The sequence below is a fragment of the Quercus lobata genome, chromosome 10, assembly GCF_001633185.2.
Source record: "Quercus lobata isolate SW786 chromosome 10, ValleyOak3.0 Primary Assembly, whole genome shotgun sequence".
Classification (NCBI taxonomy): Eukaryota; Viridiplantae; Streptophyta; class Magnoliopsida; order Fagales; family Fagaceae; genus Quercus; species Quercus lobata.
In genome coordinates, this window is record NC_044913.1 from 31676265 (window position 1) to 31748353 (window position 72089).

The 72089-nt window shown below is 34.9% G+C and overlaps 4 protein-coding genes and 1 long non-coding RNA gene across 6 annotated transcripts in view; 2 read left to right on the plus strand and 3 right to left on the minus strand.

The window, feature by feature from the left end:
* Positions 1-842: 842 nt before the first annotated feature.
* LOC115965638 lies at positions 843-4382 on the minus strand. Of its 2 annotated transcripts, XR_004086120.1 has the most exons (5): positions 4083-4382; positions 3144-3294; positions 1234-1371; positions 1048-1100; positions 843-947 (listed from the first exon to the last, which is right to left on the minus strand). It is a non-coding gene; the product is annotated as an uncharacterized LOC115965638 (long non-coding RNA). The 2 variants fall into 2 exon arrangements; XR_004086121.1 differs by lacking the exon at positions 1234-1371.
* A 28942-nt stretch (positions 4383-33324) lies between these two features.
* Positions 33325-41379, plus strand: LOC115965782. The gene is made up of 4 exons (XM_031085084.1): positions 33325-33639; positions 33735-33817; positions 41020-41075; positions 41175-41379. Exons 1-4 carry the CDS (start codon positions 33468-33470, stop codon positions 41251-41253), a joined length of 390 nt encoding a protein of 129 aa, XP_030940944.1. The 5' UTR covers positions 33325-33467; the 3' UTR covers positions 41254-41379.
* Positions 41380-47232: 5853 nt separating this feature from the next.
* Positions 47233-48868, minus strand: LOC115965976 (U-box domain-containing protein 21-like). The gene has a single exon (XM_031085311.1). The coding sequence runs from the start codon at positions 48782-48784 to the stop codon at positions 47477-47479; it is 1308 nt and encodes a 435-aa protein (XP_030941171.1). The 5' UTR covers positions 48785-48868; the 3' UTR covers positions 47233-47476.
* Positions 48869-61191: 12323 nt separating this feature from the next.
* LOC115964642 (uncharacterized protein At4g02000-like) lies at positions 61192-61875 on the plus strand. The gene has a single exon (XM_031083909.1). It carries the CDS (start codon positions 61192-61194, stop codon positions 61873-61875), a length of 684 nt encoding a protein of 227 aa, XP_030939769.1.
* Positions 61876-63691: 1816 nt separating this feature from the next.
* LOC115963622 (extra-large guanine nucleotide-binding protein 3-like) overlaps positions 63692-72089 on the minus strand; it is a 15635-nt gene continuing 7237 nt past the window's right edge. Inside the window, exons 5-8 of the mRNA XM_031082700.1 lie at positions 71977-72089; positions 69634-69869; positions 64813-64982; positions 63692-64706 (exon numbers count right to left, since the gene is read on the minus strand). The exon at positions 71977-72089 is cut by the window's right edge and continues 62 nt beyond it. Coding sequence (XP_030938560.1) covers positions 64124-64706; positions 64813-64982; positions 69634-69869; positions 71977-72089 — 1102 coding nt within the window. The 3' untranslated portion in view covers positions 63692-64123. The remainder of the gene's footprint in view (positions 64707-64812; positions 64983-69633; positions 69870-71976) is intronic.

A 72089-nucleotide genomic window follows, 5' to 3' on the forward strand; every position in this document is an offset into this window, starting at 1 on the left:
ATTTTCTTTTAGAGAAAATGATAAAAGTTAATATTTTAATATAGTATTAATAAAGTTGTATACTAATATATATAAATAAATAAATAAAATTTATTTTGAATTCTTAGAATTTGTTGAACATAAATCTCTTAAAAACAAATTAAGAATAATTTTGAGAGGTTAACCAATTATAATTATTTGTGTTTTTTCTTTTGTTGTTGAGGGAGATAAACTAGAAGCAAGCCAAATGGTTCAGAATTATTGCTGTAAACTAGTCACTAACCCGTGCGATGCACGGGAATAGAACTGAATAAGTTTCATGAAAAAAAACAAAACAAAACAAAACAAAAAAAAAAAAAAAAGTCATTATTTTTGAGTTTGAGTAATAAGCAAAAATGCATGAAAAGAAAAATGATATTGAATGAAAAAACATAGTTTTAGTTAGGCGGAAGAAAGTAATTTTGTTTTGTTTTTTTTTTCTTTTTTTTTTTTTTTTTGTGAGAAGGAATAAGAGAGAAAATGTTACATCTCTAGTTTAGTTTGTGTTGCATATATAGGTATATATAAGGTTTGTTGTAATATATATGCCATAAGATATCAATTGAAAGGTCATAGTCCTTCGAATTTGATATACCAAAAAGTGTTTATTGAAAGGTCATAACCTTTTATATTAGACATTCCAAAAGATGCCTATTGATCCAAAAAGTGCCTATTAAATGAAAATGTACATATTGACCGAAAATGTGCCTATTGAATGAAAAAGTTCCCATTGAAAAATAAAAACCTCAAATAAAAAAAAACAACTGTTCGGTATCCAAACACAAACAAACGAACAAAAAAATAAAGTCTCATATTGATAGACATTATAATGAATAAAAACTGCACTTGATGTGGCTCACTGCATAAGTAACAACATATTAATGCCTGTCCAAATCAAGCTTCAATGCTGTTTCTTCAGCTTGCTTAAACTGAAAAACATATCCATTTGCAATCAATTAGTCTTAGCGCATAAAAACTTGGTAGAAAGTCAATAAATAAGCCAGACAAAATAATTAAAAAAATCTTAACTACTCTGGAGTCTCAATCTTGTATCTCCCACCGCAGATCATATCAAATCCTCCCTGATAAAAAGAAAAGGCGAGCAAATTATTATATAAAAAAAAATAAATTAAAAAAAAAAAACTTGAAATAGAACTTATATTTAAAATGACATATATAAAGAAACAAATTGATGAGCAGAATATTGTAAAATACCTCAGGTGGTGTGGCACATAGGAGGTAAAAGCAATAGTATTTTCTTTTAGATTTGGTAATCTAGCAAAGAGGAGAACTTTCTAGCAGATTCCTTCTAATCTCTGCCCCACTATAACTACATAGTAATGTCACTATGACCTTTCCAAGAAAAAAAAAATGTCACTATGACATGAAAGAGACATTATAATGAGAAGTTCAAACAGATACACCTAAAACATATGCATAATTAAGAAATATATATGCAGTATGTATAATTGAAATGAAAGGAATAAAAGTGTAAAGATAGTCTTATTGAAAAGCAAACCATGGAAAACTAATAAAAACCTTGAGTTGTTGTTTCGAATTGTTTTGGCATTGTTAAAGGCCTCAAGAACTGGGTTGGACTGTGATATTAAAGGTCAATGTGGACATAAACCTTGATTTTTACTAAATTCTTCCAATAATATGCCAAGCATATACTCATAGGAAAATTTGAAATCCAACTATGTGTCCTTCTACTCCAGATTGCCCGCCTAAGTGTGCAAGATATCTCATGAGCATCTTTGTTGTCTCAATTTTACCAGCACCTCTATCTCCACTAATCAAAACTGAATTGTCTTTTCCTTCATTAATCATTGCCCTATTTTCTTAAACAACACATCAAATAAGAAACTACCACATAAGTAAACAAAAAAAACTGTCACATCCAAGAAGTGATATGAATTGCATGCATTTGAAATGTAATTAACTTGACTTAGATATTTAGGAAAGATGCATGCCACTAATAGTAGTATGAGGTCTAAGAATGGCTACATATAATTAGATGTAATTTTTTGTTTCACTTTACCGCAATTAATTTATAAAGCATGCCTATTTAGATGATCTCAATCAAATTTAAAGCTGTAGTTGTTTAGTTATATACATGTATTAATAAAGAAGGTACAGTCCAGAATTCATTCCCATTTAAGAAGATTATTAAATTTTCTAAAGTTGCAACTTGGGTTTTGATGATGGAAAGTTCTAGTGTACAGAGTACTAAATTGCCACTTATGTTGATGACATAGTATGCCAAAATGCACATTAGAAAAAATGCAATGACCAATGGCAACTAAAACCAACAGGTACAAACCATGGAGTGGATATAAACTAATGCAAGAGTAAGTAAGACATTTTGTCAAACACATGGTGTGCAAAAAATTTCAACATTAGAATGTACCATAAAACCGATAATGAACAACCCTAAGTGTGGGATGAGTACATCAAATAGTTCAAACAATCAAAGCCAAGTCAAAAATCCACACCTCATGTATCAATGTCTAAGATATAGCATTTTTTTGTTCTGAATAATGTGTAAGATATTAACGATTGTTATTATAAATAAAAGAAATTAATAGTTTTAAACAGAAATATACAGCTTATTTACACATTAAACAATTCCTGTAACACAACAAACAACAACAATATCACAACAAACAATAACAATAACATAACAAACAGACAAAACATACAAATTGAAGAGTATCAAATATACAAAACTACATAACTAATTAAATTATTACATGAACAGTGTAAAGCCAAAAACCCAACTCTTCCATGGCTTTTATATCATAAGAAAGCACATGATATCTGCCTTAATTGATATTAAACCTTCCAATTTGCAAAATAAAATATAGAACCCAGAATTCAAAATCATACTGTTGGTTTTTTGGGACAGTGAGAAACCAACCAGCAAGTGAAAAAATAAGATTAATAAGAAAGAAGCAAAACTAAGAAGAAGCCACACCCTATGTGTTCAACTGGGTTTGGTTTACTGCAAATGTATATTATGTAACAACAATCAAATGAAAATAGTGTTTGAAAAAATCAGAAAAGAGAAGAACGAACAATCTATGGAAGAGTATAAAAGAGAAGAAAAAGAATCTGTCCAATACCAGAACAATCTCATAGACAAAACATTTGACTCCATACTTCATCCGGTTGTATCAGATCAGCAATTGATGCAGCAATCTCTTCATCAGTATCAGAGGGGACTGGTCTGACAGTAGTGAAGGGCCTCCCATAGATCTTTCTCTCCTACTCTCTCTGCACAACACATTCATTAAAGAAAAAAGGAAATCAAAATTAAATTGCTGAAAACTATAACAGAACAAAAGGGCTCGATACAAAATTGGAACAGAAAATTAATAATTCTGTTGATTCAGTGATTATCCAAAACTGTAACCATTTAAAAAAAAAAATCGTAATTAATAATTTTGTTGATTCAATGAATATATTGAATTGATAAGGCTTATCATACATTAAATCGAGTAGACAAACATTTCGAGAGAAAACCAAAAGCCCAAAACAAAATTGAATCTACACAAATACCTAAACCTAAACCTAAACAAATCCATCAAAAATACCCAAAACTGAGTTGTACTTAATACCCAAGTATTAAAAAGTTTTTCTCTCTGTGTTTGCCTACGGTTCCAGCAGTCTAAGGCTGGTGTTGTAGTGAAAATTGATGGTCATAGTGGCCCTTCAATATTTCTTCCAAACTGTCTCTCAGTTTCTTTATTTGCACCTTTCAAATTGTCTCTCAATCTCTCTCTTTTCTGAATTCATTTGTGTGTTTTTAAACCATATACATTTATTAAGAAACCTTTAAACGGCTTTGAAATTTAAATAGTGTATTAGCATTCCCAGAACCGGTGTAGCCTTTCGCTTTTAAAATGTACATGTGTGTGATTGAAGAGCGTATAAAGAAAAAGAAACGGTGTAATATTTGTAACTACCGAATGAACCCTAAATCAAAATCAAGCCAATTGAAATACCAAAAGCCTAAATCATATTTAACTGGCAAGTAAAAAAAACAAAATTGGAAACTTTACCGGTAAAGCTTTTGGAGAAAGACTGGTCCAATCACAGTAAACATGTTCTTGACGTCGAACTGCAAGGCAGCGACTCCGAAAAGACGGTAGCAGGACGCAATACAATGGGAGGAAAGCTTTTTGTGAGAAGTCGGGCTGATTTTAAGGGACCTAATAAGTTCTTCATCGTTGTAGAGAGAAGGATTTGGTAAATTAGAGAAAAGAAAGAGAGGGGGAAACAGCTTCGGTGAGGGTAGCAAATTGATGACTGAAGGCAGTGACAGGGGAGGGTTGGGGAAAGCGGTGGAGACTATATTGGGGGTTAAAAGTTGAGAAAAGGCGAAGAAACTGTTTTTGAAAAAAGAGTCAAATAAGAGAGGCTTTTATAAAAAAATATATAAATAAATAAGAGAGGTTTTGGTGAGAAATTCATTACTACTCAGTGAATTGGTGCAACCAAATACCAAACAGTAGCAACTAAAACACATCTTTCTGTGTTTTAAAATATATAGACGTGGCACAAATTTATGTAACCATATGGCACAATAAAGAGTAGTCAACAAAAATCAAACATTTCGACTATTAGTTATTATATAAATATAGATTACCTTGTTAATTAAATGACATAGTCCCACATAGTATAGAAATAATACGGAGCAATGGTTAATATATGGTGGTGGGTCTTGTGACATCAACGTATTTATTTGGTAGTTTCCGGGTTAACCCATTCCGAATGCAAGTCCGGCCCGTCTGGAAAGCATCCCTAATCTGATATACTCTCCGTATTAAAATGATTATCTTATCCCTCCCAAAAACATACTCGCCTACAATAAACACCTGTAAAACACATATCATTAAGACACAAATCGAATCGTTAAGACTCGCCTCTGTTACATCTCTAAGACACAAATCGTTAAGACTCGCCTCGAACATTAAGATCGTTAAAACTCGCCTCGCACATTAGTTCACATCTCTAAGACCTCTACACACAAAAAGACACATTGACACACTAGTTAATCTGTCACATCTCTAAGACACAAATCGTTAAGACTCGCCTCGCACATTAAGATCGTTAAAACTCGCCTCGCACATTGGTTCACATCTCTAAGACAGATCGTACTCGCAGGTTAAAACTCGCCTCGCACATTAAGATCGTTAAAACTCGCTTCGCACATTAGTTCACATCTCTAAGACACCGAAGTGTCACATCTCTAAGACACAAATCGTTAAGACTCGCCTCTCACATTTCCCTCACAAAAACATACACTCCTTCTCCCTCAGAGACAGACTGAGCATGCCTGCCTCAGATAGATTGTAGTCCATACTCTCCCTAAGACACCAACTCCTCTACTTCTACATACTCTCCCTCAGAGAACAACCGCTTCCACACTTCCTTTACTCCGTGAGAATGAATATATATTACCTAAATATATCTTTTTAACGATTTTTTCTTTTGTTGGTTTCAGTATTTCATTCAATTAATTTTCTCTTGGTTACTGCAGGGAACGAGCTTAATTCAGACATAGTTCTTGGCCTGGTCATTCTCATCATCACACTCCTCGCACTTCCCAGGTTTTTAACTAACAACACTGCTATTTTAATACCAACTTCGAGCTTGCAATATAAATAAGTTGAAACAGAGTGTGCACTGCTTCATGCTCTGTTTTTATTGGTTTTTTTGAATTGCGTAGCTTGAATTGTCCATGAGGTTTGCATTTTCTTTTTTCATTTTGCAGAATCTATATTGTGTGGATCTATTGTGGTTTGTAATGTTCTGTGAATAAAGTGATTTTAGTCCAATACTTTTTGAGGGCTTAGGAAAATTTGAACTGTTTGTTTTTGCGATTGTTTTCGTGCATGTCACGCCCTGTTTTTCTTTTTTTCTCGAAACTTGCTGAGGTTTATGGATTATAGTGTGGATCCAGGCCTTTCTCTTTCTGCTGGCCAGTTTGGGAAGTTTGAATTTTCCTGTGGTTAAGAAAATTTGAACTGTTTGGCTTTCTGATTGTCTTAGTGCAAGTCATATATGCTCTGTTTTTCTTTTTCTTCTTATACTAGTTAAAGTTTATATATAACGGGTGTGGATTTGGTTCTATTAAAAAAGGTTTGGGAAAATGTTTTGGGCCTCCGTAACCAAATCTTCCATTTTGGGCTTATAAACTAAAAGATGTGAATTTGGATGGGTTTTTACAGAAGCCCCCAATCAACCTGGATAGGTCACTCTTTTTCATTTTCTATTTTGGAAAATATTACTTAATTGTTTTCTTAACAGCCAATAAGAGATTATGATTGATGCATATCTAATTGCTCTTTTGTATGATCTGGAACTGAGTTTCCATATTTTGGTTTCCCTCACAAATCAAATAACGGTTGTCTTTTTTAAATAAGCTTGCCTTGTCCATTTAAGCTATTTTTCCCTTGTTTCCTATCTCCTTGTACAATAGAGTACTTTCCAAAAGCCAAATTCGAGTATAGCATAAGCTTCAAGTCCATAGACTCCACAGCCCAAACCATTTAATTGAACCAAACACATGTAGATAATTTGTCCAAAATTAACATCTCTGGTGAATGAGAGTTGAAGATGTCTAGACTTAATGGGCCGACCAACATTTTAACCCAACTAGTAAATTTGTTTTTGGCCATTTAACTAAATTAAAAGTACGAATAAATTTTTTCCCCAAAATATAATCCAAACACTATTCCAATAAATTAATTGCCAATATAATCATAAAAATAAAAACCATAGTAAAGGAAAATAATTCTAAAAATATATATATATATATATATATATAGTAAAGGAAAATACTTTTTACATATTTTAGTGTCAGCCATAAATAAACGGCTATGAACTAGAAAGAAATAAAGGATGAAGAAGCAATCCCCTTATGATGGGTTAGCTTAATAAATAACAAAAGAAAACTAGAAATAAGTGATAGTTTTTTTCTTTCACTATCATGTTTACCTAACAAAATTGAATTATTAGAGATTATATAGGATTTCTCATCAGGATTTACTGAGAGAGAGAGGAATGAGATGGGGAAAATGCAAATAATAATCATTTCCTTATAATATTTGTTTATATATATATATATATATATATATATATATATATATATTTGTGATTAATAACACATTAATTTATAAATATTATATAGTAAAATTCATTGTAACCTTAGCATCACTTGCACGATAAATCTAAGGACAACATTTTCATGGTTTACTTCACAACTCCTAATATGGCTTATTGTATATCAAAAGTAGTATTGGCGTATAACAAAAATGGTATTAGTAATAAAATTGATTGAAAATAATATTATTCTAATCATAACCAATTACGTTAATAATTACCAGTTGAAAAATATTACATCCTCAACATTACTCTTTTTATTACATGAACATTAGCAACGTGTGTCAAGATGCTTAAAATTAAAATTAGAATAGCTTAAAGGGAGTGTTACTTACTCTACATAGTAGTATTACGAAAGTTTCATACACATGATATACTGATTTTTTTTTTTTTTTTCCGTCTAGGAAAATGGATACTAGTGTAAAAAATGGAATATGACGGGTGGGATAAAAGATTCTTATTCACATCAATATTATGAAAGTTTCATTAATCGATTTAATATATATTGATCGGAATTTTGGTCATAAATGGTATCATTGATCAACTAAATCATCTGATTGCTGGGTATTTGGTAATTACATTTTGACCATTTGATACTTCTTAGTCATAAAGAAATAAAACATAGTAAAATGAATTTTACATATTTTACATATTTTGCTTTAAAAAAAAAAAATCTTTTAATGTGGAATTAATTTAGTTACATAATGTTAGTAGTTGCTATATGTTTATATATTTTTTACCCTTTTTTTTTTTTTTGAATTTGTTTGTAAATAACTCTTTTTAGAACACATCAAGAGTAATTTTGAAAAAACGAATTAGATCCTCTCAATGGCACATGAATCATGATGGGTGAGAGAGTTTCAACTTCTTCCTCCCCACAACCCATTATTGACGCTCTGTAAATTTTTTCTAACAATCTGTTTTTGTTTCAGATTTCAGCAAGTTGAGTTGGTCCTAGAAATCATTTCTAAAGTAGCTGGGACTCTTGACCGCATTGTTGTTCTACTCCTACGGTTAATACGCGATCTTCACCAGATAATCTCAATGACACATGATGGGTGAGAAAGTATTTCAACTTCTTCCTCCTCATAACCCATTAATGACACTCTGTAAATTTTACTGTTATTTTAACAATTCCATTTTGTTTCAGATTCCAGCAAGTTGTGTCAGTCCTAGAGCTCATTCATAATGTTATTGGGTCCCTTGTCAACTTTGTTGTTCTACTCCTACTATTGATACGCATATGCAGAAGGATTTGGTCCATTTGGACTGCAAGACAACCTGTTGTTATTGCCAATGACCACCAGAACGAAGTCCCACTTGCTGATGCTAAAGCTGATGCTGCGAATGGCCAAAACCATATCCCACTTACTGATGCAGAAGGTGATGCTGCCAATGGCCAAGATGATGTAATTGTGAACGAGGAACTGAACATCTGAACTCACCAGTTTCGAGAAAACCTATCTTCTACGTTTAATACCACTTTCACCAACTCCACCGTTCCTAATATATGCAGTCTTTGTTATTCCAAGTAGCTTTATTACGTGTGTAACAAGTAAACCAAATGTTTTTGGGGTTTTTTTTTTCCTTATTTCTGTCGAAGAATACGTGAGCTTTCTTTTCAGACTTCACAGTAATCAAAGTGTCCTTTTATGCTTTTGTTTGAGTTATTACTACATAGTGAATGAATATAGCCACACACAAAAAAAGTTTCTCTGGTTAGGTAAGCCCTGGGATACCAGAGAAGCTTCCTTTACACAGTAGAATAGTCATTCCTTGAGTGAGGCTTTCGTTGTACCTCAGGTAACTGTAGTCACTTTGAGGTCTTTTGGGTCTATTTCCTATCTTCTCCTTTATAGGGTACTGGGGAAACACGAGGGTTAGTGTGAAATAGAGATGGATAACTTGGCTGAGCACTAGCAGAATCTATCACTGAATGATAGAGAAGACGTAAACCTAGAACTATCTGAGGAGAAGTCATCTAATGAATTTATTATGGCTGCCAAATTCCTAACTAAAAGGGCGTTGAGCGTTGAGGCAGTCATTAAAACATTCAATCCTCTATGGCGATCAATGAGGGGGTTTGAGGTGCGAAGAGCAGGGGACCACACTCTGTTGTTTGTGTTCGAAAACAGGGAGGAAGTGGAAAAAATCCTGAGCAGCACACCATGGAGCTTCAACAAACATCTCGTGGTGTTGCAATGATATGACAGAGAAGTTCCCATCAGGGCTCTAAAGTTCAACACGATATCTGTACGGATTCAAGTACACGATATCCCAGTGAGATTTCTGAGTCACAAGGTTGCTGAAGAGTTGTGTGAGGTTGCGGGCTCGATGTGCAGAGGAACCGACATTAATGAAATGGATGGTGGGAGCTTTATGAGAGTAAGAGTTCTTATAGATATCAATAAACCTCTCTGCAGGGGGAGACACTTCTCTTCTTCTTAGGGGGAGCAAGGGTGGGTTTCTTTCAAGTATGAAAGATTACCCAACCTCTATTACTGGTGTGGGTGCTTGAGCCATGTGGAAAAAGATTGTGAGCTATGGATAGATAGTGAAGGCTGTTGAAGATGAAGCTCAAGAATAGAAAAATGGAGGTTCAGGTTCAACCCAGGTTCAACAGCACGCACCTTGTTTGAAATTATAACGGTTGTTTAAAGCGCACCGTTTTATTAAAGCTGATGCGCACCATTTCATTAAAGGCATTAGTAATACGCACCGTTTTGATTGTGTAATTGGTGCTTCCCATCATCTGATCAAACGGTGTCGTCTAAAGCTACTCAAATGACAGTTACTGTGGAGTGAAGAGCAGTTATGGATGAGCTGTAGCTTCCGTGAATTTAGGCACATAAGTTGGATTGTATCTATTCTGTTATAGCCGTGATTGTAACTATATATATAGGACAGTGTATTAAGTTTTGGAAACATACTCTTCATTTCAATCAAGAAGATATTTTCTCTCAATCTCATTCTCTCTCTCTGCTCTTCTATCTTCTTCTTTGTTCTGCTTCTTCATTGAGTTTTTCTTTGTAATTCTTTGTGTTTTCTGTGTGTGACAAAATTCTTCATGGTATCAGAGCCATCTATTACTGAAACAATGGCAGCTACAAGTTCAACAATGGCAGCAGCTACGAGCTCAACAATGGCTGCATCTTCATCTTCAGTGTTTCCTTCAAATTCTTCAGTCAATATACTCAATCAACCACTTCTTCTACTTTCTAATATGGCCAACATGATGACCATAAAACTGGATAACACAAACTATATAGTTTGGAGACATCAAATGACAATGGTGCTTGAAACTTATTCACTGTTTGAATTGATTGAAGGTCCACAGTTGATTCCGGATCAATTTCTCAAAGATCTCTCTGGTTCATACACAGCTGTTGTGAATCCTGATTTCTTGATTTGGAAGTCAAAAGAGAAGGCCTTGCTTACTTTCTTGAGCTCTACACTGACTCCCTCAATTCTAGCACTCACTGTGGGGTGTTCTTCAGCATTAGAGGTCTGGAAAGTCCTGGAAAACAGGTTCTCTTCCATTTCTAGATCACATGTTATGAACCTTAAGGGTGAACTTCACAATATCAGGAAGGGAACTGATTCTGTAGATTCATATCTGCAGAAGATAAAAGTTGTCAAAGGCAAACTTTTGGCTGTTGGAGTAATTGTGGATGATGAAGAATTGCTTCACATCACTCTCAAGGGACTTCCCAAAGAGTACAATGCCTTTAGGTCAGCTATAAGGACCAGGAGTACTCATGTGAGTTTTGATGATCTTTCAACTATGCTTAATGTAGAAGAGGAGTCTCTAAATGATGGATCTGAGATCAAAGATACCATCTTTGCTATGGCAGCAACATCCACTCCAAAACTCAATAACAATGGTTTTAATCAGTCTTTTAACAGAGGTAGAGGTCACTTCAATAATAGAGGTGGTAAAGGTGGTAGAGGATATAATGGACCATCTCAATTCTCTCCCTTCAATTAGTTTCAGCAAGCACAATCTAATTCCAATGGAGTTAAGTCAGAAAGACCAATCTGTCAGATTTGTGGAAAGGTTGGTCACTTGGCCCTTGATTGTTATCATAGGATGGATTATGCTTACCAAGGTAAGCATCCACCTACCAAGCTTGCAGCTATGGCCACTGCATCCAATGCTTATCTCACTCAAGATCAGCCTTGGCTTGCTGATAGTGCTGCAACAGATCATGTCACTTCCAACCTTAGCCATCTCAGCTTCCCCAAGCCTTATCAAGGTCAAGATCAGATCACTGTTGGCAATGGTCAAAATCTCCCTATCACTCATCTAGGTAATACTTCTATTCCCCTTTCTCAATCTACACTTCAACTCAAAAATGTTCTTAGAGTTCCTTCTATTGCTTCAAACCTTGCCTCAGTCCATAAAATTTGTCATGATAATCAATGTTGGTGTTATTTTGATGAAAATATCATTTCAATTCAGGCCTTAGCCACGGGGAAAGTTCTGTACCAAGGCAAGAGTGAAGATGGTGTATACCCCATCTATCCTCAAAAGGCTTCTCAGCTCTCTTTGTCTCCGAACACTTGTTCTAGTGCTTTTAATGTTTCTGTTTTCAATAAAACCCTTTGGCATTTGAGACTTGGGCATCCATCTGACCAGGTTCTAACACATTTGTTTCCTAATGCCAAATTTGATTTGAATAAGTATACCCTTGTGAATACTGATTGTACACACTGTTTGTATGGCAAAATGCACAAATTACCATGTCCTAAGTCTTTCTTTACTGCATCATCTCCTTTTGAGCTTATTCACTCTGATTTGTGGGGTCCTGCTCCTATTCCCTCTATTAATGGCTTTAAATACTATGTTTTGTTCATTGATCACTTTACCAGATTTACATGGATCTATTTGCTCAATTCTAAGTCTGAAGTTTTTACTAAGTTTGTTCATTTTAAAGCCATGGTTGAAACACAGTTCTCTACTAAAATTAAGACCTTTAGGTCTGATGGTGGTGGTGAGTACACCTCAAATGCTTTCAAAACTTACATCTCCCAACAAGGGATTGTTCACCAAATTTCTTGTCCATACACTCCCCATCAGAATGGTTTAGTTGAAAGGAAGCACAGACATCTTATTGAAACCACCATCACTCTCTTGTCCCAAGCTTCCATGCCTTCATCCTATTGGTCTTATGCTGTTCTCACTGCTGTGCACTTGATCAATCTTCTTCCCACATCTGTTCTTGCCTTCCATTCTCCCTGGAATAAACTATATTCTTTTTCTCCTGATCTTTCTCAACTCAAAGTGTTTGGCTGTGCTTGTTACCCACATCTCAGACCTTATACCCCTCATAAACTTGCTCCAAGATCCACAGAATGTATATTTCTTGGCTATCCTATAGGCACAAAGGGCTACTTATGCTTAGACTTGAAAACAAAACACTTGTATACTTCTAGGCATGTTATTTTCAATGAATCCAAATTTCCTTTTTCCTGTCTCATAAGTTCCTCTCCTTCTGCTTCCTCACTTTCTTTATCTTCTGATCTGTCTTGGTTTTCCAATCTATTGTATCTTCATTCTACAAATCAACCCTCAGTTTTAGGTCCATATGCTGTTAATACTCCTTATTCCTCCACTGTGTCCACTGCCACTACATCTGATCTTATTCCTTTACTTCCATCCCTTACCCCTCCTACTTCATCATCTCCATCTACTACATTACCTCCACTGCCTTCTCAGCCTAACTTAGATACATTGCCTACCTCAGGTCTATCCCTATCCATTCCTACATTAGATTCTTTACCTGATATACCTTCTGTTCAGCCCTTACCTATCACTCTCTCTACCAATCACCATCCTATGCAGACCAGATCCAAATGTGGCATTTCTAAACCTCATCCCAAATTGTGTTACAAGGTTGTGTTGGACTATACCCTTACTGAACCTCCCACTTATAAGGTTGCCTCTCAATACCCCAAGTGGTGTGAGGCCATGGATACTGAGTTTCAAGCATTGCAAAGGCAGCAAACATGGTCTTTGGTTCCTCCACCTCCTAATGTAAATCTGGTTGGGTGTAAATGGGTCTACAAGTTGAAGTTGAACAGTGATGGTTCCATCTCAAGGTACAAGGCCAGATTGGTAGCCAAAGGTTTTCATCAACAGGCAGGGATTGATTTTCATGAAACCTTTAGTCCTGTCATCAAGCCTGCTACTGTGAGGCTTGTCATTGCTATTGCTGTTAGCTGCAATTGGAGTTTAAGGCAGCTTGATGTGTCCAATGCATTTTTACATGGATTTCTTAAGGAGGATGTTTATATGCAGCAGCTACCGGGTTATGTGGATTCTCTTCATCCTTCATATGTGTGCAAGCTTCATAAATCCTTGTATGGTCTCAAACAGGCTCCTAGAGCCTGGTTTGAGAGGTTCACTTTCCACCTTCTTCATTTGGGGTTCACTGCATCTCTAGCTGACAGCTCTCTCTTCATCTTTTAGTCCTCCAGCACCATTATCTACCTGTTATTATATGTGGATGACATCATTGTTATAGGCAATAGTGCTTCTTAGGTTGCTCATCTTATCACTGCTCTCAGTCAGGTTTTTGAACTCAAGGACTTGGGTCCCTTAAGCTACTTCTTAGGAATCCAAATTTCTCATACTCAGCATGGCTTGTGTCTTACTCAGTCTAAGTATGCCTCTGATGTCTTACATAGGTTCAATATGGATAATTCTAAGCCTGTGAAGACTCCTTGTTGTTCATCCTCTCGTTTAGTGCCTCATTCTGGTATTCTCTTGTCTGATCCCACTGTGTATCGAAGTATGGTAGGTGCTCTTCAGTACCTTACATTTACCAGACCAGATTTGGCCTTCAGTGTTCATCAACTTTGTCAATTCATGAGCAAGCCCACCTCAGTTCACTTGGAGGCTGCTAAACGTGTCCTTAGATATCTCAGGGGCACTTTGAATCATGGCATTTGCTTCTCCCCTGGACCCTTGTCCCTCACTGCTTTCTCTGATGCAGATTGGGCAGGGGACCCTACAGACAGATGCTCTACCACTGGATTATTGGTTTTTCTTGGTCCCAATCCAATTTCTTGGTCTGCCAAGAAACAACCAACTGTCTCACGCTCCTCCACAGAGGCTGAATATAGGGCCTTAGCTACAACTGCTGCTGAACTTTCCTGGTTACGTATCTTGTTTAAGGAGCTTAGAATCTTTCTTCCCCATGTTCCTGTCATATGGTGTGATAATATCTCAGCAATTGCTCTTTCTGCCAATCCTGTCTTTCATTCCAGGACTAAGCATTTGGAGGTTGATTACCATTATGTTAAGGAGAAAGTTCTTCGCAGAGATCTCAAAATTGGGTTTGTTTCTGGTACAGATAACATGGCAGATATCTTTACTAAGCCTTTGCCTGCTCCTCCTTTTCTTTCCTTTCGTTCCAAACTCCTAGTGGATTTCTCCCCCTGTCGTTTAAGGGAGGATGTTGAAGATGAAGCTCAAGAACAGAAAAATGGAGGTTCAGGTTCAACCCAGGTTCAACAGCACGCACCTTGTTTGAAATTATAACGGTTGTTTAAAGCGCACCGTTTTATTAAAGCTGATGCGCACTGTTTCATTAAAGGCATTAGTAATACGCACCGTTTTGATTGTGTAATTGGTGCTTCCCATCATCTGATCAAACGGTGTCGTCTAAAGCTACTCAAATGACCGTTATTGTGGAGTGAAGAGCAGTTATGGATGAGCTGTAGCTTCCGTGAATTTAGGCGCATAAGTTGGATTGTATCTATTCTGTTATAGCCGTGATTGTAACTATATATATAGGAAAGTGTATTAAGTTTTGGAAACATACTCTTCATTTCAATCAAGAAGATATTTTCTCTCAATCTCATTCTCTCTCTCTGCTCTTCTATCTTCTTCTTTGTTCTGCTTCTTCATTGAGTTTTTCTTTGTAATTCTTTGTGTTTTCTATGTGTGACAAAATTCTTCAAAGGCCAGTTGAAGAAAGAGGAGCAAGCATATGGGTCTTGGATTCATGCTCCACTATTTGTTAAGGGAAGAAGTCCGGTGATCAAAGTACCTGGTTTTTATGAGGCAAGGAAAAAGGAGAGGCAATAGATGAGTAGAGAAGAGCCAACTCCGATTTCGGTGGTGGTATTGGGCTCACAACAGCCTCTGGTGGTAGTGCAGTCACAGTTCGAGGAAGGGGAGGATGTTCAGGAAGAAAGGCGTGATAGGGACGTATGTGTTGAAACCGAGGTTATGACAACGTTGGAGAGAATAGGGAAAAGGCGAGATTTTGGGGATGGTTTTGAGGAGCGCATCAAGGAGATTGACGAGGGATTAAAGATGTTTGATAAGGTTGAAAGCTTAAAACCGGATATTGAAAAGGTCCGAATATTGGGGGAAGATATTAGCTCTGAACACGCAACAAAAAATCTGGTTTCTGGTCAACGTAGACAAGCAAAGAAAGTGACTACTCATAGGGTTCAGGGAGGCACTTAGGCACGAAGCTGAGTGGACAACCACGTGTAAAGGTAGCTGACCTGGTAAGTGTCCTAATCACTCAAGTTATTTTGGGAGATATTACAAATATGCTGGGCAGAGAGGATAAAACAGGCACGAATGAACACAGGAAAAGAAAGAAGAAAGTTTATAGGGCAAGCACTGACAAACACATGGTCTCTGTGGATTCAACAAACATAAAGAGAACTTGTGAGGAGGATTGTAGTGGGTTACCAAGCAAAAAAAGAGCAGTTTCCCTCCATGATCAAGATACAATTTTACCAATGGTGGAGGCTGTTAAACAGCCCCGCCAACAACAATGAATTTCCTATGTTGGAACTGTCGGGGGCTTGGGAACCCCCAGACAGAGCAAGTGCTTGGTGACATTATTCGGGCTCAAGGTCCCTCAGTCGTGTTCTTAGCCGAAACATGGCTTGATAAGGCTAGGCTAATTTTCATCTGGGATAAACTAAAGTTCGAAGGATTGTTGGAATTCTCAAGGGAGGGTAGAGGTGGTGGAGTGGCTGTCATGTGGAAAAAAAAAGGTTGATTTTTCAATCGATACGTATTCGCCCAACCATTGATGCTATTATAAATAAGGGAAAGGAAGAGGAGTGGCGGTTCACTGGTTTCTATGGCAAACCCTACACGAGAAATCACCATATTTCTTGGGCCACACTAAGGAGACTAAAATCAAAATACTCACTGCCTTGGTTATGTGCCGGAGATTTTAATGAAATAACTAGGGCACATGAGAAGTTAGGAGGGAGGTTAAGGCCAAGTAAGCAAATGGAGGATTTTAGAGATGTATTAGACGAATTTGGGTTTCAAGACCTCGAGTTCAATGGCAATAAGTTTACCTGGTGTAATGGGCATGGAGAAGGCCGCACGGTGTGGTTGGCTAGATAGAGCAGTGGGTACGGCGGAGTGAATGGACATGTTCCCGACATCGAAGGTGGTCCATTTGGAGTGTGGCTCTTCGGATCACAAACCTCTTATGATCTTTCCAGCAAGTATGCCAAAAAAGATTAACAAACCATAGAGGTTTGAACAAATGTGGATGGAGGATGAAGGATGTAGGGAGGTGGAAGAGGCATGGGCATATGAATTTCAGGGTAGTGCCATTAATAGATTGGAAGGGAAAGTTGATCGGTGTCGTAGGAAATTGAAATGGTGGAGTAAGGTGGCATTTGGGAATGTGACCCGAAAATTAAAGGAGAAGAAGATGTTGTTAGGGAGGGCTGAAGTTGAAGCTACTAGAGGGGGAAGTATAGCACAGGTGTTGAGGCTGAAAAATGAAATTTCCAAACTCTTAATGAGGGAGGAACAAATGTGGAAGCAACGGTCTCGCTCCTTGTGGCTACAAGGAGACAATAACACAAGGTACTTTCATAGTAGAGCTTCTCATAGATTTAGGAGGAATCGGATTGATAATTTGGAAGATGCAAATGATGGTGTAGCAAATATCTTGATAGACTATTACCAATAGCTCTTTACCTCATCCAACCCGTCCATGATTGAGGCTATGGTTGATCAGATCCCGTGCTCAATTAATGATGAGATGTATGGAGAACTCCTGGCTGATTTCACTAGGGAGGAAGTGGTAGTGGCTTTAAAGCAAATGGACCCATTGAAAGCACCGAGGTCAAATGGGGTACCACCATTATTCTTCCAACACTATTGGCATGCTATGAGGGAGGATGTGACTGAGGCAGTGCTGAGTTGTCTATCTACAGGGGTTATTTCCCCATCCATCAATCGTATTTTCATCACTCTTATCCCAAAGGCAAAAATCCCTACAAAAGTTTCTAAATTTCGCTCTATTTCTTTATGTAACATTATCTATAAGCTTGTATCAAAAGTTGTTACAAACAAGATGAAGGGTTTATTATCTCATATTATATCGGACTATCAAAGTGCCTTTCAATCCAATAAGGCAATTTCGGATAACATTCTTGTTGCTTTCGAGACTCTTCATCACATGAAAAATCAGAAGGCAAAAAAGGGAGGTTTTATGGCCCTAAAATTAGATATGAGCAAGGCGTACGATAGAGTGGAGTGGCAATTCTTGGAGCTCACCATGAGAAAAATGGGGTTCTGTAAACAGTGGGTGGATTTGATTATGTCTTGCATTGGTTCAGCCTCGTATCTAATCTTGGTGAATGGTGTTCCAAAAGGAGATATCCGGCCAACGAGGGGGATAAGGTAGGGCAATCCTTTATCCCCATATCTCATCTTGATATGTTTTAAGGCCCTAAACCAACAACTTCAGTATGCAACCGAGTCTGAGGAAATTAGGGGCTTCACTTTGTGCCGAAATGGTCCAAGAATTAGCCACTTATTTTGTTGCCGATGACACCCTGCTTTTTTGTCGAGCATCAATGGGAGATTTGGAGGTAATTCTTTGCATTTTAGAGATGTATGAGTTAGCCTCGGGGCAAAAATTAAATAGAGAAAAAACCATGGTGTTTTTTAGCAAGGCTACCGAGGAGGAACGAAGGATGGAGATGGTGGAATTTTTAGGAGTGAGTGAGGTTAGAGAGTATGAAAAGTACCTTGGCTTACCGGCCATGGTGGGGCAGAATAAGAAAGAGAGCCTCAACTACATAAAAGTGTAAGGTTGAATTTAATCAACCATCTTATTGGCTTTATTCCGTGCCAAATTTGCTTGTATTTCAGCATTTAGTAACCCTGTATTTAGGTGGGTTTTGTTGTAAGGGTAATGAGTGAGATAAAGTGTCGAATGCTTAAGAGTGTGCAAGTAAACAGAGACTCGCGGCTGCAAGCCGCCAGATGCAGCACACGTGCCAAGCATGCCAGAAGGTGAACAGTCATGCTAGCTGGAGCACTACAGGACAAAACAGGACAACTGGCCATACGGTTATCTCGCGACTGGATCTCACGACTCAGTCAAGTCGCGAGGCCAAGGCGCGAGCCAGCCCTGTTTTGAAAAACTTGACGTTTCACATTCCTCTCTCACCCTAGTATATATACCCCTTATACCCACAAAAGAAAGAGAGCTTCCAAAGAGAATTTTGAGAGAGAAACCCTAGAGTAAAACGAGATTGATTCACCTACAATCTATACATTAGAGTCTCTTCAAATTCCTCAACTCTCTTCCTCTCCATTGTCAAACCCTTGAGAGGCATTTTACCAAAACCTTGTTCTCACCATATTCATTACTGTGAGAGGGCTGTTTGGTGTTATAGGAAGCAGTTAGGAATGAACCAATCTACAGTGGTTGATGCTATGGTCTAGTAGCGGAATCCAGGAAGCTAGAAAAGAAAAAGGTTCGGCGCAACCTCGTTGGAGCAAGAAGCTTGGAGGGCTTAGGTGCACTGGGTAGATTAGGCTTGGAGGGTCTATTGCTATCCATATATTCCAACTACATTTTCTAGTGGATTGTTTACCGCTTGGAGGGCGGCGGAGAGGTTTTACGCCGAGGGCTTCGGTTTCCTCTTCGATAACACATCGCGTGTTGTCTTTGTGTTTGCATCTTCCTTCCCTTTTATCTTTGCCTTTTATTATCTGCTATGGGTTGTGATTTTAATTTGGCTTAGATAGTTTTTCCAATTCTATATTATAGCTTTTGTTCATTTTCCGCACACTAGTTGTTTGACATAAAGCTTGGATTGGTTAATTTGTAAATTGAGGGTCTAAACGTTCAAGGGTGTTTTTACACTATTTGAACTTTCAAAAAGAAAGAGTGGAATAAACTCCAAGGGTGGAAAGAGAGGCTTTTATCTTAAGCGGGAAAAGAAGTCTTGCTTAAGGCAACGATCCAAGCAATTCCCACTTTTGCAATGAGTTGTTTCAAACTCCCTACGGGACTCATCCAAGATATTGAGAAGTTGATTAGGAAATTTTGGTGGGGGCAACAGGGTGATCAACGAAAAATCCATTGGAAGAAGTGGGAGACCTTGTGCAAGCCAAAGGCATTGGGGGGAATGGGCTTCAAAGACTTGGAGAAGTTTAATGAGGTGATGTTGGGCAAACAAATTTGGAGGTTGCTAACCAACCACACATCCTTATTTTATAGGGTCTTCCGAGCCAAATACTTCCCAAATGGCTCGGTTTTGGATGCCAAACCCTCTTCAGGGTCATACGCTTGGCAAAGCATTGTAAAAGCAAAAAATCTTGTTCAAATGGGTATGTTGTGGAGGATTGGGGATGGCAAACAAATAAAAATTTATGGGGAGAGATGGTTGCCTGGGGAGGAACCTGCTAAAATCCTTTCACCCTCAAATAGCACCACTATGGAGTGGACAGTAAGCAAGCTGTTGGTCCCGTGTGGTTCTGGCTGGAATGCTTAGTTAGTTGATGCCATGTTCCTCCCTTTCAAAGCTCAAAGGATCAAAGGAATACCGATTTGTGTCACTAACCAAGCTGATTGTGTGGCTTGGCCAAAATTCAAAACCGAGTTATACTTCGTAAAATCTGGTTACCAGCTGCTGTGTGAATCTGAGGCGAAGGAGGTACCATCGGGGTCCTCAGATGAGGGGGTTAAAATATTCTGGAAGAACATTTAGCGTCTCAAAGTGCCAAATAAGGTGAGAGTTTTTCTCTGGTGTGCATGCTTAAGTGCACTACCAACGAAGGTAGGGCTGTATAAAAGAAAAGTTGTTAAAAATTCAACAGGTGATTAGTGCTTGAACGGAATGGAGAATGAGGTTCATGCTATTTGGGGATGTGAATGTATTCAAGTGGCCTGGGTTGCCCCGTTTGCAACAACACAGACAAAACACCCTAACGTGGAAAATATGTGTGACTTGGTTAGTATTGTACATGAAGAGACCGGTGAGCTTGAAAAATTTGCAATGGTGGCTTAGGCGATTTGGCAACGGAGAAATAAGCTTCGAAGCAAGGAGGTTAGCACCCCAGTTCAAAAAATCTACAAAACAGCCCTGACACTTTTAGACGAGTTTCAACAAAGAAAGCCGAGAGTAATGGGTCAAGACCTTGCTAGCTCGACCAAATGGTAGCCTCCTCCCCCCAAAGTGAAGGTGAACTTTGATGGTGCAGTTTTTGGAGACTCTCACAAGCCAGGGGTAGGAGTGGTGATTAGGAATGAACGAGGTGAGGTGATGGCTTCGTTGTCAGAAAAAATAGCAATGCCATCGTCAGTGGAAGTGCTCAAGATGCTAGCTGCTAGGAGAGCAGCCATCTTCGTCTAAGAACTGGGCTTCAAGAATGTCTGTTTTAAGGGTGATGCTGTGGGGGTGGTGAGAAGCTTAGAAGATGAGGACAGTTCAAATGCTTTCATTGGGCACCTTGTAAAAGGCTTTATGTCTATTGCGAGTTTGTTTCAAACCTATTCTATCTCTCATGTAAGGTGGCAGGGCAATAATGTGGCCCATGCTTTAGCTAGGGAGGCTAGAATGTCTTCTTTTTTCTTTTTTTTTTTGCGTATTTGGATGGAAGATGTTCCACCAAATGTTTTGCTTTTTGTAACCAGTGATTTTCCAGTTGAATAAATTATTTCCCAGCTGGATGGGTTTTCTAAAAAAAAAAAAAAAAAGAGTTATTACTACATAAATTCTATCATATTTACCTGCGCGCACATGTGCATATATTTTGGGTCTTTTGGCATGTTCCTTGATTTTCTCATAGTATAAAAAGAGAAAAAGAATGAAATGCATGTTTGCTTCTAATTTCTTCAGCAGAAAAAAATAGCTTTAGAAGATTTATTTATCTTAATTATCTGTGTTTATTTTATTTTATGTTGGTTATTAGTGTTTGGCGTAAGATTTATATATTATTAGGATACGTTTGGTACACTGAATGTGGATTACAACAGGAATGGTAATCTTTATTACCAGGAATAAAAGGTGTTGTAATGGAATAACTAAACATATTCATTAATTTGGTTGTGAGTTGTAACATTAGAATAAAACTTATGATCTATTTTAGGAAATATCTCATTCATACAAATATATTTCCTAAAAAATAATATATTTTAAATTTTAGAGAGATGAGTTATTTTTTGATGATTTTTTATTTCCATAATTGTTAGGTGGATATGGAAAGATTATTTATTTGAAAATATATTAATGTTAGAAATTATTACATCTACTAAGGAATAGCTATTAAAACCCCTTTAGAGAGGAATAGTTATTCCTCATTTTAAAGAATAACTATTCATAAGGAATGACTATTCCCTATAATAAAAACATAACCAAACTATTGAATAATTAAACCATATGAATAACTATTACATTACAGTGCCTATTACAATCTACCAAACGTGCCCTTAGTGAAAATTGAATGCTTTGCTTTTCACATTTGATTTTCTGGGTGTTTTTCACTATGATTATTATTAGACACTCATTCTTTTTTTTTTTGCTAGGTAAATGTGGGGGCCTGAACCCTCGAGCAACAGGTCTCTATACAACTCAAGTACCAACTCGCCTACATGAAGCACAGGTTTATTAAAATGGGTACCAACAAGTTGAAATGGATTGTGTTACATTCATGTCTTTATGAAGCACAGGTGCGTTTCCAGATTCGAGGTGCAGGTATGGGTGCAGGACTTTGCAATTTTTGAAAAAATAGGGGGTGCCGGTGCGGCGGGGTGCGGCAATTAAAAAATTATTATTTATATATTTTATATATTTCTAAGCATGCTTTTTTATATAATAATAATAGAAAACTCATATAACAATAATAATAATAATAAATAGATAGTAATAAGTACACAAATGTTTTTGACACTTGAATTATTGACAAAGGTATTAAAATAGATGAGCCTTCTCATAAAAAAAAAATAATAAAAAAAAAAGATGTGGCTTAGTGGCTCACGTATTTAGTCAGGCCAAAAAATAAATAAAGGATATATGTGACAGGTATTAAAATAGGTGTAGCTTCCCATTATTATATAAAAAAATAAAAAATAAAAAAAAAGAAGGAAGATGTGGCTCTCACGTGTTTGGTTAGAGAGGCACAAAAAAAAAAAAAAAAAAAAAATAAAGCCTTTTATGTTGTTCTTATCAAAAAAAGAAATAGAACTCTTCAAAAAGAAAAAAGAAAAAACAGAACAGCACAGCTCACTCAAGAAGACGAATCAAAGAATAAAAGAAGAAGACGAAGAAGCAAAGAAGAAGAAGAAGAAGAAGAAGAAAAGGGTTAAGGGTGGTGAAGTTGTGACGACGACAGTGGCATATCAATATCCACAGGTATTTTCAGTTTAAGTTTTATTTTTAAATTTTTTTTTTCCCTTACCGGCCGATTTCCTTTTTTGGCCGAAACACACCGATATCGGCCAATACGATCCGATTCAGCCCGAATCGGTGTGAATCGGCCCAGTTGCCGCGAATCTGCACGCGTCGAACCGAATCAGCGTGAGTTGGCGCGAATCTGGAAACGAAAAAAAAAATCTGACACGGCACTGACGCATGGGCAGGGGCGTCACCCGTCGCACCCCATGTCAAACGCGGGTTCAGTAGCCATTTTGCTGTGTCAGTGCATCATAGCTTTATTTTGGATTTGCAACTTTCGCTTCTCCTGTTTGGAACTGTTTCTAAGCGCATGTGTGTGCGCATGTGTGTGTGTGTATAGATATATTATGTCTTTTCTTCTCTAAATATCCAAAGATCCTTCCCTTAGTAATTTGTTTCTTCAGTCTGTAATAGCTAAAGAGATATGCATGAATCATGGTACTTGTTCAAAGACATTTTAGCCATATCTTTTGAATAGGAAAGGGAGGGAGAAGTAACATTTGTCTAGTGGAGAACACAAAATCCTAATGAATTCTTACTAGAGAGGGGGAATTTAAAATTTTAATTCCTATGAACCAAAATAATATGAAAGTTGTGATTGGAAACTTTTTTGTACATCTTCTCTCACTTATTAAAAAACAAATGCAGGTGGAAATAGGTGATAAGTGTACCAAGATGCTCACATCCCAATTATAAAATTTCTTGTGAAATAATTTATTAGTTCCAGTGCGTCTACAGGTTCAAACATCTCCTCTCATTTCCCTCCAGATTTATCAAATTCCAATCTAGTTCTCTATTGACTCTTTTTTTTCTTTGGTTTCAGGTTTGATAAGTTTATCAGTTGTTGAATTCTATATTCAAAAGCCTAAAGAGAAATGAATACTAAAAGCATGCAAGAATTTAAGAGTATGTTTTTCCAAACAAACAAAAATCCTTTGTCCCACATTTTGTGTTCTACTTTCTGCTCCATTAATAGGACATGCCTTGTATGTGATTTTTTTTTTTTTTTAATTTTAAACTTTGGCTATTTATAAGGGAAAAAGAAGTGACAAATAATGATTGGTTGAACATAAAGTTGGAGGATTTTTATTCTATTCCTTGCTTATTTAAACCTTTCCTCATAGGTTTGCCTTAATTTTTGAAAAAAAAAATTTCTTGCAATATGGTAGAAAACTTTTTTTTAAAGTCAAATTTTATTTTTATTACTTATTATCTCTTTAATTTTTCTTTTCATCTCAAAACTTTTTCTATTTTTCATAATGGTAGAAAACTTATTACTTTACTCACTTATTCTGTTTTTCATTTCTCAAAATTTATTCTCATATGTTATCATGGATGAAGGCCATAGCTTGGTGTGACCACTTAAAGTACTACCTACTTTTAAGGATATGTTAATTTCATTGTGAATGATTCTTGGACTTCTCAACCAATAAGACTTCTGTTGGTTTGTTTAGACCCCCAAAACACCTGTTAACCAATTTTAAGCTGAGTAGTTACTTATGATTTAGCTTTGATTGATGTGAACCGCATGAATATTGTGTAAAACAAACCAACAATGGTATCAAAGTAGGTTAGCTCCTGCTAGGTAATTTTTACCTTAAATTGATCCTAGCTGTTGTCGTAGATTGTGGTCACTCTCGGGTGGTTCCTCCATACATGGGAAAAATTATGCTTACATGAAAGTTAGGATGAAGGCTTTTCTAAAGTCCTTAGATGAACAAACGCCACTATAGGCCTTAGTAAGACTAGGACCTATAGTTGCGTTTTAAAAACGCCACTATAGGCCATTGGAAACGCTGCTATAGACCCATTTTTTAAAAACGCCACTATAGGAAAACGCAACTATAGATTTGCCTATAGCAGCATTTATCGAAAACGCCACTATAGGTCCATTTTTTTTATAGTGAGTGTGGCTATCCTTTGAGGCTGGTTGGACCAAACAAACCACTGCTTCTGCCAAATGATCAAGTAATCAATTGAATGCAGGAAATTTTAATAGCAAAGCATTGAATGCTATTTTCAAAGGTGTCTCTCTTGAGGAATTTAGGAGAATATCACTTATCGTTTTGAGGAGATAAGGATACAGAACATATGTACTCCAATTAATTTAGCACAATCTGAAATCGAATTTACAAAAATTTAAAACTATAAGAAAACATTTCTATTGAATTTAGTGAACAGATTTCCACATTTAACAAATCTTTAATTGTTAAATTTAGTCAATTTTTAATATTTCTCAAATATGCTAATCATTTAATCATAGCCAGTGAAGAACCTAGGAAGCTCTTTGAATAACTTTAATATCTACCTTGTTGTCTATCAATAGTGCCATCAAAACAACCCCCTTCCCTCCAGACTGTTTTGGACAGCCCCCTAAAGACAAACTTTCAAAGTATAGTGTTGTTTAAATCCTAACCATACAATCCTCTAAGCCTAATTCATCCCCAATTCAGGAAAGATGCATTATCCATATAAATATTATCATGTAAAATTCAAGAGTCTATTAGTCTAATTCTAATAAGCAAAATAAAAAAATGACTATGCCCTTATAACACTCAAAGTGTAAAGCTATTAAATTTACAATTTCAAGAGCTTAAAAACCAATATAATCATCAACTAAACATCGCCTTCATCCATACCATCAACCAAAGGTTTGGATTGGTAGATCTTGTGGACCAACGTGAACGGATGAATATGAAAGGGGCAAGCTTGGGCGTGATACTTTTTCATAATTACTCACATAGCCTATTATGATTAGAGTAATATCTTTTTTTATTTAGTTGTAAGGAAAAATAGTATGATGTAAAAGAGGTCTAATTATCATGCCAAAATTTATCAACCTTTGAATGAGATAATTCCTCTCTTGGTTTTTCCCTTAATAAATACAAAACGCATTCTTATGTCTTTCTCTCTCCTTTTTTTTAGAGACTTATGTCTCAAAAACTATAAAATGCATAAAAGGCAACTGGTGTCTTGGTCAGATGATAAAAAACAATCATCAGAAGCAAACACTATAAGTTGAAAGTTGAAACTATCTCTTAAAAGAGTATAAAATGCATTTTAAGTAACTTCCACAAGCCAAGGGCCTTGTAGCAGAATTGACACATTTCCATGCACAAAGTACTAGAAGGTCTAGGAAGAAAGGGTTTGAATTGTGGGGTTAACATCATATTGTAACTATCTCAATAATAAATAACTTCTATCATATGTGCCTCTCGGCCCTCTCACGTTCATCTTACAATATTATCTTAGTTTTGATAGGTATTATCGCACCTATTTTGTTTTTTTTTTTTGGAGGAACATCTATTTTGTTTTTATTCCTACACTTACACATAAATATGGGAATTTGTAAGTTTTTTCTAAAATATACTCATTACGTGTATTTTTTATTTTATAGGAAATTAATACTAATCAACTAAGCATGCAAACATTAAGTAGCTAAGAGTATCCAAGGGTCAAGATTAATGGAGAAATGGTTTTTGAAGCATTTAACAGGTCAAAAGATATGTGAAAATATAAAAAGGCAAGAGATAATTTCATTAAAGGCGAAGTTGGAAAAAATTCTGATATAAAAATATTATGTGCAGTCACGATATTTTGGCCATATCTTTTACTCAGATGATTCTTGTGGCCTTGGAAAGAAGACTTGAAGATCTACAGCATTATAGTTTACCAAAACTTTAGAATCAAACGTTTTGTAGGTAAAAAGTGACCTAGAATTTGACGCGATGCTAAAAAATGGGAATTGACATATTTTCTTTTTCTTTTTCTGCGAGCATGTGTTTTAGGGTTTTGGAGGTTATAAATATGGAGAGAATAGAAATGCAGCCACATTTTTGGGCTGCTAGAAAAAAAATTTATATATTAATTTCAAAGTGTTTCTTTCTATGGAAGCTTAAGAACTTAAGTTGGCATTAAGGGTGAATCCTCAATATTGTAAGCTATCTACTTATTGATCTAAGAATGTTTTTAATATTTTGATTATTGAAATTAATTGTTTTATTTTCATAATTTTTTTGTTTGATTGATGTTAAGTTCTTAATTCTTTCATAAGTCTAATCTTACATCTTCTTAATGTTAGAATAAAGATTTATAGTCTCTTTTGTGAAACACAATAATTTTGTTAGGTATTACCTTTGTCATAGCATTATCTCTAGGGTATGTGATGTTCTTGAGTTTTTCTAACAAAGTTATTTTTTCTAACTAAATTGTTGGAACAATTGATGAATAGAATCAACCAAAGAGAGTTTTACTAACCAAACTTATTTCTAAATCTTCCAATCAGATAATTTATGAGTTGACTTACCCGATTGTGTACTAAAATTGGATTGGTAGTGGATTAATGCTATTGGTGGACAAACCCTGACACGATAGTGATTTTAATTATTGAATTTTACCAAGTTTTCTTTATGCTAATTTCAATCATATTTTTCTATATAGTATTGGTGCTTTTGATGTGTTCCACCGGACATTAGTTGTCTTGTATTGGCTAACAAGCCTATTTTCTAATCAATGAATCTTTGAATTGTTTCTCAAAAAAAAAAAAAAATAGTGGAATGCCAACCTTAGCTATACTACAATTTTTGTCTCAAAATTGGATAATATTAACACCCTATGGTCTAAACTGGGGGTTAACTTTGAAAGAAAAGTGAGGCACTTGCATTACTTGTGAGTTGGACCCCACTTAACCAACTAGAGTCCACCGCAAAAAAAAAATAAAAAAAATAAAATAAAATAAAAGGACTAAACTGTCCCTAAATAGTTATGCTAGTGTCACATAAAGTGGCACAACTTGTATCACAATTCGCCCACGTGGCCAGTTGTGAGTGGGAGAGGGGTGTCTCCATATGGACCCACAATCACCCCTCTAGCACTCACAACTCGCCACGTAGGCGAGTTGTAGCACAAATTGTGCCACTTTATGTGGTACCAGCATAACTCATCCCTAAATGGTTTAGTAAGACAAATAAAAAAACCAAACACAAAAGTTTCCCTAGGGTATTATGTTTATTATAGAATTTCTTCCTTTTATTTTTACCTAGTATATTATGTTTTATTCTTAAAACTCTAAATATTTAGTTTTTTTTTTTTTTTTTGGTGATTTTTCACTTTATTGTGTGTTTAATATTTGATAGATGTAACAGTTGTGTTCTTTTTTCTTTTCTTTTTTTGAATTATTAAATTAGTAGGGTCTAGGGATGTGCAACCAACACATTGATCCATCAAAACTGATCAAATCCAACCCAACCTGCCAGATTTGTTCATGTTTTAGGGGTTGTGGGTTGGGTTAGGTTGCTATTTTTTTTTTTTTTTAATATATTTTACATTGGGTTGTATTGGGTTGGGTGCAATGCTGGTTAGCTGATTCACAAATTCACCAAACCCAACCCGACCTACCTATATTTAAAATATATATTATATAGCTTTATTATTTACTCTTTTGGCCAAAAAATTTATAATCTATAAATAAGCTTTTATTTGTGTTGGTTTGATATACTAATTAAATAGCTTGTTTTAGTTTGGTGCTATGCTCAGGTTTATTTAGTAAATATGTTGTTATTTGTGTTGGTCATCTTATAAATTTGTTGTTCTAATACTCATCTTTTAAAAAAATTGCTCAACCCATGCATCCAATCCGATCCACCTAGGTTGGATTAAGCTCCTATAATGGGTTGGATTGGATTGAGTGTTTTTTCAGCCCAACCATCTTGGGTTGGATTAAAAAACCCCTCTACCCAACCCAATCTTACCCATGCATAGGGGTGGCAATTGGGTGGGTTGGGTCATAAATGGGTTGGATACACAATCACCCATTTATCCATTTATAACCCATATAAATATAAATTAAATATCTATTACCTGCCCAAGTAATTATAATTTGGGCGGGATCCAACCGCCCATATTACTCATTATTAGATTTATATATACTAGCCTTATCTCATGCGCTCCGCACAAGCGATGAGACTTTTTTTTTTTTTTTTTTTGAGTTAAATGTCATAATTTTCAATTTCAATTTGTCTATTGTTAATGAGGTTACATAGGATAGGAATGGATTTTAAAGGACCTAAAATTTAGGATTTTGAAAATAAGTAAATGGCTAGGTTTAGTGTGTGCTAATTTTTAAGAAAAAATATATATCAAATGTGTATAAGATATATTTAAATAGAGAGTGTGTGCTAATTTTTAGGGAAAAAAAAATTCTAGTAGTTTTTTGTTTTGGAATTTTGTCAAATTACAATTTTAACCATATTTTTTATTTTTTAGGAATAAAGATTATCTAATTAGATTATGGGTATTTTTGACATTTTCAAAAGTCATAACTAACCTTTTGAATCCTCTTAATACATAAAGATACTTACAAATACCAAAAACTTTTAAATTACCAAAATGTATTCACTAAAAAGGAATTATTACCAAAACACCCACTGATTTTTACTTTTTTTTAAAAGAAAACTAATATACGTTTTTGAAAAATTAAGAAAAATAAAAGAAAAATTACCAAAGTACCAATAGTTTTCCACCCACTGTTTGGTTTCCGAGAAAACTGAGAAAAACAAAAGAAAATTACCAAAATATCCACTATTTTTCTTGAGAAAACTGATATATCCAATGTTTGATTATGATAAAACTAAGAAAACAAAAGGAAAATTTGCCCATTGTTTGGTTTCTTAAAAAATTAAGAAAAACAAAGGAAAATTCACTTTTTGGCTCCTAATCTTACACACAGTTCCAATTTAAGAGTGAAAATCACTCAAAGAAGCAAAATAAATTTAGAGTAGGCTTTATTTTAACATTTTTTTTTCTCAAATCTGACTAAGTTTCACAATTTTCTCACTGTTTCCTACATTTTCCCTAAAACCAAACAAGTTAATAAAAAAAATAAAAAATAAAACGAAATTCAGAACCTCTTGAAAAGATTGAGAAGGCTTCAACCATGTTGAGTGATCTGTGCTTTTCTTCTAGAGAATCCTCTATCTCTTAACTTCACTGAATTTTTCTCTTTTTTCCCAACTGAATTGAAAGGTAATCAAAAATTTTTGGAGAAATTGAGACATGGAACCCAAGGGCTTAGAGATTTTGAAAGTCTCTTGGTCAGAAAAATATTTGAGAAACAACCCTAGGCGGCATTTTATGTAATAGCTAGATAGTTAGAAACATAAACCTTAAAAATATCAGGAGGAATAGACTCCATTCAAATTAATACAAGAAATGATATGCTTGCTCTCTTGGCTAAAGCATGAGCTAAAGCATTGTCTTGCCGAAGTGTATGAGAGAGAGAACTTTTGAAGAGAACTAACTGAAGATAGTGTGTCTTTACAAGATGACCACACGATGGATGAGATAAACACTGATTTTTTATAGTAGAGATGGACATTTTTGAATCACCTTTGAAAACTAAACTATGCATATCTAACTCTTGGACAAAATGAACTACTCTTCATGCCACAAGAGTTTCAAGGACAGGTACTAAGGAAGGCAAAGGAATAATCTTGGCCAAGGCTGCCAATACTTCTCCATGAGAATTGTGAACCACGACGCCGATACCCGCTGCATTTAGATCTTCAAACTAGGGGTGTCAATGTTCGACCCAACCCGTGAACACGACATGAATCCGACATGGGTTTTTGTGGGTTAGGGTTGGGTCTTAATGGATTTGGGTCATAAACGGGTCGACCCAAAAGTGACACGATAAGAAACGTGTCATAAGCGGGTCAATCTGCATAACCCGCAATAGACACGTTTGACACACCAATTTATTTGTGTCAACTAGAAATGACCCACTTAACACAACTCGTTTAATTTGTAAAATAAATAAATATTCATTTATTTTGGATTTGTCAAATACCTTTTATATCCAACATATATTTTAAATTTAAAAAGAAAAGTACTAATTACAAAACTTACAAGGGATATAATTGAAAATTGAAACTTTATAAACCCTAGATCTCTAAACCCTACAAACCCTAAATCTCTAAACCTTCTTATAAATATCTAATTTTGAGTGTTCCTATTTCTACTGTTGCCTCAGAGTCTACTTTTAGTGTTGGTGGGAGAGTTATTGATCAATTTAGGAGTTCATTAAGGCCAGACACTGTTGAAGCATTGGTTTGCACTAGAGATTGGCTATATAAAGAGAAAGGTAATCTTATTTGTTTCATTAGTTATTACAGCTCTTACACTATTATTATTTAGCTCTTGTAAAACTATTGAGGCATGATCATATTTTGTAACTATTAATACTTATATATATATATATTGGCATAGAACTTGCACAAATGAAATTGGATAAGCTTGTGGAAGATGTTATGAATTTGGACATCAACAAAGAATCTGTGGATGATAATCGTAGTAATAATCAGGATTAGTCTACTATTTGCTCCAATTCTTTCAATATTGATATTTAGCATTTGGTGTGTTCCAAGGATATTATATTTTTGTTGAACTATGTTATTTTATTTTTGTTAATCTGTGTTATTTTGAATTTTCGTTGAATTGTATGTACTTCTTTTGGAGTGTAAAGAACTTATTTCTAGATGAATGTTATATTTTTGTTGAACTATATTATTTTGAATGTAGGTTAAAGACTTGAAGTATATGCACTGCTTTTGGGATGTAAAATAAAATTATTTCTAGATGGATGTTATATTTAATATTATGCAGATTGAAATGGGTTGTGTTATATTCGTGTCAACCCAACACGACTTGTTTATTAAGCATGTCAAATGGGTTGGGCCAAATCAACCCACCTTATTGACAGGTCAGGTTAGAGTTGAAAGATCATGACAAGATTATTAAATGGGTTAGGTTAGGGTTGAGCCAATTAGTCAAATACCCCTACCTCGACACGACACGAACCCGACACACTAACCTGAATTCACACCCCTGCTTCAAACACAGCCCCATCAAAATTTGTTTTCATAGTGCCAGCATCAAGAGGTTTCCATACAGCTTTCTGTGGGCCTTTTTGTGCATGATGCTTGCTATGTTTCTGCTGAAAGTCTTGAAGGTATTGACCTGCTAGACTCATGATTTTCTCCATTGGGGCAACTGGTTCATTATTTCCGCAATTATTCCTTCTGTTCCACAGAGACCAGCAAACCATGGCAAAAAGCTTCGAGCCACGAGTACTTGAAGCTGTCAAACCAAATAGATTAGAAGAAGAAATTATTTTTAAATTTTCAGAATTTAAACCACCAAATTCTTTAACCCAAACCAGCCTAACATTGCTGCATCCCCACAGAGCATGAAGTACGGTTTCTTCCTCCATTTAGCAGCTGCTACATAGGGATGAGTTACCACTTTTCTCTTCACCAAGTTGTTCAAGGTTGGGAGTGAATCTATACTTGCTCACCAAATGAAAGTTTTCACTTTATTTGACACATTCACTTTATTTGGGTTAAGTTCGGGTTTTATCTTTTCTTTTATTTTAATGTATTAAACTTTAAATTTTACATGGGTTAGTGGGTACCCAATGAATTTAACCATTAAGACCCATTTAATTATATTACCTAATGGGTCTTTACCCATTTAACCTAAATGTTTAATTGGGTTGGATCAATATTTATCCTAATTAGATGGGTAATATCCAATGGGTGGGTTAATAAATTTAGGTAAAATTTGTCACCCCTATGCACACTCCTAGTAGGATTTCAAAATTAATTAGACAATAAATTTAAGTATTTATTCATTATTCAACTTTTATAAATTTACTATTTTATTTGTTTTCTTTATTTAAAGTATGTATTTATACTAAGAGATTTGCAACTTATCTGGCAGCTTTAGGTAATTTAAGCAATGAAATTTATAATTCAAATCTCTTCTTTCTCGTTGTAATTATTGAATTATAACAAAAATTAAAAATTAAAAAAAAGAAGTATATACATTTTTTTGACATGAAAAAATATGGGCTTTATTAGGTTGGTCCAACTTATTAAAGCACTCACATCCATCAATATATAATAGCATAAATGGCAAATTTTTACACATTCAACTCTAAAAATCATCCACATTAATCTATATAAACTTATGAAAATTTAAATTGCTACTATAGTAACTGTATAAATATATACGATTCCTATCACGTCCAAATCTATATTTTAATATTTCTTTACTCATGTACACAAACATACAAATGATTTGAAAGGGTAATAAAAAAAAATATTTTATTAAAATGTAGTATAAAACAAATAATTTGATGCCAGTATTTTTGAAAAATAGTTGTGTAAAATATAAAAAAATAAAATTTTTATACTAAAATAAACATAAATTTTTATGAAAAATAGTTGTGTAAAAAAAAGAAAAAAAAAATTTATACTAAAATAGACGTAACGAGCATAAATGCTTAAAAAGATGGAAAATGACTCTGTTCTAACCCGGGACGATATCAAACCCGGCCCAACCGGTTTGGTGGAAAGCATAACTCTAGCAACACGGGACACGACAGCACCCACACGTACACGGGCCACAGTGTTACACTCTTGGTCATTAAGGAAAGCATCAAGAAGAAGAACAAAACCCAAATCAAACCCAAAAGAAATCTCACGCAAAAAGAGTCTTCAGAACATAGGAAGAAGAAGAGAAAAATGGCGTTGCAGTGGATGATACTGACGTACGTGGTGGCAGCGGAGGCGGTCATAGCTCTACTCTTGACTCTGCCATCACCAAAGGCCATAAAGTCTACAATCGTCTCTTTCGTTTCCCTCATTCTCCAACCTGCTCTCTTCATTGTCCCCTTCGCTGGCTTCCAGCTCCTAGGTCTCTCCTCTTGCTTTCTTTCCCCTTTTTGATTTTTTTTTTTTCTGTGATTTTGACTTTTAGAGATGGTAATGGTTTTGTGATCTTGTTTGTAGATATTTATTGGAAGAAAGAGCATCGCTTGATGTGCACCTCTGAGATCTGCACTGCTTCTGAGAGAGATCGCTTTGAGAAATCCGTAATCTTTTTCTTCTTTTCTCTTACTTTTTTGTTGACTTGGAAATTGAATTTTATTTTATTTTAATGAATTCTATGTTTTCCATATATATATAGCAATAACCATTCTGAAAGTTTGTGAAATTTATATAATATAATTATTTTTAATTAAGTTTTGATTCTTTTCGAAAGTGTAATTGATTAACGGAGATGTTGTAATTACTAAGTTTAAGATGAATACTTATAAATAATAATAAAATAAAACTATGTTAAAGATGAATTTGAGCTTCGAATTTTAGATGGGAGAGTAGAAATATGGGTTTTTTTTGTGTGTGTATTTTCCCCCTTGGGCAACTAGTAGAAGATTGCAATTTTTTATTTTATTTTTTTAAGCTTACAAATGTTTAGGACTTAATTTTAGAGTGTCTGTGATAACTGAAATTGTGAATTGGGGATTCCAAGCTGTGTACAAAAATATTTGACTAGAACATTTTAAGTGAGTTCATGATGAAATTTTGAACAAAAGTTTCATTGAAAGTAGGTATGTGGGCTACTTGACGGAGAATGGATGCCATATATATGGGTCATTTTGAGCCGAATTGTTTTATGAATTCAGTAAGAGGAACTCAGGTTTCACTCACTCAATTATTAAACAGATTTTGGTTTCCTTATTTTGCTCCATGATATGTCCTACTGCCAATGAGTTACCCTTCAAATTGCACCTTCTTGCACCATATGAACAGGGTGGTGGTTGAGGTTCTGCATTCAGTTGAATGGGAAAAGGTTCTGTAGATCCTGATCGAATCAAGGTCCTACTGAATTAATTTTACTATGAACAATAATGCAGTGTAATTTAAAGGGCAACAATTGTACCCAGAAAAAGGCTGCTACTTAACCAGATTGGAGGAAAAAAATAGTGATTCAGATGTGTGTATTCTGCAATGAAGTTCTTTCTTGTCCACAAATGGTAATGTTTGGTATCCTAATATAAATTAAGTAGGTTTGGGCAAGCTTGCCCAATACTAGTTATTATCCTAACCAATCAATTTCTAATTATGCTTTCAGTTTATTTCTTCATTGATAAATGTATATTTTCCCTTTTCTAAGTTTGGGAGGATTTGGCCTGATACCAACTTTTCACTAGATTCAGAATGTTTAGTTTGCACTGAAGTTTATTAATTGCTTTACTGCAGATTTGCTATTTGGATTTTGTATGTTTTGGTTATGCATAATAATGAATCAGTGCTAAATTTTCTTTGTCTACTAGGGATGAAATTTACGTGGCATTTATTATACTCTGTTATCATTTGGCATATTTTTTTAAATAATCGGTTAGTTATGATTTATGAGGACCTAGCAGAAAGTGTATGTATGTGTTATATGTGTAGTGTGTACCTTCTCTGTTGAAGCTCTACTAGGGAATGTGATGTAGGATAGATAAGGCGGCTGTTTACATTTGCCTGTGGTGGGTTAACCTTAGAATTTTAGAAGGTTAGGGTTCAAAGATTCACCAAGGTTTTGAAATGATGGGGAATAGGGGCAAGAGTATTGTTTCTTGAAGCAAACAGGTTGTCAGAAATTTCTGGACAGAAGCTGTATTTGTGAATTTATGGCTTATTTGGTAGGTTATGTTAGGGGAAATATGTGGGGTTTTAGGTTTTTGATAGTCAAGGAGAAGGGCTTAATTTGGGTTGCTAAGTGACAAGAAAAGATGGACTTTTATTGCCATTCATGGGCTTTGTGGATGGTGTTGTGAACAGTAATAGTATATCAATGAAGAGATTGGGGGTATGGGGAGGAGAGAAAGAGAGGGAAGAGTAGAACACTCTATAATGCAGTACAAAAGCTGTTGCCAATGAGCTCTAGCTCAGCTGGCACATCCTCCCCTTACAAGTGCTTGCCAAATGAAGGGCAAGTTCGTGGGTTCAGGACCCACTTGGTGTGTGTATGACTTACCAATATTAAAAAAAAAATCCACTAAAATAGCTTTAGTGGGCTCTGATACCATATGGATACAGGACATAAGCCTTAATAATTTTTATAACAATTTTGATGTTGTATTTTTAGGACTTTAGTACTAAATTAGGGTTCTTGATGAGATCTTGTAAGGTAAGACCATGAATAGAACAAGAAACAATAAGATAAACCCTAGGCATAACGCCAAAATTTCCCAAGTACTCACCCTTAAGTAGGAGAAGGCAATCACTACTAGAAGGATTAGGACTCCAAAATTAATTTATTCTTAGAAAGACTAGAATTCCTAGTAACAAAGAAAAGTAATTATGGACTACTAACTCAAATAGAAAAACAACTCAAAACATAAAATAGCTCATGGGCCTCTAGTACAGCCTATTCCAGAAAATCTAGAACTTACCAAACTACCCCTATTTTTAGAACTTTATTAAATTGAACCAGAAACACCTAAACTTACTGAATACTAAGATTCACTAGTAAATAAAGTAGTCTATGAAAGGTGCCAAGAAGGCCCCACATCAAAACTAGACCACAATTTTTGAATCTTTCATTATTATTATTTTTTTAGTATTTAATCTTGTTCTTCCTTGAACTCTTTACTATCCGCATTACTCTAGGAACTCTTGCCTCTCATGTCACTCAATATTCCATTAATCAAGTTTAAATCTATGAAGCATATGCTTATACTTTATAAGCACTCAATGGATTCTTCCATTAATCAATTTTAGTTTCAAAGCCTTGACCTATGGACAGAGGGAGATGCATCTTGGACAAGTTGGAGGAGTCCCAGAAATTGTGAGTATTCCCCACGTCAGTGAGGATCACCACCCATTGGCCTTTAATTTGACCCAAGATTCTCATTGCTTGCGGGCTAGGGTTCCCAATTAGGGCATGGAGAGAAATCTCCGATATTTCTGCGCCTTGCTCTTCTTGAGGGGCAACAACTATTTCCTAAATGTATTCTTCTGAAAAACTCTCCGCTTGCTCCTTTGGAATGGATTGAACTCCACAGCTTTTGTGTTTTGAAATTGTGCCATTTGTTGGTGCAATTAAAGCACAATTCCTTCTTTTTTCCTTCCCCCATTTGCACTAGAGAGATTCTTTATAAGGGAACCTTAGGTTTTGAGTCAACCTTGAGATCATACTTGGACTGGTATCTAGATTTTATTGATCTCTCATCAAAGGTAAAAGTATCATCATGTGAGCCCACTAGTAAACTTTTGAGCTATCTGGGAGTACCTCCTATTTGCTTTAACACCACTTTTGGAGCCCCATTATTTATTGTAGCCAAGAATCCTTGTATTTCTTAGATTAGGAACCAGTCTATATGGTTGAAGCCTCTCAAATCTAAAAACCAAAAGTTGATAGCCTGGATTATATGTTTTTCCAAAAAAGAATTTATAGGTCAAAAGGCAGCCTTGAAAATACTTAGGTATGGAAGCTACTTTGTAAAGGCTTCTAGAAATAGGTTCAATTTTCATTCTAGAGTTCCTTTTCCAATTTTGACAATGTGAAGAGTCTGACGAGATTTTATAGCAGTCTCTTGGTGTACACCTCTTATTCGCTTGAATTTGGATGAAAGATCTTTCTTGAAGATGTGGAGTGGAGCCCTAGTAGTCATTGAACTGCATCTTGCTCATCCTCTTAATTTGGGTTCTTTTGTTTTTGTTTGTATATGTGTGTGTGTGTGTGTGTGTCTTCTCTAATTTTTTGTTTTTTGATTTTTGTTTTGTTTTTGGTTTTATTTATTTTATTTTATTTATTTATGTTTTTTTTGGTTTTTTTACCAAGAGTTTGTTAGCTCAACTGGCATCTCCTGATGTTTCCAATGGAGCCATCCAAGTTTCAAATCCTCCCACCCCCATTGTAACTATCGAATTATCAAAGAATAAAAATAAAGCTGCATTCAAGGATGTTTTAACCTTGCTTAAGCTTCTGAAATCTTTTGGGGTACTGGGACATGAGAAATATATGGTAGTTTTACACATTCTGTTGATATCAGTTTTGATGTCCTCAGTTGGATTGATGTCAAAGGCTCAGGTTGCATTGGAAAAGTGAGGACATTTAGGGGGGGAAGTGAGAAATTAATTCTAGCAGAAATTGATTGATTAATGTATGGAGTAGAATGTACTAAGAACTATAAAAAGCATGCACGTGCATGTGCACACATACTCTCTCGTTCTTGAATTGTGCATAATATTTCTAGGAGAGAGATATTCATATTCACTAGACCCATTGGTAAGTTCAAGATATAAAAATGCTAGAGTTTCCAAATATGGACATGTTTATAAGGGGGCTTTGTGCATAAGGGAGTAGCCCATAATTGTATGCTACCTCCACCACTAGTTGCCTAGATCCTAGGCACAAATCCAAAGCAAGATTGAGTGAATAATAAAACACATTCCAGAGTAATAACTGTAGTTGCACATAGAAATTAAAAATATTTTATCACCATGAGAAACGATGCAATCAACTAAAATTATTAACATAATTGGATTTCAACACTCAAAAACAGTCATTTAGCATACCAGCTGAGAGAGCATGAATTGTATAAGACATAATGAATTGAAGGATACCCCAATTGTTCCAGCCCTTCTTGTGGTGCTTGGGTATTGGGGTTCAAACCCACCAGCAGGTAATTCATGAAGACGTTGATTAATATCATAGTACAACATATTTCATACCTTGAAAGACAGTGTGCACCATTGCACTTCAAGCTGTGCCTGATTTTAGGCTTTCTGCCTAGTACATACTTAAGTGCTTCATGTGTTCACTCAACAAAAAATTGTGCTTCATGAGAGCTTTGCTGCACTATGAATTTTTAGTAACAATGTCACACACACACAACATGGTGGGATTTATCTTGGATATCTTGTTAGTTGCATACGTGGGTGTTTATTATAATGGGGATGATGGAGACAACTATGCTTCCATTATAGACCTTGAGATTGATGTTTGTATTTCTCATTTAATGCTAAGTAAGAGCATTCGCATCAATCTGTCTAAAATTTTTAGTCTATTTTACCATAAAAACTTACTTTTTCTATTTTACACAGTTACTAAACACCCACATCAGATTATCTATTATACACTCTATTTTATTTAAATAATATTATTTATTAATATCTATCTATTTCATTTATATGTCTTTCTCTCTCTCATCTGAAATGTCTCTCTCTCAAATCTCTATTCCAAGTCTCCAGTCCTCCCTCAACTCTCTTCCTCTCTCATATCCCAAACCCAAACACACACATGGCGGCAGATTCGGCGGCTGCAGCAGCGGTGGAAGATCCAGCGGCTTATCCGGATCCATGAAAGTTGGGTTTTTCACATGGGTCTTTTGTTGGGTTTGGGATGGATTTTCCGGTGGGTTTGAATTGATGTGGGTTTGGACTGTTTTTGAGTTGGGTTTCCGATGAGTTTGGATTGATTTTGAGTTGGGTTTTCCGGTGGGTTTGGCTTGATTTTGAGTTGGGTTTTCTAATTGCTTGTGTTGATTTTGGTTTAATTTTCCTTTAATTTTGGGTTTAATTTTGGGTTGATTTTGTGGTGGAGCAAATGGGTTGTGTTGGTGGTGGTTGGGTGGTGCTAGGTTGTGGTGGTGGTGGGTTGGTGGTTGGGTGGTTCTCCTCTTCTTCTTCTTCTTATGTTCTGCTGCTGCTGTGCTGTTGTGGATGTTGGGGAAGAGAAGTAGTCAAGTATTATTATACTCAGCTACAGTAAATATACACATTTTTACACCCACTGATGTGGGTAGTTCTGAGGAAAAATTGTGTAAATTTTGTCACTTTTTGTATTTTAGATGCACTGGTACCCAATTTTGTAAATGTGAAACCTACAAATTAGGTGATCAACTGTGACTATTATTCTTTCCACAAGTGCGGTTCATATCATACCTTAATACTATAAAACAGTTAGTCTTTTTGAGTTCTCTGTGCACTAATTAGTAGGGTTGTCTCCAAACCTGTGGTGTCAAATTTCTTTACATAATGTAGGATTTTATGCCTTCTATTATTTTTTTTTTTTGGACATGCTCAGTGTTTTTGTTTTTGGGTATGGGGTGCAGAGGGGTCTGGTATTGCAATAATATGTTTAGAAAGAGAGGTATTCGGCATTTTGAGAATATTCTTGTCACTATATATATTTTTGAAGAGACAACAAAGAAATCTATTATCAAGCTAAAATAGAACAGGAAGAAAGGAGTTATCACAGTGGTATACTGCACTTTCTGTTGGCTTATTTCCCCAACTTGGATAGGAAAATGCATTTTAGATGCATGCAATGGAGAATGCACTATGATACAACCTCCTATGTCTAGGAAAATTAAGAATACTGTTGATTTCCTACTGATAGGGGATTTGAAACGAACGGAACCTAATTGGGTCTTTCTTTTTCCCCTTAAAATAAACTCAAAGAATGAAAATTTCAAAACAATTTGACTACAATAAGCAGCGACTAGATTATGGTTTAGCAATTATGGGATTGCATCTGCCAATGCACAAACGCCTTCACTATAGCCAGGTTTTAAATGGTATACCCAATTATTGGTTCAAGTAAGCACATGGATCTAATTAATGAGCTTTTACTCAACTGGCACTTCCTAAATCCTCCCCTTATAAGTTCCAAAAGGTGAGGTCATGAGTTCAAAACCCATTGGGTGCATATGTAACTTACCAATAAAAATAAAAATTAAGGACATGGATCTACATAGTAGTCAAGTTCTGTGAAGAATGAGCATGCTCAGGGGCAAGGTGTCAATTGTTTGGAATGTGTTAGACATCTCTTGAACCCAAGGCCTAGGGTTTATTCAACCAGTAAGCTTATTACTTAGCCATTGGAGTACAAGGTACATGGTACATAGCCCATGGGCCTTGGACATACACATGACGTGTTGGCCTACTTCGTAATATCTAATTTTAAAGGGTTTTTCTTCTGTAATTTTAGAAAGTAGGGTGGTTTTTGTACTCTTTGAGATTTATAAAAGACAAGGATATCTGACTTTCAGAATGTTGTTTTTCATGTGATTTTAAAAGAATAGCATCTTTTCAAGGAAAAAAATATTGATAACAAAAATATCTGTTTAATTCTGTCCCTGTTGTTTTGGTTCCATCTTTTCAAGATTTGGCAGTCTCCCATGTCAACATTATTTCCTGTGTATGGATGTGCATTCGTACTTTGTAAGTTAAGTTGACTGGGCTAGATTGACTCTGTATTATTTCGATAAGCTTACCTTGGAGTTGTCTTATGCAGATATACAAAGCTCAAAGGAATGTCATTCTGTGTGCTGCAGCAATTCTTCTGTATTGGTAATTGTCAATCAATGATATCCTTGTCATCAGATCCTTTATTAGGAGTCTGCAATTCATTGTCATCTGTGGTTCTTATGGCTTTGAATGTGGGTGCAGGTCTGTGTACCGCATTTGTAGGTATTACAAGGAGATTCAGAGCTTGGAGGCAGTGGAGAAGAGGTTTAAGGAGCAGTAACTTTCTTATCTATGCTTTTATATGAAATTAGTTGGAGATGAATGAGTTTACACTTGTCCACATTGTATGAAAAACTGACATTGCCTCTAAATCATGTCATGAACTCACCTATCAAAAAAAAAAAAATCATGTCATGAACTTAATGTATTTTCAATTGTGGCCATGTACTATGTGCTTGTGGCATGTTCTTTTGTAGTTGTAAGCTTCTTGCTATGCATTATTAATTGATACTAAGTAATTCAGTTTCTGTTTTGTTCTTTTTGTTCTTGCTACTTGTTGCCTAGCATAGAAAACTATTTGTTCACCTTGAGCTTTTGGGGACTTTGTTTACCTCAAGTTCTCTGGTGTTAGATCAGTGATCAGTCTTGGATGAGGTTCATGTCATAAAAAATTTGTTTCAAGTGTTAGAGAGGAAGGTGCAAAGCGGTTTGACACATGGGAGTTCTCAATTCTCTTCCGTGGTCATGATAGGATTTGTGGGTCAAGGATTTAGAATGGCACTGGGGTTGGTTTAGCACTGGCAAGATAATTGGGAAAATTACAGTAAATTCACCTGTGGTGAGGCCTATTTTAATATGGGTTGATATGAGTTTATTTGGTAAAGTGAGGTGGGGTAGGCGTTGGTCAATGGTCATTAGAATTTGCCTACCCAAATTTAATAATTTCTTATTTTTGTTCAATCCCAGGTGCGATTTCTTTTTTGATTTTATGTTTACTTTCAAAGCAAGATGTTAATTTCATTTTGATTCTTTATCTTAAAAATAATCTTTTGGTGGCTTCCGTGGACAGACTTTAGGTGGGAAATTGGTATACAAATAAGGTCTATTGTAGAACAGACCATTAAAATTTGTATCTGAATTTTGACTTGGCATGATGTCTGCGTAAAATTTATAACACTGATTTCTTGGAACCTTGAATGATTCTCTTGTTTCTCCTCGCTACACTTTTTCTTTGGGTTTTTGTGATCTGTAGTTTGAGTTTGGAATTGGGGTTATCAATTTTTATCATACCCTAACTTTTAGATCTTTTTTTTAAAAAAAAAAAAAAAAAAAAGGGTTAAATGATAAGGTGGGCTCCCTCAAGCGGGTTAAGTGACAAAGTTCAAACAACAATAAACACTGTTAAAATAAGCCTAACCATTCGTAGGTTTACTTTAATTACCACTAAGATGATTCCATTATTGATTTGTTGAGAAGATCCTAGATCTGTGACCAATTTTATAATGGTTATTGAACTTCCAAAATTGCGAAGCAATTTAGAAAGAAACAAACACTCAGGTTTGGTACGAACTTTATTACAATTCATTTACACTTGGATTAAGCGGCCAAGCTTTATGAAATCTTGAACAGAAACAAACACTTGGTCTATTTAGTGTATGCTAGTCTCAACATATGTGCGAGATTTTTTTTTTTTTTTCATCAACTCTTATGCAAAAGAATTGGAATTCAAATAGAAGTTATGTGTCTAAAAATATATATAAAATAACTGTGAGTATTTTTAATTTAAAAAAGAAGTAAGGTAACATGGAATAATATTTAAAAGTGAGATATAGATAATATCCCAATTTTTAGAATTTTTCTATATGTGAGAATTGATAAAAGTTTAAAAATTTGAGTTTAAAATAAAAAGTGGTAATTCAAATTGGAGAAGAGAAAAGAAAAAGTTTAAACCTTAAGAAAAATAAATTACTCTTTTAATTAGTTTATATTTTTTAATTTAAAATTATTTAACTAAAATATAAGGATATTTTAGAGAGTTTAAAAATTTATATGAGGATATTTTAGTACGCAAAATGATGAAACCCAAATAGAGAATTCTATTATTAATAGTATATATATATATATATATATTATTTCTTATTTCTTATTTTTTAAAACATAAATGAATACTTTTTTTTTTTTTTTTGAGAAAGAAGACTGTGAATATCATTGAAATCAGCCATAGTCGGCAAACAATACAAAATGGAGATGTGGAGGAACATCTTCCATCCACACCTTAAAACCTATGACATGTCTTGCATGTTTTGCTAGGTTATGAACAACAGTATTGCCAATTTTACGAGTGTGGAAAAAAGTAATACAATTGACATTCGTTAAGGTATTGGCCGAAGCAAGAATGTGGCCAACAGAAATGAATACCTGATTGGGAAAGAAGAGGGGTAAATCATTATTATTTTTTTTTTTTTATTTGTTTCTTTTCTTTTGAGCAATAGGAGTAAATGGTTGTCAACTTGGGGATGTCCGCTGCTAAAAATTAACCAACAAAATTAAACATGCTCTTTAAAATCCAGCAAGAAGTGCTTTTTTTCAAAAGTAGTCTTACATGATTCAGGCCAAGGAAATTAAAAAAATGGTTTTGAGGGCAGCTTTACTTTAGTGGTTGGCTTTGGACCGGGTCAGGGTTAGCTTGTCCTTTCCTCTATGGATTATTGTCTGTTTTCTTCTGTGTTTTGTTAGTTTTTCTAGGTGGCACTATATAAACCATTTTTTTTCTTTTTTTTTGTGAGAAACCGGCACCATATAAACCTATATACAATACATGTAAATGCGTTTTATTTATAATATTTCTATTTCTATTTTCTTCCTCCCACTCCCCTCAACCAAAAGGTGTGCCAAAAAAGAAAAAGAAAGAAAAAAAGGTCTCCCTCTCTCTCTCTCTCTCTCTCTCTCTCCAAATGAATGGGTGATTGAAAGCAACCGCCCATCTAACAAACGAGTGACATTCTGCAAACATTTGGCACATTTCCAATGTGTCAAAAGACTCAAAAGTCATATTCTGTCACAATTTAAACCTTATGGCGCAGTCTTATTTCATTTCGTACAAATTTAAATTTCGTTACCAACATCTTTATCATATGATAATAGACTGTAAAGCCAAATATGGTCACGTGAGAGATTGATATATTTCCTCTTATCCTACCAAAAAAAAAAAAAAAAAAAACTGCCGAGTTTTTCCTAACAAGGATATTTTATTATGAAATTAAAATTCATTTAAAATTCTAAAGTCTTAAGTGGTTTTCTAATCTTTTATAAAAATAAATAAATAAAGTCTCTAGTGGTGTCTTTTAGTATTTACCGACAGATTAGTAGCATATTATTTATTTTCTTGAAGCCTCAAACCAAGTACTTTTTAGAAAATTCAATCATCTTTTGTAAGAACAAAGGTGATAATGGAGAAAGCCAGCGCGATGATAGAAGCAAAGATGATAACAAGAGTGAGAAACGAAAAGATAGCAAAGGTGATCGACACGAGCAACAAGACTAGGAAAACTTAGGATTTTCTGCTTTTTTGAAATTTATTTGGACTTTGAAAATGTTTATTTGGGAGATTAGTAGAAAAAAAAAATTAGCTTAGAAATTATTTTAAATTCTCAATTTTATTGTTTTTAGGATTCCTTTTGATGAAATAATATAGATCGTTCTGCTAGTATTTCCATTCCAATTAAGTCTGCTAGTGTCGAGTCTGTTCAAAACTCCCTTAATCTCAATAAAAATGATTCCTGATTCTACTTACTTATGGCTTTGAATGTTTTTATTTCTTATATTAGTAATGAAACTTTTAATGATGATATGGAATTAAAACAAGGGTATTTAAAACCCCTAAAAGAATGAACTCAATCAATTAATTTAGGAATTGATGATGATCCAAAGATAGTTCAAATTGGCAATAATTATATATATATATATATATATATATATATATATATATTAGTTTACTTTACCTTTAAAAATATTTTTGCACACCCGACTCACAAATCAACCCAACTCAAAACTGAACAACAACGCATACTAGCCCATGCTTTCCTTTTCATATGCTTTTCATAGTTTTAAAGTTTCATGTGTATGTAGGAATGGTAATTATGTAGCTTATTTGTTAACAAAACATACTCAGGGTATTGAGTATTATGTTACTTGGATTGAGGAGAACACTTATTTTTTAGAACATGCTCTCTCAAATGATGTAATTTCTTTTCGTTCTTGTTAATGAAGTTTAAGTTTCTTATAATAAAATAAAAGCACATATCAGTTCATTCTGAAAATAAACAACACAAATGGCAGAGCTCTCTCTCTCTCTCTCTCTCTCTCTCTCTCTCGGTATCTTCAACTCCAAGGGTAAATAGTGGGTGTTTACGAGTTGTGAGTATTTCTCTTCATTATAAATTTAAATTAGAAGTGTGTGAGTGTGTCTGTTACATGTGTGTGTATTGTTATCATGTTGTAATAACTTTTTGTTATAAAGTTTGTGAATCAAGAAAAAAAATAGTAAAGTTAGTGATTGTTTAAGCATTTGATTTGTTAAGTAGACATTTAGTGTCCCCCTCAAAAAAAAAAAAAAAAAGGGCATTTAGTGTATTATTTATGTATGGATGAGTGTGACTATGTGTGTCAATAATTAATACAATGCCAGTAGGTTGAGTTTTGTCATTTAGTTTAAAATATTTTTATGAAAAACAATGACAAATAGATAATGACAACTGCATAAAAATAAAAATGTTATACAAACTTAACAAAAAAAATTGTCACACTTATCTATATTGACCATAGATAATGACAACTGATAATGAACTATCATATAACGATTTCAAAATATGAAAACTCATAGAAAGAAATTGTAAAACTTCTTTTTTTTTTTTTTTTTTTTTTTTGCTGGTGTTGATAACTCAATATATTCAAATTCTCCTTTTATTAAATTTTGTTTAATTTAAGTTTCTTAATCATCGTTCTAAAAAAATTGGAGCTGCCACTGACTTAAACCAAAATAACATAATAAGACATATAATTAATATAATTCAACATTGATCATTGGTAGGTCCATCTTCATTAGCCTTTTACCTTTGATGCGAAGGATGGCGTGTGATAATGGTGACTGTAAACATGATGGATGGAAAATGAAAGATCCACTACCATACCATGATAGATAAGGATAGACACATATTGAGAAGTTGGAACTAAACTAATGTATGATCTTCCAATCAACATGTACACCTAAAAGGAGCTTCGGTGTATGAGTTTAAAACATGTGATGTTCAAGCTATCGTGCGAAAGGGCTCACATTCAATGCATCCCCCGTGATTCCTCTCTAAGCCACCTTAGAAACTCAAAATCAATCATTGCTTGATCACTTTCAAATGATAATAATGGCCATGTCAATATGGTGTGGCATTATTTTCTTAATTTGGAAAGAAAAATTGCATACCTTATGAGGAAGCATGGTGGTTTACTCAAGATACACATGTAACCCAAGAGTTTTCTAAAACGATTGTTACAAGTTCTTCCATTTCCCGAAGTCTAATTGGATTTAAAGAAACATTTAAATAATAATTCAACTGATATTAATAGAGATTGCACAATCAATTAGAAATTTTGAACAACAAAATGTCTAATGACACAACAAATTTCATAATTGTTTAAATGACTGATTGTGATTGGTGTATAATAAAAGTAATGTCATGTAACCCAAGAGTTTTCTAAAACGATTGTTACAAGTTCTTCCATTTCCCGAAGTCTAATTGGATTTAAAGAAACATTTAAATAATAATTCAACTGATATTAATAGAGATTGCACAATCAATTAGAAATTTTGAACAACAAAATGTCTAATGACACAACAAATTTCATAATTGTTTAAATGACTGATTGTGATTGGTGTATAATAAAAGTAATGTCAATGGTAGTCCAGTAATAGTGCTATTCACAATTTGTCACCTTATTAAGTTATGAAATTTGTTGTGTTTGTAGCATTGTTATTAGAACGAATGAGGATGTGAGGATGTGATTCTACTATATATTCACAGAATAAGAGGCTTTATGAATAGATTTTATCTCTTTCGAAATTAGGAACATAAAGGCTTCCAAATTCACCCGTTAAATGAATTAATTCCTTCGCTGGGCTATTCTGCGGATCAAAACATTACCATAGCAGCTAATGAGACACAGGATTGTGCTTTGATCTAATATTGGTGAAAAATCTTTACAGTTTCATTAATTAGTTGTAGCAAAACTTGAAACCTCAAATTTGAGATTTGAAACAAATAGGCTGAAAATATAAACACAAGTTTTGTGTTATGTGGAAAGAATTAAACCTAGACTCGACTCCTGCATGGCACGTTTGTACCAATTTGGTACATGGTCCACAACAAATTATTACCAATAATTATGCACTTTGAAAAAACTAGAAACTAATCAGCAAATACAACAAATAAAGAATTTTTTTCTTCACAATTTCAAAATGACCGTTTGAGATTCTTGAAATCTACAGAGTCAATGCATTCCAAACCAGCCCTGTAAGGATTCAACAATTTCATAAGCACAGTTGCTTTCTCCTTTGCCTCATCACCACAACCAACCTGTAATACTAACAACAGCTTCTGAAAGGCACCAACTTGAAGAGCTTCTACCAGAACTCTCCCTTCATCCCTTCCTCCATATTTGCAGAGCTTCCAAAGTGCAGAAATTGAATACTCAGTCGCCAAGTCCGATACCCGCAAAATCTTCTTCACCAAGACTGGTACGGTCAAGGCATTACTTTGAGCCTCTTCTCTCCCCTCTTTGCAGCCACAAAGTCCATCAAAAGCACCCAAAGCCTTCTCGCATATGCTTTTGTCAGAGTCAACAAGAATCTCTAACAATAAAGAAACCAAACCGGTCCTAACAAATGTTAATTTGATCTTCTCACTAGAACAAGGAAAAGAAATCAGGTGGAAAATTATCGTGAGGGAAGCTTTTGTAATAATTGGACAAATTTGCTTTCTAATGAATTCAACTAGTATTTCAATCACCCGCTCCATGTCTGAAAGCTTTTCCACAATGTTTTGATCACAAGAAACAAGCTCTTTCAATGCTACTATGGAATTTTGCTTTGGTGAAAGATCTTTGCACCTCAAAAACCAAACCATGCAACGTAAAGAAGCTTGTGTTCCAAAGGATCTTTGGGTTTCAACATCAAGTGGAAACATCCAATTCAGTGCACACAAAATCTCTTCCAACACAGTTGCATTTCTCTCAACAGAGGCATTTGCAAATGCATCAAACGCAGCAGCAAGTCCAGCAGCTGCCCCATTCGCAACGATGCACCTCCTATTTCGATCACTCTCCCCACCCCATTTCTCAATTTTCTGCACCAATTCCAAGCACCTGTATTGATCCAATCGCCGCGCTGAAGCTGCAACACTGAAAAGAATCTCTGAGATCTCAAATGGGGAGACTGGGATTCTCGGTGTTGGAATGCGTTCAACTCCAAAATTCTGTTTCTCCACGCACCAATCTTGGATCATTTTCCTAAGTGTGTGGTTAGGAATCTGATCAAAATTCCTCAGAATCTGATTCGTTGCCGGGCACGTAAAATTCCCGGCTTCAAGCCAGGTTTCAATGCTTTCACGATCATATGTTATCCCAGAAGACAATGTGACAGGATCCTTCATTAATTCAAGTGATATCGGGCATCGAAAATGATTCGGGACCACGAGCTCTACGTCAGGATGCTTTTTACCAGCATGGTGAGAGATTTTGCTTCTTCTCCAACCTAAAACCATTCCTACAAATCTGAGAATACCAACTAAGAACACAAAGAAGCAAAAGAATTTACTAATTTTTCTTCCTGTTTTTTGAATTTTGGATGGAAAACTTTGTGGGTCTAAATGGGGTTTATAAATACTTTATGTGCGTGTTGTGTTTAGCTTTGAGGGCTTTTAAACACGGTGTTCAACTTGAAAGTTCGGACCTCGTAGCATAGAAAATAATTCAATAGAGAAGCATTCAAAGAAAAATAGAGAAAGAATGAGTTTTTGTTTAGTATTAATGAGGTTTTGAATATTGACCGTTGAAGGTTTGAAAAATATAAATATGAATCCAACCGTCAAAGGGGGAAAGGGTAAAAGTAAGCCCTTTTGAGTTCAAACCCACCAAGTAAACGAAGGACATGAGCTGAGGTTTTAGAGTTTTGACGCATTGACCAAGACTCCATCATCCTAGTCCAAATATGCACCCCCAAAGCTTAATTAATTAATATGTGTGATCAAAGTCATAGCCATCTAATTGCATCAAGGGACCTTATAACTTATGTGCTAATTTCCTTGACTGAACACGTTATATAGGTTTGAAGAATTCTATAAAAACAATGTCTATAGACAAAAAAAAAAAAAATTGACAAAATTTCACATCTGCAATTGATGTGACAGATTGTTAGTGATAGATAAAAAAAGATATGGTTAATCATAACACCCATTTTCACAACTATTTTATGTGATAGACTGCAATTGGTTGTTTGTCATTTTTACATAGGCTCATCATTTTTTTTACCACCACTCACAATCAGCTACATCATATAGTTGAGAAAATGGGTATGGAATTGGTTGTGGTCCTAAAATTTTTCAAAATACATTAATAATTAACTCAAATGAGAACTAATTTTCACTAATTTTCACATCTTTCACAACAGTTGAGTCTGTGAAAGATGTGAAAATTTGTGTATGTAGCATTGCTTGTATACAAAATAGTGTGTATATATATATATATATAACTGTAAACTATAGGTAAGAATCACGTAAATTTGAGACTAATAAAGAAAGGTAACCCCGAATTATCTGTGACAGAAATGCTGACAATGTTTAAGTTTTATCTGCTACTAGAGCAATTATCTGGAATTCAAATGTACATAAGTTTTAATGAAGGATTAATATGTTTTATTTCATAAGTTGTTTGTAATTAGCTGTACGCGTATATAAATTGACATGACATTCCTCATAATCTCCAACATGTTTATTATAGGATTGAAGCACAGCTCGGTCTCTAATCCTTTCTTCGTTATTTCCTATTTCGTTTTCCTTCTCTTTTGACATCAATATAGCTCATGAGTTTTGTTTTCACGTTATGATGTTGGAGTTTTAGATCATCAAAAACAAAATTATGTTGGAGTTATAGTGGAAAAAATAAATAAATAAATAAAGATACAGGGAATTCCAATTTGTTCCAAAAAGTTTTAATCATAATAGCTTGTAAATCAAACTTCATTTGAAACTTGGTTGGATAAACCTCCGCCAGAGCTTTCCCAATGTATATCCTCAAACATTCGCTTTGAATAAAAATATCTGACTATTTAAACAACACTAAGAGTACTGAAAATTATTCCTCCAATTTCCTCTTATTTTAGAAGAATATGCGACACATAATATTTATTTAATTTTAAAATGTCACATATCTTATGTTTAAATAGAAATTAGAGGGAGTAGGAGAATTTAACAGGAGTAAATCTTATTCCAAAGAAATACGTCTATCTATAATATCAAAGTTCTAAATCTCTCGTACATATTATAACTATCAAATTATAAAAAGAAAAAGAAAATTGAATAAGCAATCTTATTACGCATTTAAAAACACAAACAAAATTGATGATGACTTAATTAGTTTATGTTGTGCAGATAGCACCCCAGGACTCAAATTAATAACAGTAAATATGCGGAAATTAAATAACAAGCACACACAAAAAACACAAGAATTTACGTAGTTCGGCAAACTGCCTACCTCCACTGAGATGACGGAGAAATTTCACTATAAAAAAAATAAGGAAATACAATAGTGCATAAGAACACTCTTAAGAAACCCAAATCCCAATACACTTTAACTCTCTCTCACCCACAAGACAAGAAAACACTATTCTTCTTCTTATGCGGTTACTGCTAGGGTTTTAGGAATTACTCTAATTCTCTCTATGTATTTTTCTCAATCAACTTTGCCGCACCTAATCACATATATATAGATACATATGTTATGTCGGCTCATGAGATTCCTATTACAATTGGGATTCTATCAACTTACGTTGACTTGGGCTTGGCAATTCAAGCCACACGGCCACATCAACAATTTAAATAATCTAATGTGAGGCATTTTTAAAAATGAGTTTGTAAAATCGAAAAAATATGTTCTTATGTTAAAATTGACAAAAAAATTTATATAAATTGATGCAATTACTCTTATGCATTTATAAAAAATAAAAAATAAAAAATAAAAATCTGATGATGGCTTGATATAGATTTCGATTTCCATCTTTTCACACCCAAAAAAAGAATAGTTGATTTCCACATTGGGTATGGGTAGTGTGATAACGGGCGGATAAGGGCGACCGACAATGGGATGGGACAAGAAGCAAATAGGGAAATAGGGATGACTAATGAGAATGGGTTGACTAGATATTTCAACAGTGAGACCCATGGGCCGTGGCAGGAAGTTGAAACCCGAAACGCGGATTCACAAAATGACACATTCAAACTTACCTCAAGTGTTGGGGACGATGGGGTGTCAGGGTGTCTAATGTGTGTCACGTAACTGTACATGTTCAGCAGTCACGTGATCACTTTGTAAAAGAATTTTGTTGGCATGAACCATTATTATATCAATTCTCCACGGTCTCAATCACGTCTTATATTTAATTATGCCTATGTAAACCACGTATCGTATTACGTAGTCGTCATTGTAGAAAGGAGTTCAATGAACTATTCATACTTTTCCTTGAAAGAAAAGTAAAGCAAAAACAAAAACTTAAAAAGATGAAAAAGAATGAGTAGTTGGATCGACGTTCTATTTAAACTTTGGTGGGTAGGCCGGTGATAGAGTTGAGTAAGTATGAAAAGTTCAAAATTGATTTGGTTAATTGTATTTCAAGTATGTGTTTTTGGTAAATTCTCTTATAGTTGAATAAGAGATTTAGAATTCAAAACTTAAGTATTTATACCAATATATATATATATATATATATATATATATGAGTTTGTGCTTATCATTAAGCTAGATTAACTAATTAAATGTAAATTTAGTTCATTTATTTCTTGAACTAGTTTGAAGGTAAAATTAAAGTTCTTAGATTTTTTTTTTTTTTTTTTTTTTTTTTTTTTTAAATTTGGGAAAGGTTTTGCTGCATAATAGGTTATGTGGTAGTAAAAAGAGAGCAACATGTGTCCAAAGGTCATATGCAATATGCACATGTGGATCCTTAGACTCTTGTCACTTTCTTTTTGATGCCACATAATCCATTATACAGCAATTTCTGTATACAACCTTTTCCTTTGTTTTTAGTTTCTTGAACTTATTTATTTTCTCAATAAAATAAAAAAATAAAAGCTTCTATCATTTCCTGTTTTAAAGGAAGAATGTATTACCTGGTGTCACTAGTTGAGGATGGAGGGGGTTGGCTTTTAAAAATTAACCCTCGCAATTTTTACAAAAAATAAAAAAATAAAATGTAAGTTTATGAATTTCTCTCAAAAATTAAAATCTAGCTTTACCGGTTCATGATTTTAAACTTGCATTTGTTAGGGTCATTAGCAACCTATATCCAAAACATGTCCAACTATATTTTGAGTTGTAATTAGTTCATAGTATCTAGAAGTATGTTTGAAGACTTGAGAGATTACTTAAGGGTGTGCTTGGTTGGGGTAAAAACAGAGAGGATGGAAAATAAGGAGAGGAAAATATGGTGGAAAATGTTATTTTCTACTGTTTGGTTGAGGAAAGAAAATAGGAGAGACAAAAAATAGAGGAGAAAGTTTTCCCTCTGGGTTCACTTTTTTTATCCTCCCAATTTGAGAGAAAAATGGGGAGAGAAAAGTACTGAGAAATACATTTTATACAAATACTCTCTCACCTACCCCTCACTTTATTCACAATGACTTTTGCCTCTTCTCAATAATGTTGCTTTGGCTTATGTGTGTTTTTTTTTTTTTTTTTTTGGGGCAACGTTGCCTCTTCTTTTTTTCTTTTGATTTTCTAGGCAGAAATGTTGCCCTTTTCTTTTCTTTTCTTTTTTTCAAGGCCTGCGCGTGCCTTCTTTTTTTTTTTTTTTTTTTTTTTTTTTGTGGTTATTTGTCACTTTTTTGTTTTAATTGGACATCATTCTTTAATAAGAGTAGATGAATAAATTTATTCAAACCCATTTTTTCCATCCCTCCACTTTTCCACTCTCAACCAAGCAAATAGGAGAGAAAATAAAATCTTTTCTATCCTCCTACCATTTTTTATCCTCTCACTTTTCCACTCTTCTAACAAAACGGACCCTAAGAGTCTGCTATATATCTCAACTACAAGCTTGATTGCATCTTGACTGATCGAGGATGACTTATTTTCTATACCAGCCTCAATTAATCGAGATTCACAAATTCTTTTTTTGTTGTTTTACATTTTTTTTTTTAAGTGAGTTATATCAATGGGTTTTTGTAACCCTACTAGAGAGCCTTAGAAATGTCCATTATGCATGATTTTCAAAAATGTTGTAGAAGTAGAATCCCCTAGAGAGTCGTAGAGAAAACCCTAGCTTCCAACTACTGAACCCATGAGTTAGAAACACAAGAGAATGAGATTTTGTTGTAGCTATTGTGCACCAAGAATTTCATACCAAGAATCATCTTCGACACCAACTATTGATGATTCTATTGTTGTATTATGTGAAGTTATTGCACAAACCTACATCAATCAAACTATTGTTGTATTGTTAGACATAGATTGGGTGTTCTTGCATTGCATAGATTCATGAGATTGAATAGATTTACGAAGTAAAAAGTCCAACTGGGTTAGTATTGTTTGTGCTCACTTGAGTAAGTTCAATGAGTAGCAATGATGGAATCAGGTTATGTTCTGTATTGTAAACTTTAATTCAATTCTATTTTAGTGAATTCTTTAGTTGGCAATAAGCTACTAACCACATTTTGTGTATTTCTCGTTAGGGTTTTCCTATCGTAACCATATCACTATGTACATATTTATTTTTTTTCTACTATACTTTATTATTGTGATATGGTCGTACTTATCACATGCTAAATTGAACTTTTGCACAATTTGCTTGATTAATCAACTTGTTTGATTTCTAAAACCAAGTGGGGTCTAATACTAATATTCATGAATTTTTTGATTGATTTATTATTCACAAAAAAAAAAAAAAAAAAACCTTGCCTAAAAGATTGGTATCCTCCTCAATAAGTCCATGCTATTAGTTGTTTACTTAAATTATTCTCATCTCACAATAGATCATAACCTTAATTATAGCATCCATGAGTTGGTTGACCTAAGTATTTGATTTTTTGCATCCAAATTAGCACCTCTCTCTCTCTCTCTCTCTCTCTCTCTCTCTCTCTCTCTCCATAGATTTAGCTCCACATGATGAAGGTATTCCTACCAAGATCCATTATATACTAAGATATCATAAAATAATAGTGATTATTAAATATAAAATAAAATAAAATAAAAAAAACTAGAACAAACTTACTGAACAATGTATAGAAGATCACATTCATCAAGACTTGAAAAGTTAAAGGTGCATTGGTGAGGCTAAAAGGCATCACTAAAAAATAAAAGTGTTTGTATAAGTGTGGAATGACAAATTTGGAAAATTATCGACCAGGTTTCACCTAATAGTAGCTTAAGGAAAGGTCCAACTCCGAAAAAAAATTTGCTTGATATAGTTCATCTATCAACTCATCAACGGCTAGCTTTGGAGATTTGTCTTTAATGGTGATCTTGTTTAAGAGTATGTTTCGCCTAGTGGATTATAAGGGGAAAATGTGCAATTTTAGATGAAATCACCAAAAAAAAAAAAAAAATTCATTTGGCTTTGCGATTTCTTCAAACCCGCATTCTAAGAAACAAAATTAAACCACGATTTGAAGTTGTAGTATAGAGGTTGCTTTTTAAGAAAATTTCCTTGGATGCCAAGAAATTATACAATAACCTGTGACTACAGAGCCAACATTTTGACCTTGTACTACATCCCTTTAAAAGGATGTCACATTAATAAAATTGATTGCATAAGCCTTCGATGCCATGTAATTGAAATCACAAATTTGCTGCTAACCCCATAAATCTAAGTTTTCTTTCTTCGGAAATTTTATGGTGGATTCAAATTTGAAATCTCAAAATTATTTTGATGCAATATTTGCATTTGGCTCTCTCTCTCTCTCTCCAGTTGAAAGGGACTTTGGATCAACAAGAGTGGAAGAGAGTGACTATGGTTTAGCTTCTTCTTCTCTGCAAATAAACCTACATTTACTGTAATCGATTTACAGCCTCATCCATGTTCTTAGATTTTCAATATGAAAGTCTAATTTTGTAAATGCTGTCGACACCTGGCTTCGATCGAAGCAGAAAACCGCCATCATCGGGCGTTCGTTCAACCACCCACCGTGGCGATGCTCACGCACATGCGTGGGCCCGTTGGAGGCCCCTCTTGATTGGTTGGTGCGCTTGGTATGGTTCGCACAAAGCTTTGGGTGCTCTCTCACTCGATGGAGGAAGGTAGGTCTACCTTTGACAGTGTGGTAGGAATCTTGGTCAAATTTTAGGTGATTACCAAAGGTAAGTGAAGTCGCCACCAATCATTGGGTTTTTCTAAGATGTGATTCGTCACTTGTTTCTAGCTGATTTTATTACCAATTCTAGGCTAAGAAAAATGGCATTTTTCCTAATCTAATGTGGATGGCAAAAAAAAATCTTGATTCTTGAGTTCGGAAGTTTGGTTACGTGTGGGAAAGGTGTTAGGAACTCCACAACGCCTGTCCAAGGACAGTCCTTTATTTTGATAAAATCTTAATTTTCAGAGATTAACAGTAAAAAACATGATTTTGACATTGGCTTTCGGGGCTTTGCATGCATGGGAATTTGAGGTTTGGCTTTTGAATGGGTGTGGTCCCAATCTATGCTCTCCTCAGGCATTCGGGCAAAGTACTAGATTTCCACGGTGAAAATCCAGTAACATGTCACGTTACTTTCGCAATAGAAATTAGGCATCGCTTTGCCTTAGGTGACATGGACTGTGACAATCACACAGAAAGGGGGCAACAGGTATATCTATACATACATCATGCACAATGCAAGCACACAGAGTAGGAAAGTAAATGCCTACATCCCTAGAGTATGGCCCAAAATATAGGTGCAAAAAAGTAAACAGGAGTTGTCATACTCTAGAGATAAGGATGAATGGTATATGGCATGATATACCTAATACAAACCATCTAAGAGAGAAGGAAAGGAGGAAGGAATGGGTTTTAAAAGAGTACATAATCAAATGGGAGAGGCTAGACCCCTAAAATTACCGAACATTGTCGTTTGGCTTGTATCTACATGCTTGCGTCTTTGCCCTTTTTACTTATGCTTGGGAGACCGTGCCCCAGCTCTATGTGTCCTCGCTCCATATGTGTACATGCAAAGGTAAAGACAAGAAACTAGCAGATAAGTAATGGAAGGAAAAGATGCAAAGAGCGTATGAAAGAGGCATAAAGCAAATAAGCATGGTAGACATGGCAAGCAAAGAAACAAGAAAGCAAGCAAACAAACGAGAAGACAAACAAGCAAGAAAGCAAACAAAAGGTGGCGTCCGCGAGGGACAAATGTAGGTTTGGATCAAATGTCCATAACTTCATTGTGTTGAAGCATGGACGACACACTAGCAAGCAAGACTTATGCATGAACATGTAAGCAAGCGTGTAAAAATGCATAGAAAGCTAACGGGTGGCACAAACAAGCATGATAAGCATATCATCGCACAGAACGGAAAGGGAGAAAGGTATGCATGAAGCAACCAACATCATGGTGATGCATCCCAAATGGTTACATCCAAACAAGGCCTCATGGGCGTCGGATGTAACCACACAACCACAAACCCATTAAGGGCGTCAAGCATAGCAAAGCCTAGAACTAGAGAGGCTAACACAAGCATAAAGCATAGAAGCAAGCAAGCATAGACATGCAAATAGAGGTGATCCAAACCCTTTTATGTGGGCCTTGGTGTATGGACGATGACAAAGACCATAGGGTCTAGATCAAGTCCTAACCATTAGGCCGCAGCACAAGAAAAAAAGACAAAGCGACAAAAGGGCTACAATAGCACATGGCATGACAAACACGGCCTAGGTCTAGGCACACAAACATGGCATAGAGTGCACAAGCACATAGATGATGGCATAAAGCATGTAGAGAACAAAGATCCAAGCACATAGGCATGTGTAAACATAGATCTAGACATATAGGCATAGAAACATGAATGTAAACATGTAAAAGCCTAGCATATAGACGTGGAAAAACATGGATCCAAGCATATAAGCATGTGAAGACAAGAATCTAACCCTATAGCATGGAAATAAACACATAGATACATAGATCCAAGCAAGGCATAACCAACAACATCATACAAGCATGTAAACATGTAATGCTAACATCATCCTAGAACAAAAAGAGGAACAAAGCATAGAAAAACATGGCATATAACATAAAGCATGTAGATCTAAACATATAAGCATGTAAGGATGTAGATCTAAGCATGAAACATGGCATAAGGCATAAAAAGCAAGGAGATTTAGGCTAGAAGCACAAATAAAGCAAGCAACATGCTAAAGAAAGCAATAAATCATGTAATTCAAGCAAAAAGAGCAAGATAAATGCTAAAAAAATTTAGAAAGTTAGGGGTGTGGATAGTAGCTAAAAAGCTACATCCACACCCCTAAACCCCAAATCCAAAGTGAAGAACCAAGAAAAAGAAGATTGGGTATAAGAACAATACCTTGTATTTTGGGTGAAGAGAGAAGAATCAAGAGGATTTGACGTGTTTTTCTACAACGTTTTGTAAAATGCTGATATTAAAATTTTCAAATTGCAATAATAAAAAGCAATATTTCTCTTATAAACCAATATTTAATTACTTCTTGCAATTACTAATCCATCATCAAGTAATTGAATTTCGAATGCAATTTTTTTTTTTTTTTTTTTTGAGGAAAATTTTCAAATGCAATTGATATAAACTATTCACATTTGTTCATATAACTTGATTACACCAACAAGTTTCACCAATACTAAATACAAATGACAATGTTACAAAATTGAACAATTTTTTCATTTTAAATCCCAGATATTTTCTTACTTTCACCAAGCATGTACATATGCATAATTTTAACACACACACAATACATTTATACACAATAGATAAATACAAAACTTGAGAGAGAGGAGGATAGCTTGGCTTTGGACTCGGCTATCGATGAAATTTTTCACCTCAGCAAAGATATTCACTCTTTTTTGGTTTTTGGTTCCATTGGATACAATGGTGAGATAAAATCAACATTTTTGAATTGGTATACTTCATTTTCCATATTCCAAAGAAAGATTAAGAGTCTCCAACAAAGGATGATAATGCTTGCTTCAAGATTCAAGCAATCACAAATCCTTTTAAGCAATGAATGGGATGAGTCCACTTTCCCTTTCTTTTGGTCAAATAAAATTCCCAGATTTTCTTGGCCCATAGAAAATTTTTGTCATAGGTTTTCCTGATGATTTTTTTCTTTGTTTCCTTAATTTGATACCCATGTATATAAGAGTGGTGAACTATTGGGCACTATATGAATGTGTGACTTAAGAAAGGAGTGAGATTTTAGTCAGCTATGGCAAAAAATAAAAATTTATATGGGACAAGAAAATTTGGGAATCTAATCTATTTGAAAGACAGGAAAAGTGGACTCATCCCATTCATTGCTCGAAAGGATTTGTGATTTCTTAAATCTTGGAGCAAGCATTATCATTTTTTACTGAAGGAACAACATACCTCTTAGATCTATAATGTTTGGAGTGCCCTTCAAAGTATTTGTCTATCCAAGACAAGGGGGCAAGGGATTACAAGGGAGGAATGCAAAGGAGGTGTGCGGCGATGAGTAGGGCAGTGTCGTGTTTGTTGTCCCTACGAGTGGTAAGTTTAGAGATGATGGTGTTTGGCATTGGGGAAAAATTACCCTAGTCCCATCCTAGGAAGACGTATTGTGATATTCCATAAAACAAATTTTGAAATTTTTTGGATGCAAAATTTTTTTGTGACCTGCCTATTCACATCTCAAATTTGGATTTACTCTAAAAAAAAGGAAATCTGAATCTGCTCTCAAAATTGACAAAGTTAAAGCAAAAAGTCTAAAACTACAAACTTTTCCACAACTTAACCACATGATAAGCAGAAATTGTATTACTTTTCACTAAGCACTAATGGTAAACCCATGTGTAAGTGGTGCATTCCAATTACAATTTGATACTTATACGGATTTTGATAAAGTGTGCGGCCAAGTGTGTGATCCTAGAAGAACTTAGGTTAAAGGAATGTTGGAATAAATCTGATCTCATTCCAACATGTAGTGGTATGAGTTATTGATGATTTTTTTTTCTCAGTGTTTTTGCTCAAAGATCTTTTGGATTCTTTGTGATAACATCTTGCATGCAAAAAGTTTAAGCAATACTCAAAGATCTTTTGGATTCTTTGTGATAACATCTTGCATGCAAAAAGTTAAAGCAATGTGGTTTATGATCATATATTGAAGTTTTCATAATAATAAAAAATTAACCAAAACAGATTTCCAAGTTGTTGTGATTAGTCATTAGTCATATTGTTTATTCTTACTAATTTCTCGTGGCCTTCATTCAATAAAAAGGGGAAAATTATGTGTACTTGGTTGGTGCTAAATGAGAATTTAATGGGACTAGAACAAGTTTGGCGCTAGTAAAAGTATAAATCTCTTTTGATATCAGTTGCGGTTCCTCCAACATTAGATATTTAGATGGATATATGAGAAAAATACATTAACCTTTTTCATTCAACTGACCTCACCAACCTTTTGTATTCATTCATCTAACTCTAAGAAAGGATGATCAGAAATTTGATGCTTGTAAGTTTGGACTATCAACGAGTTAATTAAGTCCTTTTGGTAAGTTGACTTGAAACAACAATTTTAGATAATGTTATCCAAATGCTGATCAATAGAAACAACACTTTTTCACCACTGCGCGTCCTTGACGTAATAGTCACTCCACAAGTACGAAGTTCTTATAGGGTATGGAGGGTAAGGGCCGGGATTCAAGTCTCTAATAGAAGTTTCACATATATATATACACTTAAATTAAGTTATAATAGAATTTCTATCTTTTATACAAAAATAAAAAATAAAAACAACACTTTTTCTGAATGCTGTACCAAATACTTAATTGTGATTTTAAAAAATTGTTTTTAAAAACATGCATTTAAAATTGATTGTTTTTTAAAAAGCACTTTTACAAACAGCTAACCCAAAAAGACACAGTGATATTATACACACAAGTCACGAACTATCTTCTTTGCCAAAACCACCGGTGATGAAAAGGGACTATTGTTTGGGTGGATGATGCCTGTGTTTTGCATGTAAGTTACCAATCTCTCAGTCTGAGACTTTTAGTAGTAGGGGTAGCGGTAAGGATTGGAGGCTACTGGATTACGTCCAAGCTAAAGGGGAAAGTGATGGTCGTGGGCTCATTTAGGGGGTAAACTCTTACAAATGGTCTGAAACTCATTCAAGAGTCATTACTATTTAACTTCTGTATCTTAATTCTTGTTGAGATCATGGTGTCCTGAATGCTAAGAATTTTACCGAGGTTCAGCTTGAAGTTTTGTGTAAGTACTTATGGTCCTCCATTATGCGATTAGCTTGGAATTGGAATTGAATGCCTCCTTAAGATGACCTCTTTCCCTGTGACTATTAGTATTAGGCTTGTTTCTTCCTTGCGAAATTGCAAGTACTTCCAGAGTCAAGCAATACAATAGTCGGTACGATACTGAAAGTGTCTCTCTCCCGCATGGTTTCGAGTGTATGGGTATCGTGAATGGCAGCCAAGAAGATGTCTGGTACCTCTAAATTTTGAATAGTTTTCTGTTTCCATGGTCTCAGTTTCCACGATCACATCTCTAGCTATTAATATCATCTTCCTTGCAACATGCTTTTATAAGTAAGAGATTTTTTTTTTTTTTTTTTTTTTTTTTTTTTTTTTTTTTTTCTCTCTCCCTAGTAGGAGCTTTTCTTCCTCTCGTTCTTTGAATACGAGCTATTCCTTCCCAAAGCTTTCTTTGTTGGGTTGTATAGTTTTTCTAGTTGTTCTCTTTAGGCAAGTGTAAATTATTTTGGTCATGGACCCAAGCATTCTCTCTAGTTTACAGAACCTACAACTCACAAAAGAAGAAGAAGAAGCTATTCCTATCTCAGTCTCACACTGCCCGGGCCTTTTGGAAGAATGTTCCCTCAGCCTCTTTGGGCGGCTCCTTGCTGATTGGCAACAGAACCAACGTGCTTTGAAGAACACCCTCAGATCAGCATGGAAAATGGGTTCAGATATGAGGATTGTGGAAGTTGGAAACAATATACTCCAATTCAAGTTTAGCTCAAAATTCCAGATGGAGTGGGTTGAGAGGTGTGGGCCTTGGTGCTTTGACAACAACCTCCTATTGCTCTGTAGATGGAAAAAGGGACTGACTTCCACAAACATTTCCTTCACCCATTCTCCATTTTGGGTACAAATTTGGGGTCTCCCCTTTGAGCATATGTCACTGGACGTTGGGAAAGAAATCGGTAGCAAGCTAGGTACTTTTTTGGAAGTTGATAGGCGTTCATGGCAATCTGACCAGGCAAAGTTCATGAGAGTTCGTGTGGAGCTGGAAATTGATAAGCCTCTAAGAAGAGGAGCTTATATTGTAAGCTCTGAAGAGGAACGGCTATGGCTCACATTCAAATACGAAAGGCTTCCTACGGTTTGCTTCATCTGTGGGAAGCTTGGGCATGATAAAAAACATTGCCCAGCAGCAAGGGACTGGTAGACAGCTTGCCATCAATATGGGGACTGGCTAAGGGCGGGGTGGAATACAAAAATGGCAGCCAAGGAAAAAAACCTAAACAATGAGATGGTGCGTTTGATCTCCAGTGAGAATGATGCACAACTCTTGACCGGACAGGGGTCTGTTTCTGCATCAGCTTCTCTTCAACCTTCTGGTATTGTGGGCGGGAAGAGTACTCTAGAGAAATGTGAATCCTGGGGGAAAGGAAACTCCACATGTGCGGATGGAAATCTTGCTGGAGACGTACAAGCTACCAGGGGACCAACTGAGCTGCTGAAGTCTGCTGTGACAGGACAGGTTTTGGGCGCCTTGGGTTTCCTTGAGACATCACGTGATCAGCTAAGGCAGCTCCCAACTGATGACTCTTTCTCTCATGGGCCAAAAAGCCTTGCTTCACAAAGCCCAAAAGGCTCCTTCTTGCAGGGAAGCCCGAGTACAAAAGCTCCATCAGAAACAAATGAGAAAGAAAAACTGAGCTGTTGAATGCGGCCTTGGTTGCCCCTGTTGGTGTTATTTTTCAGGCCAAAGCTCAAGGAAAAGGAAAACAAATTTTAGGCAAAGGCAATCTGAAAAAAGTAGCTCGTGCAAAAGGGAAAGCCAGTGATGACCAAACTCTCGCGCAAATGCTGAAATTTGGAGCAAAGCGTTGGAGAGCGACTGAAGCTTCAGAGGAAGAGACCATTCGGGCTTCTAAACGCCTATGCAAGCCAGTCAACTTGGGTCCTGCAATTGATGCTTGATCTTGTCTGCACTTTGGTGCTTTTGGAACCTTGGGCTTTCCTTTGTTTGTTTGTTTTGTCTTCTTGAAAAGGGTGTTCAACAGGATTGTTTTTTTGTTTAGTTGCTTAGCTAGCTGGTTCATTTTAGTTGTGCTTTGGTTGTTTTGGTTTGCTGGCCCTGCGCCTGTAGGTTAGGCCTTTTGGGTCCGTTTTCCTCTTTGTCTTTCCTGTTGTATGCCAATTTCGTGAAGCAATGAAATCTCTGTTCCCTTTCAAAAAAAAAAAAAAGTAAGAGATTTTTGCAAAGTGGGCATGCGTTAAAACTTTTTCATTGCTACTGTAGCAAAGGCCTTGTTGCGTCTTTGTTTAAATCATTGTGCAAGAGACATTCGCCAAACCACCATGGGAGGGCTTTTCAGATCTTCATCCCTACCATTTGGAGGAACCCTTAGCTTGGTGGTGGAATTGGCGCGAGACTTGGTCATAAAGAAGTATCATGAGCTTCATAAAGCTGAGCCAGGCCTATAGCTGTTGCGAGATCATTTGGTTAACCAGCCGAATTGCTAGAATTTAGAAAATCTCTTTCTGCCTGCGTTCGCCACTCAATAACTCTGCACGCACGTTTGCATCAATCTCTAAATAAAGTTTCGGGCAAAATCGAGCAAATCAAGACTACGTCATCCGGGATTACAAGATATAACAGAAGTCATGCTAGAGTAATTATATTTACTCCACATCCAAACAGAAGTAGCCAATACAACTGATTTCATGTGGTAATCTATTAAGAAATAGAGAGGTTAGACCTATATGATGACAATTGCCCTCCACCCATGCTGTGTCTCAGTTCAGGTTCAGCAATTGGCCTCTCCAAAATTGAGGTAAGGCTACATACCAACGACCTCTCATAGACACCATAAAAGCAATTCTTTTGCATTGGGTACAAAATTGAGATAAGATAAACTTCAAGCATGGCTTGGCTTCACTTTCACCGGCTCTCAAAATTTTTGAACATACATAACTAAGCCGAGTTTAACATTTGTAATAATATAACTATACTTTACAAAAACCAAAAATATATCTCATCCAGTCCAATAAGACAACTCAAAGGTGAGTTGCCAAGCATATCATTGAAATTTATTGTTGGTGAGTTCCAGAATGAAGGTGTAATGAGAAAAGGGAATTTCTTCATTTACAACAAATATAACAAATTTACTTAGGAAAACTTATTCATGTTGAACAATCTATACTATACAGGCAAGCAAATTATGCCAAAAATTTACAATCTTGCAAATCAGATCAAGCTAATTTTGAAGTACTCAACAATCCTGAACTTACCAGCTCACAGCACATTTACAGCCATATGGACCTCACTTCCTTTACTCCATCATGTCATGTTAAGCACTAAATATCTACCAAATATTCAGAGCAGCAAAAAGTATGGGAAATGGAAAGTAGGTCCTCGTTCATTCATTTCAAACTGCTGGCTCACCCAAGCTAAACAAAAAAGAGATTCATTCCTGCCTAATATATGGAGAGGAACTCATTTCTGTACTGTAAAATGAATCATCTCCAGCAATTCCATACATATTTTCATCCTTTTCTTCATCCCACTTGAGGACCTCCCTTATATACTTGAATGCCTCATCAACTGATGTACGCTCCCAACCTCGTGTCTGGCACGCGAATAACTTCCGCCCGCTTATGGAAGTATATAGCTCCTTAAATTTGACTGCCACGTAGTAGTATGCCTGATGTGCCAGGGACTGACTATTGTGATGAGGCTTCACAGGGCTGAAGTCTCTGAACCATTCACAAGTTGACAAAGGAACCTGGTTTATCTTGTTTTCAAAGGCATCGTATTTGTTCAGCAGGAGCACAAAAGGGGTGTCTTTGAAACAAGGGTGCCTCACCAAACTCTCAAACAAATCTCTGCTTGCAAGCATTTTATTATGAAAAGGACCAGTACCATGGGCCCACATCTGATCATAGTCGCTCAAGGAAACACAAAATATCACTGCCCTCACGTCTTCAAACATTTCCAACCATTTGCAACCATCATGCAGTCCCTTAGAATTTATGCGAATTAGTTGGTATCTGTGACCCAAAAGAGGAGACAATAGAAAGTAGTTTTAGCACTGCAAGAAAATTTGTACAAACAGATGCAACAATATGTAGTAGGAGAAAAGAATGGAGGTTTTACTTAGTTAAGGGAGGTGCGCATTCGAAGTTCTCATTGTATGTCTCAGACATGGGGCTTCTGTCATCAAATGAGAATTCCATGAAGGCAAGACCATTGCTCTGGGTGACTCCCTCTGCAAATAAAATGTCCTTGTCTGAAGGTTCATACTCATTGCTTGATATCTCTATAACCTGTAAATAGAAAAACAGTAATGTCAATTGAGATATTAAAAACTAGTTGTGTGAACAAAGAAAAATGAGGCAATTCAAGCATGCTCAACTTTCATTAAATCATCTTAGTCAATTGGTGAGAGGAACCACACATCCTAGACCATAACATAGATAATAAATAAAAAATAAAAACTAAAAATCAGATCGAAAGCAATTGCCTCATCTGGAGGCATGAGAGAGAAGAACCTTATCCAATCTATTGATTTCCATGACAAACCAAAATATAAATGTTATGACAGATGTAACCTGATAAAATAGTCTAGTTTGATTACATCAAAATACAGTAATCTGGTTACATGCTAAGGCTTAGAGCATCCTAAATTAAGATATTTACAATATATATTATAGTATGTATGAATCTGTAATTCCAACATAGAAATTATTGCTAAATCCTTTCTACAAATTTTCAATTACTAGGTAAGATAAGCTGCCTCTTTGCTTTTACAGCACACTTTTTTTCCCTAGCCCTAATGATGTGGGAAGCATGAAGGAAATTTTATTCTAATTTAGCTTTGTTTAAACTCAATTGTATTTTTATAGGTTCATTAGAATTAGGGTTTAACTTTACTAGTAAAATAAGTTTGCTATTGTTCTCCTAGGGAGGCAAGTTTATGATGAACAAAATTTCTCTTGGAGCTTATCCAAGGGTTTGGCACCAACTCCATCCAACCCTAGGTTCTTACTAGATTGTTCTTTCTTAAATAGTGTTGACTCCAAGCAAGCTTAGGTATTCCTAGGTTTTTTTCTTTTTTTCCTTCAATTTTTTTGCATCTTTTTTGATTTGTCTTGCATCAATTTTGGCATTAGAACTCATTGGTCTGTATCACCTAAACCCTAAACCCTGCCAATTGGTCGTTAACCAATTGACTTTCTAGGGCCTATTTTGGTTTGTGCTCTTCAACCCGCCAGAAAAGCATCAAACGGGAATAGTTTTAGTGAATCAATTGGTTCATGATATTGACATATTGTCAACATACAACCTGAACCTGGCCCATGTGGCTAATTGCTAAAGGCACTAAGCTAATGCCATGTTTACATCAATCTGTCTATTAAACAATATACACACACATATGATGTGTATATGTACGTATACTGGCCAAATTAAACAAAATTATGAGAAATGTCAACATGAGCACACTTTGAACCCTAAACCAAATGGCATGTACCTCACTTTCAACCATAATGCCAACAGACTTATTAAGCTATCTTCATCACTAATAATATATATCATTAACAATTTTTATGACTATAATTAATTCTAAATATATTATGTTGCCAGAGTCTTATGTAGTTAGCCTGATTTCCTGGCCAAAACTAGTAATTGCAATTTTGAAAAACAATGAAATCTAAAACTGTTCCTAATTATTTGACAATGAAGGAATATAAGGTACAAAAATCCCCAAAGGAACCAAAAAGCAGATCAATCACCTAGAAACAGGACATGAAAGACCATAACTTTTGCAAATCATGCCAAGCACAAACCAAATGACAGTTCCACGAATGGGTCCCCAAACACCACCCCCCAAAACATCTTCCATAAAATTCAAATAAGAGTGCACAAAAGAATCTGTCTTCTACTATCAAGTGCAAACTGGAACAATGTTCTTCAAAACAAAATCCAGTCTCTACACCACGCATCATGTCAAAAATGTACTCTTCTACCATCCCCAGCCACAACAAGTATGAAACCTGACAACATCTCTGAACCCACCCTTACTACTCAGTACATTACATCTACAGGTACTTCTCATTGACTATAAAGTCCACTGTCCCCTGGCTTCTCCATACTTTATGCTAATAACCTGTCTTCAGAGATAACCACACCCTCGCCAAATATGCTTTAGTATTTTTTCTTTCAATGAAAAATAGTTTTTTCCTAACGTGTAAACAAAAAACTCATGCGCCATATAAAAATGAACCTAAGACCTCATCCTTTGTCTCTTGTTTATGAGGAAAAGAGATGCAATTTGATCACAGACTATATTATAAAGGACGACTTTTTAAGTTCATCACATTTGCATCACATGAGAGACAAAGTAAAAAATGATTAGGAGAAAAACCAATTCAGGAAAGCTATGAAACTTTAACAAGCTGCACTGGAATCTGCAATATTATATATATATAAGCTAGGTCCAAGAATCCGTAATTGTGCTAAATGGCTTTACTCTTCTTGCATCAAGTGGTTACCTTTTATTAGGACTTGGGTAAATTACAAAAATCCCTATAATTTGCAATTGCTTCAAATCAAGCCTTAAATTTTAAAATGTTTCAACTAAAATCGTAAACTTTTTAACTCGTTTCAATTAACACCTTAAATATGCCAATATTAACTAAAGGTAACATTATTCACATAAGTTGTGTCTAAATCCTTTCTAAACACACACGGATGGAGCCAAGACATAGAGTTAGGGGGAAAATCATTATGAAACTCCAAATAAGGATCCATTTAGTATTAACAAACTGTCAACAAAGACAAAAGCACAAAATCATTGTTTCTTAATAGATTATAATGCAATCATTTATGAGAAGGGAACTCAACATTTTGAAGTTCCGAGTTGTTTGTTTTGGGTAAAATTGGCTGATTGAGTTTAATTTTTTTTAGTTTTACTATTGGTAATTTTTAATCTTGGGCCAATTTTTTTGGGCTTGTTAATTTTGTTTTAGATTTTAGATCTATAAATTTTTTTATGGCCTTTAAAATGATCAATGATACTGTTAAGGGGGGCAAGCGTAATTTTACTCTGTCCCTATAAACACAAAAAAAAAAAAAAAAAAAAAAAAAAAAATCCTTCCATGTAAAATTATAAGACCAGATACACTAAATGAAAGTCGTGAAATTATATTATAATAGTTATTGCCACCAAAAAATTCACGATAAAATTATGTATTATATAGGTTCATGTCCAAAAAAATCATATTATATACTATAAAATAAAAATTGTGTTCTATACCATATGATTGCGTCAAGTGGATGCCTATCCTTTTTTTATTGCTTTTTTTTTTTTCATTGTTTCTCCTTATGTACTGTGATGCAATTTAAATACATCAAAAGGTTTAAAAAATACCACGGCGCTTAAAATTCTACAATCAAAGATTCTAGAAATACAACAAAAAAAATATATATATATATATATATCATTATTTATTTTATATTATTTTAACAATCTACCATAATTTTTATTATTATAATAATATAAGTTGGTTTTTATATGTTATACTTACACTATGTGACTCAATATAAGTATTACAAATTGTATGATATACATTCACCATGCAACTCATTATATTCACATCAAAATTTTTAACATAATTTACTTCACGTGAAACTCTATAACCAAATTTTATTTTTTTTATAAGTAAAAGAGTTTCTGCTGCAACTCTATCACCAAAGTTCTTTAAAAAATATAAAATACTATCCAATTAAAACCAAATTCTAAAAACATTTCAATAAATTTATAAAGAGCTTCATTATTAATGTTAAAGTATTTTATAATCAAAATAATTTTTTGATTTTTTATAAAAACTTGGCCTTACACATTTTACTTTCGTCATGTAAATTTAAGTCATTTTTGTTTTTTATTTTTAGTATCTATTTTATTATTCAATATTAATTCCATGATTGAAATACTTTCTTTAATTTACATATGGTTATAAATTAAGTTGTGCATCTTCCGATGTAATAATAGACAACAAATATTGCATCCTCCAAATTGTAGTTCCACCAAGTGGCTCAATACTAGTGTTAGATGTGGTACAACATGCTTTTGACATATAGAGTATCATAAGTAAATTAGAATTATTAACATAGTTTGCTTGAAGTGAAAGTGTTGAGCTAGAGTTTAGTGAAATTTAGAAAAACTACTCCGCTTAACCCAAAGTCTCTAAATATTTAAGAGAAGTTTCATAATTTATTTTATATTATTTCAATTATCTACCCATAGTTTTTTTTTTTAAATTAAAAGTTGAGTCTTACGCATCGGGCTTGCACTATGTAGCTCAATTTAAGAGCTACACACTGTATGATGTACTTTCACTATTTGATGCACTATAAGTATATTAAATTTATTAACATAGCTTGCTCTAATTAAAACTCTAATCAAAGTTTCAAGAAATTTAAAATAAATATATTAAACTATATACCAAAATCTTCACGAAATTTATAAAAGGAGTTTCTTCTTTATTATAGTAATAACATTTATAATTTTTATTTTAATAAAAGTTTGTTTTTTACTATATGTTTTTACCAAGTAACATAAAATAATTTTGTTCTTTTATTTTTATTATCTATTTTATTGTCCAATTTCAATTATATCATTGAAATATTTTCTTAGTTTACATATGATTTTTCTTATTAATCCGTGCATGGCACTAATTTAATTCTATGTGATCAAGGAAACATGACAAATCAAAATGAGAAAAGAAAGACATAAAGGAATTGACTTTAGCAATGAATTAACTGCAAACAGAAATGCAAAGAAGGAAAAAATAGAGGCTGCCTAAGTATCTATTAGTGGAGCATAGAAAAAGCCAGGAGAATGCAACAGAAACATCCCGAATTAACTGGTATATGCTTCACAGAAAAACAAGTGAAGAAAACATAGTTGAGGCATACCCGATCTAAGAAATATTTAGCAACATCAGGAAGACAATGCAATTCCTCTCTTCTCTTGAATGTTTCCTGAATGGCAGGATCCCTCCAAACTTCATCTACAATTGGAGCATATTCACGTGTAGCAGCTGGGAAGAAAGCATCCAAGTCTCCCGTAGCCACAATATCCAGTAACCAATCAGAAAAATGCTTGAACCTTTGGTTGATTGAATAGATGCATGCATTGCTTTCATCAGGTCCTGTTTCACGTAAATTCATAACACAGTTAACTGCTTAGTTCATTCTTCCCAAAGAGCCATAAAACTTCTAGGTACATGTAACCTTTATTTATTTTCATTTCAATATATAGAGGACTTCTTTGACATCAAGAACAAAGAGTAAGGTATCAAGAGCTTCCATTAAATTTATGACATGTTAGACATAAAACTGAGACCATATCAAGCTAACTCCAACAGTCTTTAACACCAAGAATGAAGGTCTGAAACAGAAAAAAATTGATATATCAAAAACTTTGTCACTAAGTCAGATATCATCTTCCCACCCAGTCTCCTATATCTTCTTGGATCATCAGGTTCACAATCATAATTACTTAACCTGACACTTGACGTGAATCTTACTTATTTTGCACCTCAGATGCCGGTCTCTTTCAGTAGGTCCAAGGTATACTTTGAGAAATTATCCTTTTCGTAACCTTTTTATATTGACCGGTCATTTTAGAACCTCACCAACTATACTTACTAACCTGGAACTAGGATTTGAGTGTTGCTTAATTTTGAACCAAACAAGTCAGTGTCTTTCAGTAGGTCCATATACAGCAAATGGAAGTCACATTCCATTGGTATTTTTATGCTGACCAAAAAACCATTGGAAACTGAGGTAGATATTTATCACCTTCTATGGCATCACCCAAAAACTTCCAAAGGCAGAAACTACAAAAGACCATAATTCACTTGCAAAATAGCAGTGTAGCAATAGTTTATCAATGGATTCAATATTACACAGACAACCAACACCAATTTACAAGGTTTTTTTCTTCTTTCTTTTTTATAGTCGCAACAGGGGAGGGAAGATTTGAAACTTGGATGTATTGGAAACACCAAGAGGTGCCAACTAGTTAAGGTACAAGGCTCTTCAACACCAATTTACAAGGTTAATATTACATTAAGAAAAAAAGAAGCAAAACACTTTTTTTAGGGACTTTGCTACACCAAATACTCTTGTTTTTTTATGGGAAATAAAATGTGTTAACACCAAATACTCTTCCAAGGAAATTTCTTAGATCCTTTTAAGGCTTCATTGTAAGAGAAAACCATAAATTTTCCATTATGGTTCAACTTCCATCTCATACAATCAATTCCACCAGCAACTGAAATATTGGAGCACAACAAGTGCATACAAAAATCAACCAGTTCCAACTCCAATACAGGAAAGCTCAAAGAATCCATGATTCCAAAAACATACCTATCATCCCCCTAGAGCCCAAGAAGACAAGCATCTTTATTCTTAGCTATCAAAAAAATCAAGAAGTAAATTCTTCAAAGCCAGTTCTCCGCACTGCAAATCATGTCAAAATCAGATTCTCTGACCATCCCTTACCACAAAAAAAAAAAAAAAAGGAAAGCAGCAAATTCCTCCCAACCCCTCTAATACCTCTCCAAGGACTACACCCATAAGGTTTCCTTACCTCTTTAAAAATTCAATCACCCCTAGCTTTGCTATATTTTACACCAATAACTAGTCTTCAAAGACAATCATCCTCAATAAAATGCATAACCACTTACCAAGCAAAGCTTGGTTAAAAGTGGTCAATTCCCTAACCCCCAATCCACCATACTTGTTAGGAGAGTGTACCAGATTCCAGTCTACCAAATGAAACTTGATGCATTAGTGACAATTTAATTCAAGTTAAAGCAGTCAAATGTGGTAGAAGGGAGCCTAAAATAAAATGGCTAGGTGTAACACCCCCAACCCACCCCCCCCCTTCCTTTTCTTTTTCCCTTGTTTATGATTTAGAGGAGATGCCATTATAAATTTTTTGGATGTTAAAACAATGTACCATTCTTTGCTTGTTAAGCTATTCTCAACTTATGCCATCTGAATAGAGAAAGGAACAAATCTGTTTGCTCCCAAAAGCTTTCTTATAGAGCAATGAACAAAATATAATTTCCTATGCTATGTAAAAATATAATTTAAAGCAACCATAAGGATCTTGAATCTGAAAAGGACAGAGCATGAAGGGCACCAAAAAAGAAATCACATGAGAGTGAGTGATGCTTTGACTTAATCAACGAACAATATCTCCACCATAAAATGGACATGAAATGAGTCACAAAGTAAAATTTAGACCTGGGGCAGACTCTTCAGTCTTCAAAGAAGTAGTTGTTTTCTCCATCAATACTTCCTCTTCAAATTGCTCTCGGCCCTCAAGTAATATACCAAGATACTTGTACATATTGCTT

Coding starts and splice junctions, on each gene's coding strand:
- LOC115964642 (XM_031083909.1), top strand. CDS start 61,192: ATGGACCCAAGCATTCTCTCTAGTTTACAGAACCTACAACTCACAAAA.
- LOC115965782 (XM_031085084.1), top strand. CDS start 33,468: ATGGCGTTGCAGTGGATGATACTGACGTACGTGGTGGCAGCGGAGGCG. Junction 33,818..41,019: donor GAGATCGCTTTGAGAAATCC/GTAATCTTTTTC, acceptor TGTCTTATGCAG/ATATACAAAGCTCAAAGGAA. Junction 41,076..41,174: donor GCAGCAATTCTTCTGTATTG/GTAATTGTCAAT, acceptor ATGTGGGTGCAG/GTCTGTGTACCGCATTTGTA.
- LOC115965976 (XM_031085311.1), bottom strand. CDS start 48,784: ATGGTTTTAGGTTGGAGAAGAAGCAAAATCTCTCACCATGCTGGTAAA.